Source organism: Cervus elaphus, chromosome 22 (genome assembly GCF_910594005.1).
Source record: "Cervus elaphus chromosome 22, mCerEla1.1, whole genome shotgun sequence".
Lineage (NCBI taxonomy): Eukaryota > Metazoa > Chordata > Mammalia > Artiodactyla > Cervidae > Cervus > Cervus elaphus.
The window spans coordinates 63378080-63450168 of NC_057836.1; positions in this window are offsets into that span (position 1 = coordinate 63378080).

The following is a 72089-nucleotide window of genomic DNA, read 5'->3' on the forward strand; positions in this document are numbered from 1 at the left end:
CTAGTTCCCCACCTCATCGCGACCGGAGGCCTCACATCCTTTGAAAACTCCAGAGGTATGCGGAGATCAGTGCCTCCAAAGGAGACGATGCCTGACTCCTCGTGAAACTTGATAGGAGTCCCAGGATTCCTGTGGCACGTGGAAAGGGACCCTTGGTCTCCCGCCTCAGCTGGAGAGGCGTCACAATTGCTCTGCCAAGCCTGGAAGAGAATCCCGAGTTGTCCCTCGCAACTAGGCAGGAGTCCTGACGTCGCTGAACAAACACGTGTGTGGAAGGGCCATCCCCGTCTTAACTCGAGAATATACCCCAGGTTCCGGCCGCAACTCGAGAAAAACCATGAGACTTCCCCCTCGCCGCAAAATGAGGCCCGATACCCTGCACTGCGTGCAGAGCAATTCCGTGTTGCACATCACACATGAAAGGAGCCTTGATTTCCTTGATGGCACTCCAGAGAAACCCCAAGAACACTGTTTCAAGGTTAGAGGGATCCTGAGGTCACTGTAGCAACACGAAAGAGTTCCGTGGACCACTAATCAACTCGAGATGAGAGGTTAGTCCCTGGCTTCGACTCCAGAGGAATACCACCTTACCACAAGCACCTCAAGAGGAGGCTTCTCTCAGCTCTAGGTATGTGAGAGGGACCCTGAGTTTGCGGCCTCAAGTGGAATGGACACTGCGATGCCCTGACGCGAAATAATTCCAAATATCCCTGCAGTGACTTGAATGCAGGCTCGTCTTGCATCTCCCAAGATGAAAGGATGTCTGAATCCCCTGTGTAGACCACAGAGAAAGACCTAGTTCCCCACCTCATCGCGACCGGAGGCCTCACATCCTTTGAAAACTCCAGAGGTACGCGGAGATCAGTGCCTCCAAAGGAGACGATGCCTGACTCCTCTGAAACTTGATAGGAGTCCCAGGATTGCTGTGGCACGTGAAAGGGACACTTGGTCTCCCGCCTCAGATGGAGAGGCGTCGCAATTTCCCTGCCAAGCCTCGAGGAGAATCCCGAGTTGTCCCTCGCAACTAGGCAGGAGTCCTGACATCGCTGAACAAACACGTGGGTGGAAGGGCCATCCCCGTCGTAACTCAAGAATATACCCCAGGTTCCCGCCGCAACTCGTGAAAAACCATGAGACTTCCCCCTCGCTGCGAGATGAGGCCCGATTCCCCTGCACTGCGTGCAGAGCAATTCCGTGTTGCACATCACACATGATAGGAGCCTTGATTTCCTTGATGGCACTCCAGAGAAACCCCAAGAACACTGTTTCATGGCTAGAGGGATCCTGAGGTCACTGTAGCAACACGAAAGAGTTCCGTGGACCACAAATCAACTCGAGATGAGAGGTTAGTCCCTGGCTTCGACTCCAGAGGAATACCACCTTACCACAAGCACCTCAAGAGGAGGCTTCTCTCAGCTCTAGGTATGTGAGAGGGACCCTGAGTTTGCGGCCTCAAGTGGAATGGACACCGCGATGCCCTGGCTCGAAATAAGGCCGGATATCCCTACAGTGACTTGAATGCAGGCTCGTCTTGCATCTCCCAAGACGAAAGGATGTCCGAATCCCCTGTGGAGACCACAGAGAAAGACCTAGTTCCCCACCTCATCGCGACCGGAGGCCTCACATCCTTTGAAAACTCCAGAGGTACGCGGAGATCAGTGCCTCCAAAGGAGACGATGCCTGACTCCTCGTGAAACTTGATAGGATCCCAGGATTCCTGTGGCACATGGAAAGGGACCCTTGGTCTCCCGCCTCAGCTGGAGAGGCATCCCAATTGCCCTGCCAAGCCTCGAGGAGAATCCCGAGTTGTCCCTCGCAACTAGGCAGGAGTCCTGACGTCGCTGAACGAACACGTGGGTGAAAGGGCCATCCCCGTCGTAACTCGAGAATATACCCCAGGTTCCCGCCGCAACTCGAGAAAAACCATGAGACTTCCCCCTCGCCGCAAAATAAGGCCCGAAACCCTGCACTGCGTGCAGAGCAATTCCGTGTTGCACATCACACATGAAAGGAGACTTGATTTCCTTGATGGCACTCCAGAGAAACCCCAAGAACACTGTTTCAAGGCGAGAGGGATCCAGAGGTCAATGTAGCAACACGAAAGAGCTCCGTGGACCAAAAATCAACTCGAGATGAGAGGTTAGTCCCTGGCTTCGACTCCAGAGGAATACCACCTTACCACAAGCACCTCAAGAGGAGGCTTCTCTTAGCTCTAGGTATGTAAGAGGGACCCTGAGTTTGCGGCCTCAAGTGGAGAGGAAACCGCAATGCCCTGACGCGAAATAAGGCCGGATATCCCTGCAGTGACTTGAATGCAGGCTCGTCTTGCATCTCCCAAGACGAAAGGATGTCCGAATGCCCTGTGGAGACCACAGAGAAAAACCTAGTTCCCCACCTCATCGCGACCGGAGGCCTCACATCCTTTGAAAACTCCAGAGGTACGTGGCGATCAGTGCCTCCAAAGGAGACGATGCCTGACTCCTCGTGAAACTTGATAGGAGTCCCAGGATTCCTGTGGCACGTGGAAAGGGACCCTTGGTCTCCCGCCTCAGCTGGAGAGGCGTCCCAATTGCACTGCCAAGCCTCGAGGAGAATCCCGAGTTGTCCCTCGCAACTAGGCAGGAGTCCTGACTTCGCTGAACAAACACGTGTGTGGAAGGGCCATCCTCGTCGTAACTCGAGAATATACCCCAGGTTCCCGCCGCAACTCGAGAAAAACCATGAGACTTCCCCCTCGCCGCGAGATGAGGCCCGATTCCCCTGCACGGCATGCAGAGCAATTCCGTGTTGCACATCAAACATGAAAGGAGCCTTGCTTTCCTTGATGGCACTCCAGAGAAACCCCAAGAACACTGTTTCCAGGCTAGAGGGATCCTGAGGTCACTGCAGCAACACGAAAGAGATCCGTGGACCACAAATCAACTCGAGATGAGAGGTTAGTCCCTGGCTTCGACTCCAGAGGAATACCACCTTACCACAAGCACCTCAAGAGGAGGCTTCTCTCAGCTCTAGGTCTGTGAGAGGGACCCTGAGTTTGCGGCCTCAAGTGGAATGGACACAGCGATGCCCTGACTCGAAATAAGGCCGGATATCCCTGCAGTGACTTGAATGCAGGCTCGTCTTGCATTTCCCAAGACGAAAGGATGTCTGAATCCCCTGTGGAGACCACAGAAGAAGACCTAGTTCCCCACCTCATCGCGACCGGAGGCCTCACATCCTTGGAAAACTCCAGAGGTACGCGGAGATAAGTGCCTCCAAAGGAGACGATGCCTGACTCCTCGTGAAACTTGATAGGAGTCCCAGGATTCCTGTGGCACGTGGAAAGGGACCATTGGTCTCCCGCCTCAGCTGGAGAGGCGTCCCAATTTCCCTGCCAAGCCTCAAGGAGAATCCCGAGTTGTCCCTCGCAAATAGGCAGGAGTCCTGACGTGGCTAAACAAACACGTGGGTGGAAGCGCCATCCCCGTCGTAACTCAAGAATATACCCCAGGTTCCCGCCGCAACTCGAGAAAAACCATGAGACTTCACCCTCACCGTGAAATGAGGCCCGATTCCAATGCACTGCATGCAGAGCAATTCCGTGTTGCACATCACACATGAAAGGAGCCTTGATTTCCTTGATGGCACTCCAGAGATACCCCCAGAACACTGTTTCAAGGTTAGAGGGATCCTGAGGTCACTGTAGTAACACGAAAGAGCTCCGTGGACCAAAAATCAACTCGAGATGAGAGGTTAGTCCCTGGCTTCGACTCCAGAGGAATACCACCTTACCACAAGCACCTCAAGAGGAGGCTTCTCTCAGCTCTAGCTATGTGAGAGGGACCCTGAGTTTGCGGCCTCAAGTGGAATGGACACTGCGATTCCCTGACGCGAAATAAGGCCGGATATCCCTGCAGTGACTTGAATGCAGGCTCGTCTTGCATCTCCCAAGATGAAAGGATGTCTGAATCCCCTGTGGAAACTACAGAGAAAGACCTAGTTCCCCACCTCATTGAGACCGGAGGCCTCATATCATTTGAAAACTCCAGAGGTACGCGGATATCAGTGCCTCCAAAGAAGACGATGCCTGACTCCTCGTGAAACTTGATAGGAGTCCCAGGATTCCTGTGGCACGTGGAAAGGGACACTTGGTCTTCCGCCTCAGCTGGAGAGGCGTCCCAATTGCCCTGCCAAGCCTCGAGGAGAATCCCGAGTTGTCCCTCGCAACTAGGCAGGAGTCCTGACGTCGCTGAACAAACACGTGGGTGGAAGGGCCATCCCCGTCGTAACTCGAGAATATACCCCAGGTTCCCGCCGCAACTCGAGAAAAACCATGAGACTTCCCCCTCGCCGCGAGATGAGGCCCGATTCCCCTGCACTGCGTGCAGAGCAATTCCGTGCTGCACATCACACATGAAAGGAGCCTTAATTTCCTTGATGGCACTCCAGAGAAACCCCAAGAACACTGTTTCAAGGCTGGAGGGATCCTGAGGTCCCTGTAGCAGCACGAAAGAGCTCCGTGGACCATGAATCAACTCGAGATGAGAGGTTAGTCCCTGGCTTCGACTCCAGAGGAATACCACCTTACCACAAGCACCTCTAGTGGAGACTTCTCTCAGCTCTACCTATGTGAGAGGGACCCTGAGTTTGCGGCCTCAAGTGGAATGGACACCGCGATGCCCTGACTCGAAATAAGGCCGGATATCCCTGCAGTGACTTGAATGCAGGCTCGTCTTGCATCTCCCAAGACGAAAGGATGTCTGAATCCCCTGTGGAGACCACAGAGAAAGACCTAGTTCCCCACCTCATCGCGACCGGAGGCCTCACATCTTTGAAAACTCCAGAGGTACGCGGAGATCAGTGCCTCCAAAGAGACGTTGCCTTACTCCTCGTGAAAGTTGATAGGAGTCCCAGGATTCCTGTGGCACGTGGAAACGGACCGTTGGTCTCCCGCCTCAACTGGTGAGGCGTCCCAATTGCCCTGCCAAGCCTCGAGGAGAATCCCGAGTTGTTCCTCGCAACTAGGCAGGAGTCCTGACGTCGCTGAAGAAACACGTGGGTGGAAGGGCCATCCCCTTCGTAACTCGAGAATATACCCCAGGTTACCGCCGCAACTCGAGTAAAACCATGAGACGTCCCCCTCGCCGCGAGATGAGGCCCGATTCCCCTGCACTGCGTGCAGAGCAATTCCGTGTTGCACATCACACATGAAAGGAGCCTTGATTTCCTTGATGGCACTCCAGAGAAACCCCAAGAACACTGTTTCAAGGTTGAGGGATCCTGAGGTCACTGTAGCAACACGAAAGAGCTCCGTGCACCAAAAATCAACTCGAGATGAGAGGTTAGTCCCTGGCTTCGACTCCAGAGGAATACCACCTTACCACAAGCACCTCAAGAGGAGGCTTCTCTCAGCTCTATGTATGTGAGAGGGACCCTGAGTTTGCGGCCTCAAGTGGAATGGACACCGCGATGCCCTGACTCGAAATAAGGCCGGATATCCCTGCAGTGACTTGAATGCAGGCTCGTTTTGCATCTCCCAAGACGAAAGGATGTCCGAATGCCCTGTGGAGACCACAGAGAAAGACCTAGTTCCCCACCTCATCGCGACCGGAGGCCTCACATCCTTTGAAAACTCCAGAGGTACGCAGCGATCAGTGCCTCCAAAGGAGACGATGCCTGACTCCTCGTGAAACTTGATAGGAGTCCCAGGATTCCTGTGGCACGTGGAAAGGGACCCTTGGTCTCCCGCCTCAGCTGGAGAGGCGTCCCAATTGCACTGCCAAGCCTCGAGGAGAATCCCGAGTTGTCCCTCGCAACTAGGCAGGAGTCCTGACTTCGCTGAACAAACACGTGTGTGGAAGGGCCATCCTCGTCGTAACTCGAGAATATACCCCAGGTTCCCGCCGCAACTCGAGAAAAACCATGAGACTTCCCCCTCGCCGCGAGATGAGGCCCGATTCCCCTGCACGGCATGCAGAGCAATTCCGTGTTGCACATCAAACATGAAAGGAGCCTTGCTTTCCTTGATGGCACTCCAGAGAAACCCCAAGAACACTGTTTCCAGGCTAGAGGGATCCTGAGGTCACTGCAGCAACACGAAAGAGATCCGTGGACCACAAATCAACTCGAGATGAGAGGTTAGTCCCTGGCTTCGACTCCAGAGGAATACCACCTTACCACAAGCACCTCAAGAGGAGGCTTCTCTCAGCTCTAGGTCTGTGAGAGGGACCCTGAGTTTGCGGCCTCAAGTGGAATGGACACAGCGATGCCCTGACTCGAAATAAGGCCGGATATCCCTGCAGTGACTTGAATGCAGGCTCGTCTTGCATTTCCCAAGACGAAAGGATGTCTGAATCCCCTGTGGAGACCACAGAAGAAGACCTAGTTCCCCACCTCATCGCGACCGGAGGCCTCACATCTTTGGAAAACTCCAGAGGTACGCGGAGATAAGTGCCTCCAAAGGAGACGATGCCTGACTCCTCGTGAAACTTGATAGGAGTCCCAGGATTCCTGTGGCACGTGGAAAGGGACCATTGGTCTCCCGCCTCAGCTGGAGAGGCGTCCCAATTTCCCTGCCAAGCCTCAAGGAGAATCCCGAGTTGTCCCTCGCAAATAGGCAGGAGTCCTGACGTGGCTAAACAAACACGTGTGTGGAAGCGCCATTCCCGTCGTAACTCAAGAATATACCCCAGGTTCCCGCCGCAACTCGAGAAAAACCATGAGACTTCACCCTCGCCGTGAAATGAGGCCCGATTCCAATGCACTGCATGCAGAGCAATTCCGTGTTGCACATCACACATGAAAGGAGCCTTGATTTCCTTGATGGCACTCCAGAGATACCCCCAGAACACTGTTTCAAGGTTAGAGGGATCCTGAGGTCACTGTAGTAACACGAAAGAGCTCCGTGGACCAAAAATCAACTCGAGATGAGAGGTTAGTCCCTGGCTTCGACTCCAGAGGAATACCACCTTACCACAAGCACCTCAAGAGGAGGCTTCTCTCAGCTCTAGCTATGTGAGAGGGACCCTGAGTTTGCGGCCTCAAGTGGAATGGACACTGCGATTCCCTGACGCGAAATAAGGCCGGATATCCCTGCAGTGACTTGAATGCAGGCTCGTCTTGCATCTCCCAAGATGAAAGGATGTCTGAATCCCCTGTGGAAACTACAGAGAAAGACCTAGTTCCCCACCTCATTGAGACCGGAGGCCTCATATCATTTGAAAACTCCAGAGGTACGCGGATATCAGTGCCTCCAAAGAAGACGATGCCTGACTCCTCGTGAAACTTGATAGGAGTCCCAGGATTCCTGTGGCACGTGGAAAGGGACACTTGGTCTTCCGCCTGAGCTGGAGAGGCGTCCCAATTGCCCTGCCAAGCCTCGAGGAGAATCCCGAGTTGTCCCTCGCAACTAGGCAGGAGTCCTGACGTCGCTGAGGAAACACGTGTGTGGAAGGGCCATCCCCGTCGTAACTCGAGAATATACCCCAGGTTCCCGCCGCAACTCGAGAAAAACCATGAGACTTCCCCCTCGCCGCGAGATGAGGCCCGATTCCCCTGCACTGCGTGCAGAGCAATTCCGTGCTGCACATCACACATGAAAGGAGCCTTAATTTCCTTGATGGCACTCCAGAGAAACCCCAAGAACACTGTTTCAAGGCTGGAGGGATCCTGAGGTCCCTGTAGCAGCACGAAAGAGCTCCGTGGACCATGAATCAACTCGAGATGAGAGGTTAGTCCCTGGCTTCGACTCCAGAGGAATACCACCTTACCACAAGCACCTCTAGTGGAGACTTCTCTCAGCTCTACCTATGTGAGAGGGACCCTGAGTTTGCGGCCTCAAGTGGAATGGACACCGCGATGCCCTGACGCGAAATAAGGCCGGATATCCCTGCAGTGACTTGAATGCAGGCTCGTCTTGCATCTCCCAAGACGAAAGGATGTCTGAATCCCCTGTGGAGACCACAGAGAAAGACCTAGTTCCCCACCTCATCGCGACCGGAGGCCTCACATCTTTGAAAACTCCAGAGGTACGCGGAGATCAGTGCCTCCAAAGAGACGTTGCCTTACTCCTCGTGAAAGTTGATAGGAGTCCCAGGATTCCTGTGGCACGTGGAAACGGACCGTTGGTCTCCCGCCTCAACTGGTGAGGCGTCCCAATTGCCCTGCCAAGCCTCGAGGAGAATCCCGAGTTGTCCCTCGCAACTAGGCAGGAGTCCTGACGTCGCTGAAGAAACACGTGGGTGGAAGGGCCATCCCCTTCGTAACTCGAGAATATACCCCAGGTTACCGCCGCAACTCGAGTAAAACCATGAGACGTCCCCCTCGCCGCGAGATGAGGCCCGATTCCCCTGCACTGCGTGCAGAGCAATTCCGTGTTGCACATCACACATGAAAGGAGCCTTGATTTCCTTGATGGCACTCCAGAGAAACCCCAAGAACACTGTTTCAAGGTTGAGGGATCCTGAGGTCACTGTAGCAACACGAAAGAGCTCCGTGCACCAAAAATCAACTCGAGATGAGAGGTTAGTCCCTGGCTTCGACTCCAGAGGAATACCACCTTACCACAAGCACCTCAAGAGGAGGCTTCTCTCAGCTCTATGTATGTGAGAGGGACCCTGAGTTTGTGGCCTCAAGTGGAATGGACACCGCGATGCCCTGACTCGAAATAAGGCCGGATATCCCTGCAGTGACTTGAATGCAGGCTCGTTTTGCATCTCCCAAGACGAAAGGATGTCTGAATCCCCTGTGGAGACCACAGAGAAAGACCTAGTTCACCACCTCATTGCGACCGGAGGCCTCACATCCTTTGAAAACTCCAGAGGTATGCGGAGATCAGTGCCTCCAAAGGAGACGATGCCTGACTCCTCGTGAAACTTGATAGGAGTCCCAGGATTCCTGTGGCACGTGGAAAGGGACCCTTGGTCTCCCACCTCAGCTGGAGAGGCGTCCCAATTGCCCTGCCAAGCCTCGAGGAGAATCCCGAGTTGTCCCTCGCAACTAGGCAGGAGTCCTGACGTCGCTGAAGAAACACGTGGGTGGAAGGGCCATCCCCTTCGTAACTCGAGAATATACCCCAGGTTACCGCCGCAACTCGAGTAAAACCATGAGACATCCCCCTCGCCGCGAGATGAGGCCCGATTCCCCTGCACTGCGTGCAGAGCAATTCCGTGTTGCACATCACACATGAAAGGAGCCTTGATTTCCTTGATGGCACTCCAGGGAAACCCCAAGAACACTGTTTCAAGGCTAGAGGGATCCTGAGGTCACTGTAGCAACACGAAAGAGTTCCGTGGACCACTAATCAACTCGAGATGAGAGGTTAGTCCCTGGCTTCGACTCCAGAGGAATACCACCTTACCACAAGCACCTCAAGAGGAGGCTTCTCTCAGCTCTAGGTATGTGAGAGGGACCCTGAGTTTGCGGCCTCAAGTGGAATGGACACTGCGATGCCCTGACGCGAAATAATTCCGGATATCCCTGCAGTGGCTTGAATGCAGGCTCGTCTTGCATCTCCCAAGATGAAAGGATGTCTGAATCCCCTGTGTAGACTACAGAGAAAGACCTAGTTCCCCAGCTCATCGCGACCGGAGGCCTCACATCCTTTGAAAACTCCAGAGGTACGCGGAGATCAGTGCCTCCAAAGGAGACGATGCCTGACTCCTCTGAATCTTGAGAGGAGTCCCAGTATTGCTGTGGCACGTGAAAGGGACAGTTGGTCTCCCGCCTCAGATGGAGAGGCGTCCCAATTGCCCTGCCAAGCCTCGAGGAGAATCCCGAGTTGTCCCTCGCAACTAGGCAGGAGTTCTGACATCGCTGAACAAACACGTGGGTGGAAGGGCCATCCCCGTCGTAACTCGAGAATATACCCCAGGTTCCCGCCGCAACTCGTGAAAAACCATGAGACTTCCCCCTCGCTGCGAGATGAGGCCCGATTCCCCAGCACTGCGTGCAGAGCAATTCCGTGTTGCACATCACACATGATAGGAGCCTTGATTTCCTTGATGGCACTCCACAGAAACCCCAAGAACACTGTTTCAAGGCTGGAGGGATCCTGAGGTCCCTGTAGCAGCACGAAAGAGTTCCGTGGACCATGAATCAACTCGAGATGAGAGGTTAGTCCCTGGCTTCGACTCCAGAGGAATACCACCTTACCACAAGCACCTCAAGAGAAGGCTTCTCTCAGCTCTAGGTATGTGAGACGGACCCTGAGTTTGCGGCCTCAAGTGGAATGGACACCGCGATGCCCTGACGCGAAATAAGGCCGGATATCCCTGCAGTGACTTGAATGCAGGCTCGTCTTGCATCTCCCAAGACGAAAGGATGTCTGAATCCCCTGTGGAGACCACAGAGAAAGACCTAGTTCCCCACCTCATCGCGACCGGGGGCCTCACATCCTTTGAAAACTCCAGAGGTAGGCGGAGATCAGTGCCTCCAAAGGAGACGATGCCTGACTCCTCGTGAAACTTGATAGGAGTCCCAGGATTCCTGTGGCACGTGGAAAGGGACCCTTGGTCTCCCGCCTCAGCTGGAGAGGCGTCCCAATTGCCCTGCCAAGCCTCGAGGAGAATCCCGAGTTGTCCCTCGCAACTAGGCAGGAGTCTGACGTCGCTGAACAAACACGTGGGTGGAAGGGCCATCCCCTTCGTAACTCGAGAATATACCCCAGGTTCCAATCGCAACACGACAAAAACCATTAGACTTCCCCCTCGCCGCAAAATGAGGCCCGATACCCTGCACTGCGTGCAGAGCAATTCCGTGTTGCACATCACACATGAAAGGAGCCTTGATTTCCTTGATGGCACTCCAGAGAAACCCCAAGAACACTGTTTCAAGGCTAGAGGGATCCTGAGGTCACTGTAGCAACACGAAAGAGTTCCGTGGACCACAAATCAACTCGAGATGAAAGGTTAGTCCCTGGCTTCGACTCCAGAGGAATACCACCTTACCACAAGCACCTCAAGAGGAGGCTTCTCTCAGCTCTAGGTATGTGAGAGGGACCCTGAGTTTGCGGCCTCAAGTGGAATGGACACTGCGATGCCCTGACGTGAAATAAGGCCGGATATCCCTGCAGTGACTTGAATGCAGGCTCGTCTTGCATCTCCCAAGATGAAAGGATGTCTGAATCCCCTGTGTAGACCACAGAGAAAGACCTAGTTCCCCACCTCATCGCGATCGGAGGCCTCACATCCTTTGAAAACTCCAGAGGTACGCGGAGATCAGTGCCTCCAAAGGAGACGATGTCTGACTCCTCGTGAAACTTGATAGGAGTCCCAGGATTCCTGTGGCACGAGGAAAGGGACCCTTGGTCTCCCGCCTCAGCTGGAGAGGCGTCGCAATTGCCCTGCCAAGCCTCGAGGAGAATCCCGAGTTGTCCCTCGCAACTAGGCAGGAGTCCTGAGGTCACTGAAGAAACACGTGTGTTTAAGGGCCATCCCCGTCGTAACTCGAGAATATACCCCAGGATCCCGCCGCAACTCGAGTAAAACCATGAGACTTCCCCCTCGCCACGAGATGAGGCCCGATTCCTCTGCACTGCGTGCAGAGCAATTTCGTGTTGCACATCACACATGAAAGGAGCCTTGATTTCCTTGATGGCACTCCAGAGAAACCCCAAGAACACTGTTTCAAGGTTAGAGGGATCCCGAGGTCACTGTAGCAACACGAAAGAGCTCCGTGGACCAAAAATCAACTCGAGATGAGAGATTAGTCCCTGGCTTCGACTCCAGCGGAATACCACATTACCACAAGCACCTCAAGAGGAGGCTTCTCTCAGCTCAAGGTATGTGAGAGGGACCCTGAGTTTGCGGCCTCAAGTGGAATGGACACCGCGATGCCCTGACTCGAAATAAGGCCGGATATCCCTGCAGTGACTTGAATGCAGGCTCGTCTTGCATCTCCCAAGACGAAAGGATGTTTGAATCCCCTGTGGAGACCACAGAGAAAGACCTAGTTCCCCACCTCATGGCGACCGGAGGCCTCACATTCTTTGAAAACTCCAGAGGTACGCGGAGATCAGTGCCTCCAAAGGAGACGATGCCTGACTCCTCGTGAAACTTGATAGGAGTCCCAGGATTCCTGTGGCACGTGGAAAGGCACCCTTGGTCTCCGGTATCAGCTGGAGAGGCGTCCCAATTGCCCTGCCAAGCCTGGAGGAGAATCCCGAGTTGTCCCTCGCAACTAGGCAGGAGTCCTGACGTCGCTGAACAAACACGTGGGTGGAAGGGCCATCCCCGTCGTAACTCGAGAATATACCCCAGGTTCCCGCCGCAAGTCGAGATAAACCATGAGACTTCCCCCTCGCCGCGAGATGAGGCCCGATTCCCCTGCACTGCGTGCAGAGCAATTCCGTGTTGCACATCACACATGAAAGGAGCCTTGATTTCCTTGATTGCACTCCAGTGAAACCCCAAGAACACTGTTTCAAGGTTGAGGGATCCTGAGGTCACTGTGCAACACGAAAGAGCTCCGTGGACCAAAAATCAACACGAGATGAGAGGTTAGTCCCTGGCTTCGACTCCAGAGGAATACCACCTTACCACAAGCACCTCAAGAGGAGGCTTCTCTCAGCTCTTTGTATGTCAGAGGCACCCTGATTTTGCGGCCTCAAGTGGAATGGACACCGCGATGCCCTGACTCGAAATAAGTCTGGATATCCCTGCAGTGATTTGAATGCAGGCTCGTCTTGCATCTCACAAGACGAAAGGATGTCTGAATCCCCTGTGGAGACCACAGAGAAAGACCTAGTTCCCCACCTCATCGCGACCGGAGGCCTCACATCCTTTGAAAACTCCAGAGGTACGCGGAGATCAGTGCCTCCAAAGGAGACGATGCCTGACTCCTCGTGAAAATTGATAGGAGTCCCAGGATTCCTGTGGCACGTGGAAAGGGACCCTTTGTCTTCCACCTCAGCTGGAGAGGCGTCCCAATTTCTCTGCCAAGCCTCGAGGAGAATCCCGAGTTGTCCCTCGCAACTAGGCAGGAGTCCTGACGTCGCTGAACAAACACGTGGGTGGAAGGGCCATCCCCGTCGTAACTCGAGAATATACCCCAGGTTCCCGCCGCAACTCGAGAAAAACCATGAGACTGCCCCCTCGCCGCGAGATGAGGCCCAATTCCCCTGCACTGCGTGCAGAGCAATTCCATGTTGCACATCACACATGAAAGGAGCCTTGATTTCCTTGATGGCACTCCAGAGAAACCCCAAGAACACTGTTTCAAGGCTAGAGGGATCCTGAGGTCACTGTAGCAACACGAAAGAGCTCCGTGGACCAAAAAACAACTCGAGATGAGAGGTTAGTCCCTGGCTTCGACTCCAGGTGAATACCACCTTACCACAAGCACCTCAAGAGGAGGCTTCTCTCAGCTCTAGGTATATGAGAGGGACCCTGATTTTGCGGCCTCAAGTGGAATGGACAATGCAATGCCCTGACGCAAAATAAGGCCGGATATCCCTGCAGTGACTTGATTGCAGGCTCGTCTTGCATCTCCCAAGATGAACGGATGTCTGAATCCCCTGTGGAGACCACAGAGAAAGACCTAGTTCCCCACCTCATCGCGACCGGAGGCCTCACATCCTTTGAGAACTCCAGAGGTACGCGGAGATCAGTGCCTCCAAAGGAGACGATGCCTGACTCCTCGTGAAACTTGACAGGAGTCCCAGGATTCCTGTGGCACGTGGAAACGGACCCTTGGTCTCCCACCTCAGCTGGAGAGGCGTCCCAATTGCCCTGTCAAGCCTCGATGAGAATCCCGAGTTGTCCGTCGCAACTAGGCAGGAGTCCTGCCGTCGCTGAACAAACACGTGGGTGGAAGGGCCAGCCCCGTCGTAACTCGAGAATATACCCCAGGTTCCCGCCGCAACTCGAGAAAAACCATGAGACTTCCCCCTCGCCGCGAGATGAGGCCCGATTCCCCTGCACTGTGTGCAGAGCAATTCCGTGTTGCACATCACACATGAAAGGAGCCTTGATTTCCTTGGTGGCACTCCAGAGAAACCCCAACAACACTGTTTCAAGGCTAGAGGGATCCTGAGGTCACTGTAGCAACACGAAAGAGCTCCGTGGACCAAAAATCAACTCGAGATGAGAGGTTAGTCCCTGGTTTCGACTCCAGAGGAATATCACCTCACCACAATCACCTCAAGAGGAGGCTTCTCTCAGCTCTAGGTATGTGAGAGGGACCCTGAGTTTGCGGCCTCAAGTGGAATGGGCACTGCAATGCCGTGACTCGAAATAAAGCTGGATATCCCTGCAGTGACTTGAATGCAGGCTCGTCTTGCATCTCCCAAGACGAAAGGATGTCTGAATCCCCTGTGGAGACCACAGAGAAAGACTCAGTTCCCCACCTCATCGCGACCGGAGGCCTCACATCCTTTGAAAACTCCAGAGGTAGGCGGAGATCAGTGCCTCCAAAGGAGACGATGCCTGACTCCTCGTGAAACTTGATAGGAGTCCCAGGATTCCTGTGGCACATGGAAAGGGACCCTTGGTCTCCCGCCTCAGCTGGAGAGGCGTCCCTATTGCCCTGCCAAGCCTCAAGGAGAATCCCGAGTTGTCCCTCGCAACTAGGCAGGAGTCCTGCCGTCGCTGAACAAACACGTGGGTGGAAGGGCCATCCCCGTCGTAACTCGAAAATATACCCCAGGTTCCAGCCGCAACTCGAGAAAAACCATGAGACTTCCCCCTCGCCGCGAGATGAGGCCCGATTCCCCTGCACTGCGTGCAGAGCAATTCCGTGTTGCACATCCCACATGAAAGGACCCTTGATTTCCTTGATGGCACTCTTGAGAAACCCCAAGAACACTGTTTCAAGGCTAGAGGGATCCTGAGGTCACTGTAGCAACACGAAAGAGCTCCGTGGACCAAAAATCAACTCGAGATGAGAGGTTAGTCCCTGGCTTCGACTCCAGAGGAATACCACCTTACCACAAGCACCTCAAGAGGAGGCTTCTCTCAGCTCTAGCTATGTGCTGAGTTTGCGGCCTCAAGTGGAATGGACACCGGGATGCCCTGGCTCGAAATAAGGCCGGATATCCCTGCAGTGACTTGAATGCAGGCTCGTCTTGCATCTCCCAAGACTAAAGGATGTCCGAATCCCCTGTGGAGACCACAGAAAAAGACCTAGTTCCCCACCTCATCACGACCGGAGGCCTCACATCCTTTGAAAACTCCAGAGGTACGCGGAGATCAGTGCCTCCAAAGGAGACGATGCCTGACTCCTCGTGAAACTTGATAGGAGTCCCAGGATTCCTGTGGCACGTGGAAAGGGACCATTGGTCTCCCGCCTCAGCTGGAGAGGCGTCCCAATTGCCCTGCCAAGCCTCGAGGAGAATCCCGAGTTGTCCCTCGCAACTAGGCAGGAGTCCTGACGTCGCTGAACAAACACGTGTGTGGAAGGGCCATCCCCGTCGTAACTCGAGAATATACCCCAGGTTCCCGCCGCAACTCGAGAAAAACCATGAGACTTCCCCCTCGCCACGAGATGAGGCCCGATTCCCCTGCACTGCGTGCAGAGCAATTCAGTGTTGCACATCAAACATGGAAGGAGCCTTGATTTCCTTGATGGCACTCCAGAGAAACCCCAAGAACACTGTTTCAAGGCTAGAGGGATCCTGAGGTCACTGTAGCAACACGAAAGAGCTCCGTGGACCAAAAATCAACTCGAGATGAGAGGTTAGTCCCTGACTTCGACTCCAGAGGAATACCACCTTAACACAAGCACCTCAAGAGGAGGCTTCTCTCAGCTCTAGCTATGTGAGAGGGACCCTGAGTTTGCGGCCTCAAGTGGAATGGACACCGCAATGCCCTGGCTCGAAATAAGGCCGGATATCCCTGCAGTGACTTGAATGCAGGCTCGTCTTGCATCTCTCAAGACGAATGGATGTCTGAATCCCCTGTGGAGACCACAGAGAAAGACCTAGTTCCCCACCTCATCGCGACCGGGGCATCACATCCTTTGAAAACTCCAGAGGTAATCGGAGATCAGTGCCTCCAAAGGAGACGATGCCTGACTCCTCGTGAAACTTGATAGGAGTCCCAGGATTCCTGTGGCACGTGGAAAGGGACGCTTGGTCTCCCGCCTCAGCTGGAGAGGCGTCCCAATTGCCCTGCCAAGCCTCGAGGAGAATCCCGAGTTGTCCCTCGCAACTAGGCAGGAGTCCTGCCGTCGCTGAACAAACACGTGGGTGGAAGGGCCATCCCCGTCGTAACTCGAGAATATACCCCAGGTTCCCGCCGCAACTCGAGAAAAATCATGAGACTTCCCCCTCGCTGCGAGATGAGGCCCGATTCCCCTGCACTGCGTGCAGACCAATTCCGTGTTGCACATCACACATGAAAGGAGCCTTGATTTCCTTGATGGCACTCCAGAGGAACCCCAGCAACACTGTTTCAAGGCTAGAGGGATCCTGAGGTCAATGTAGCAACACGAAAGAGCTCCGTGGACCAAAATTCAACTCGAGATGAGAGGTTAGTCCCTGGCTTCGACTCCAGAGGAATACCACCTTACCACAAGCACCTCAAGAGGAGGCTTCTCTCAGCTCTAGGTATGTGAGAGGGACCCTGAGTTTGCGGCCTCAAGTGGAATGGACACCGCGATGCCCTGACTCGAAATAAGGCTGGATATCCCTGCAGTGACTTGAATGCAGGCTCGTCTTGCATCTCCCAAGACGAAAGGATGTCTGAATCCCCTTTGGAGACCACAGAGAAAGACCTAGTTCCCCACCTCATCGCGACCGCAGGCCTCACATTCTTTGAAAACTTCAGAGGTACGCGGAGATCAGTGCCTCCAAAGGAGACGATGCCTGACTCCTCGTGACACTTGATAGGAGTCCCAGGATTCCTGTGCACGTGGAAAGGGACCCTTGGTCTCCCGCCTCAGCTGGAGAGGCGTCCCAATTGCCCTGCCAAGCCTCGAAGAGAATCCCGAGTTGTCCCTCGCAACTAGGCAGGAGTCCTGCCGTCGCTGAACAAACACGTGGGTGGAAGGGCCCTCCCCGTCGTAACTCGAGAATATACCCCAGTTTCCCGCCGCAACTCGAGAAAAACCATGAGACTTCCCCCTCGCCGCGAGATGAGGCCCGATTCCCCTGCACTGCGTGCAGAGCAATTCCGTGTTGCACATCCCACATGAAAGGACCCTTGATTTCCTTGATGGCACTCCAGAGAAACCCCAAGAACACTGTTTCAAGGCTAGAGGAATCCTGAGGTCACTATAGTAACGCAAAAGAGCTCCGTGGACCAAAAATCAACTCGAGATGAGAGGTTAGTCCCTGGTTTCGACTCCAGAGGAATACCACCTTACCACAAGCATCTCAAGAGGAGGCTTCTCTCAGCTCTAGCTATGTGCTGAGTTTGCGGCCTCAAGTGAAATGGACACCGGGATGCCCTGACTCGAAATAAGGACGGATCTCCCTGCAGTGACTTGAATGCAGGCTCGTCTTGCATCTCCCAAGACTAAAGGATGTCCGAATCCCCTGTGGAGACCACAGAAAAAGACCTAGTTCCCCACCTCATCGCGACCGGAGGCCTCACATCCTTTGAAAACTCCAGAGGTACGCGGATTTCAGTGCCTCCAAAGGAGACGATGCCTGACTCCTCGTGAAACTTGATAGGAGTCCCAGGATTCCTGTGGCACGTGGAAAAGGACCATTGGTCTCCCGCCTCAGCTGGAGAGGCGACCCAATTGCCATGCCAAGCCTCGAGGAGAATCTCGAGTTGTCCCTCGCAACTAGGCAGGAGTCCTGACGTCGCTGAACAAACACGTGGGTGGAAGGGCCATCCCCGTCGTAACTCGAGAATATACCCCAGGTTCCCACCGCAACTCGAGAAAAACCATGAGACTTCCCCCTCGCCGCGAGATGAGGCCCGATTCCCCTGCACTGCGTGCAGAGCAATTCCGTGTTGCACATCACACATGAAAGGAGCCTTGATTTCCTAGATGGCACTCCAGAGAAACCCCAAGAACACTGTTTCAAGGCTAGAGGGATCCTGAGGTCACTGTAGCAACAAGAAAGAGCTCCGTGGACCAAGAATCAACTCGAGATGAGAGGTTAGTCCCTGGCTTCGACTCCAGAGGAATACCACCTTACCACAAGCACCTCAAGAGGAGGCTTCTCTCAGCTCTAGGTATGTGAGAGGGACCCTGAGTTTGCGGCCTCAAGTGGAATGGACACTGCGATGCCCTGACGCGAAATAAGGCCGGATATCCCTGCAGTGACTTGAATGCAGGCTCGTCTTGCATCTCCCAAGATGAAAGGATGTCTGAATCCCCTGTGGAGACCACAGAGAAAGACCTAGTTCCCCACCTCATCGCGACCGGAGGCCTCACATCCTTTGAAAACTCCAGAGGTACGCGGAGATCAGTGCCTCCAAAGGAGACGATGCCTGACTCCTCGTGAAACTTGATAGGAGTCCCAGGATTACTGTGGCACGTGGAAAGGGACCCTTGGTCTCCCGCCTCTGCTGGAGAGGCGTCCCAATTGCCCTGCCAAGCCTCGAGGAGAATCCCGAGTTGTCCCTCGCAACTAGGCAGGAGTCCTGCCATCGCTGAACAAACACGTGTGTGGAAGGGCCATCCCCGTCGTAACTCGAGAATATACCCCAGGTTCCCGCCGCAACTCGAGAAAAACCATGAGACTTCCCCCTCGCAGCGAGATGAGGACTGATTCCCCTGCACTGCGTGCAGAGCAATTCCGTGTTGCACATCACACATGAAAGGAGCCTTTATTTCCTTGATGGCACTCCAGAGAAACCCCAAGAACACTGTTTCAAGGCTAGAGGGATCCTGAGGTCACTGGAGCAACACGAAAGAGCTCCGTGGACCAAAAATCAACTCGAGATGAGAGGTTAGTCCCTGGCTTCAACTCCAGAGGAATACCACCTTACCACAAGCACCTCAAGAGGAGGCTTCTCTCAGCTCTAGCTATGTGAGAGGGACCCTGAGTTTGCGGCCTGAAGTGGAATGGACACCGCGATGCCCTGACTCGAAATAAGGCCGAATATCCCTGCAGTGACTTGAATGCAGGCGCGTCTTGCATCTCCCAAGACGAAAGGATGTCTGAATCCCCTGTGGAGACCTCAGAGAAAGATCTAGTTCCCCACCTCATCGCGAGCGGAGGCCTCACATCCTTTGAAAACTCCAGAGGTACGCGGAGATCAGTTCCTCCAAAGGAGACGATGCCTGACTCCTCGTGAAACTTGATAGTAGTCCCAGGATTCCTGTGGCACATGGAAAGGGACCCTTGGTCTCCCGCCTCGGCTGGAGAGGCGTCCCAATTGCCCTGCCAAGCCTCGAGGAGAATCCCGAGTTGTCCCTCGCAACTAGGCAGGAGTCCTGCCATCGCTGAACAAACACGTGTGTGGAAGGGCCATCCCTGTCGTAACTCGAGAATATACGCCAGGTTCCCGCCGCAACTCGAGAAAAACCATGAGACTTCCCCCTCGCCGCGAGATGAGGCCCGATTCCCCTGCACTGCGTGCAGAGCAATTTCGTGTTGCACATCACACATGAAAGGAGCCTTGATTTCCTTGATGGCACTCCAGAGAAACCCCAAGAACACTGTTTCAAGGCTAGAGGGATCATGAGGTCACTGTAGCAACACGAAAGAGCTCCGTGGACTAAGAATCAACTCGAGATGAGAGGTTAGTCCCTGGCTTCGACTCCAGAGGAATACCACCTTACCACAAGCACCTCAAGAGGAGGCTTCTCTCAGCTCTAGGTATGTGAGAGGGACCCTGAGTTTGCGGCCTCAAGTGGAATGGACACTGCGATGCCCTGACGCGAAATAAGGCCGGATATCCCTGCAGTGACTTGAATGCAGGCTCGTCTTGCATCTCCCAAGATGAAAGGATGTCTGAATCCCCTGTGGAGACCACAGAGAAAGACCTAGTTCCCCTCCTCATGGCGACCGGAGGCCTCACATCCTTTGAAAACTCCAGAGGTACGCGGAAATCAGTGCCTCCAAAGGAGACGATGCCTGACTCCTCGTGAAACTTGATAGGCGTCCCAGGATTCCTGTGACACGTGAAAAGGGACCCTTGGTCACCCGCCTCGGCTGGACAGGCGTCCCAATTTCCCTGCCAAGCCTCGAGGAGAATCTCGAGTTGTCCCTCGCAACTAGGCAGGAGTCCTGCCATTGCTGAACAAACACGTGGATGGAAGGGCCATCCCCGTCGTAACTCGAGAATATACCCCAGGTTCCCGCCGCAACTCGAGAAAAACCATGAGACTTCGCCCTCGCCGAGAGATGAGGCCAGATTCCCCAGCACTGCGTGCAGAGCAATTCCGTGTTCCACATCACACATGAAAGGACCCTTGATTTCCTTGATGGCACTTGACAGAAACCGCAAGAACACTGTTTCAAGGCTAGAGGGATTCTGAGGACACTGGAGCAACACGAAAGTGCTCCGTGGACCAAAAATCAACTCGAGATGAGAGGGTAGTCCCTGGCTTCGACTCCAGAGGAATACCACCTTACCACAAGCACCTCAAGAGGAGGCTTCTCTCAGCTCTAGCTATGTGAGAGGGACCCTGAGTTTGCGGCCTCAAGTGGAATGGTCACCGCGATGCCTTGGCTCGAAATAAGGCCGGATATCCCTGCAATGACTTGAATGCAGGCTCATCTTGCATCTCCCAAGACGAAAGGATGTCTGAATCCCCTGTGGAGACCACAGAGAAAGAACTAGTTCCCCACCTCATCGCGACCGGAGGCCTCACATCCTTTGAAAACTCCAGAGGTACGCGGAGATCAGTGCCTCCAAAGGAGACGATGCCTGACTCCTCGTGAAACTTGATAGGAGTCCCAGGATTCCTGTGGCACGTGGAAAGGGACCCTTGGTCTCCCGCCTCAGCTGGAGAGGCGTCCCAATTGCCCTGCCAAGCCTCGAGGAGAATCCCGAGTTGTCCCTCCCAACTAGGCAGGAGTCCTGCCGTCGCTGAACAAACACGTGGGTGGAAGGGCCATCCCCTTCGTAACTCGAGAATATACCCCAGGTTCCCGCCGCAACTCGAGAAAAACCATGAGACTTCCCCCTCGCCGCGAGATGAGGCCCAATTCCCCTGCACTGCGTGCAGAGCAATTCCGTGTTGCACATCACACATGAAAGGAGCCTTGATTTCCTTGATGGCACTGCACAGAAACCCCAAGAACACTGTTTCAAGGCTAGAGGGATCCTGAGGTCACTGTAGCCACACGAAAGAGGTCCGTGGACCAAGAATCAACTCGAGATGAGAGGTTAGTCCCTAACTTCGACTCCAGAGGAATACCACCTTACCACAAGCACCTCAAGAGGAGGCTTCTCTCAGCTCTAGATATGTGAGAGGGACCCTGAGTTTGCGGGCTCAAGTGGAATGGACACCGCGACGCCCTGACTCGAAATAAGGCCGGATATCCCTGCAGTGACTTGAATGCAGGCTCGTCTTGCCTCTCCCAAGATGAAAGGATGACTGAATCCCCTGTGGAGACCACAGAGAAAGACCTAGTTCCCCACCTCATCGCGACCGGAAGCCTTACATCCTTTGAAAACTCCAGAGGTACGCGGAGATCAGTGCCTCCAAAGGAGACGATGCCTGCCTCCTCGTGAAACTTGATAGGAGTCCCAGGATTCCTGTGGCACGTGGAAAGGGACCCTTGGTCTCCCGCCTCAGCTGGAGAGGCGTCCCAATTGCCCTGCCAAGCCTCGAGGAGAATCCCGAGTTGTCCCTCGCAACTAGGCAGTAGTGCTCACGTCGCTGAACAAAAAAGTGGGTGGAAGGGCCATCCCCGTCGTAACTCGAGAATATACCCCATGTTCCCGCCGCAACTCGAGAAAAACCATGAGACTTCCCCCTCGCCGCGAGATGAGGCCCGATTCCCCTGCACTGCCTGCAGAGCAATTCCGTGTTGCACATCACACATGAAAGGAGCCTTGATTTCCTTGATGGCACTCCAGAGAAACCCCAAGAACACTGTTTCAAGGCTAGAGGGATCCTGAGGTCACTCTAGCAACACGAAAAAGCTCCGTGGACCACAAATCAACTCGAGATGAGAGGTTAGTCCCTGGCTTCGACTCCAGAGGAATACCACCTTACCACAAGCACCTCAAGAGGAGGCTTCTCTCAGCTCTAGCTATGTGAGAGGGACCCTGAGTTTGCGGCCTCAAGTGGAATGGAATCCACGATGCCCTGACTCGAAATAATGCCGGATATCCCTGCAGTGACTTGAATGCAGGCTCGTCTTGTATCTCCCAAGATGAAAGGATGTCTGAATCACCTGTGTAGACCACAGAGAAAGACCTAGTTCCCCACCTCATCGCGACCGGAGGCCTCATATCCTTTGACAACTCCAGAGGTACGCGGAGATCAGTGCCTCCAAAGGAGACGATGCCTGACTCCTCGTGAAACTTGATAGGAGTCCCAGGATTCCTGTCGCACGTGGATAGGGACACTTGGTCTCCCGCCTCAGCTGGAGAGGCGTCCCAATTGCCCTGCCAAGCCTCGAGGAGAATACCGAGTTGTCCCTCGCAACTAGGCAGGAGTCCTGCCGTCGCTGAACAAACACGTGGGTGGAAGGGCCATCCCCGTCGTAACTCGAGAATATACCCCAGGTTCCCGCCGCAACTCGAGAAAAACCATGAGACGTCCCCCTCGCAGCGAGATGAGGCCCGATTCCCCTGCACTGTGTGCAGAGCAATTCCGTGTTGCACATCACACATGAAAGGAGCCTTGATTTCCTTGATGGCACTCCAGAGAAACCCCAAGAACACTGTTTCAAGGCTAGAGGGATCCTGAGGTCACTGTAGCAACACGAAAGAGCTCCGTGGACCAAAAATCAACTCGAGATGAGAGGTTAGTCGCTGGCTTCAACTCCAGAGGAATACCACCTTACCACAAGCACCTCAAGAGGAGGCTTCTCTCAGCTCTAGGTATGTGAGAGGGACCCTGAGTTTGCGGCCTCAAGTGGAATGGACACCGCGATGCCCTGACTCGAAATAAGGCCGGATATCCCTGCAGTGACTTGAATGCAGGCTCGTCTTGCATCTCCCAAGATGAAAGGATGTCTGAATCCCCTGTGGAGGCCACAGAGAAGACTTAGTTCCCCACCTCATGGCGACCGGAGGCCTCACATCCTTTGAAAACTCCAGAGGTACGCGGAGATCAGTGCCTCCAAAGGTGACGATGCCTCACTCCTCGTGAATCTTGATAGGAGTCCCAGGATTCCTGTGGCACGTGGAAAGGGACCCTTGGTCTCCCGCCTCAGCTGGAGAGGCGTCCCAATTGCCCTGCCAAGCCTCGAGGAGAATCCCGAGTTGTCCCTCGCAACTAGGCAGGAGTCCTGATGTCGCTGAACTAACACGTGTGTGGAAGGGCCATCCCCGTCGTAACTCGAGAATATACCCCAGGTTCCCGCCGCAACTCGAGAAAAACCATGAGACTTCCCCCTCGCCGCGAGATGAGGCCCGATTCCCCTGCACTGCATGCAGAGCAATTCCGTGTTTCACATCAAACATGAAAGGAGCCTTGATTTCCTTGATGGCACTCCAGAGAAACCCCAAGAACACTGTTTCAAGGTTGAGGGATCCTGAGGTCACTGTAGCAACGCGAAAGAGATCCGTGGACCAAAAATCAACTCGAGATGAGAGGTTATTCCCTGGCTTCGACTCCTGGGGAATACCACCTTACCACAAGCACCTCAAGAGGAGGCTTCTCTCAGCTCTATGTATGTGAGAGGGACCCTGAGTTTGTGGCCTCAGGTGGAATGGAGACCGTGATGCCCTGACTCGAAATAAGGCCTGATATCCCTGCAGTGACTTAAATGCAGGCTCGTCTTGCATTTCCCAAGACGAAAGGATGTCTGAATCCCCTGTGGAGACCACAGAGAAAGACCTAGTTCCCCACCTCATCGCGACCAGAGGCCTCACATCCTTTGAAAACTCCAGAGGTACGCGGAGATCAGTGCCTCCAAAGGAGACGATGCCTGACTCCTCGTGAAACTTGATTGGAGTCCCAGGATTCCTGTGGCACGTGGAAAGGGACCCTTGGTCTCCCGCCTCAGCTGGAGAGGCGTCCCAATTGCCCTGCCAAGCCTCGAGGAGAATCCCGAGTTGTCCCTCGCAACTAGGCAAGAGTCCTGACGTGGCTGAACAAACACGTGTGTAGAAGGGCCATCCCCGTCGTAACTCGAGAATATACCCCAGGTTCCAGCCGCAACTCGAGAAAAACCATGAGACTTCCCCCTCGCCGCGAGATGAGGCCCGATTCCCCTGCACTGCGTGCAGAGCAATTCCGTGTTGCACATCACACATGAAAGGAGCCTTGATTTCCTTGATGGCACTCCAGAGAAACCCCAAGAACACTGTTTCAAGGTTGAGGGATCCTGAGGTCACTGTAGCAACATGAAAGAGCTCCGTGGACCAAAATTCAACTCGAGATGAGAGGTTAGTCCCTGGCTTCGACTCCAGAGGAATACCACCTTACCACAAGCACCTCAAGAGGAGGCTTCTCTCAGCTCTATGTATGTGAGAGGGACCCTGAGATTGCGGCCTCAAGTGGAATGGACACCGCGATGCCCTGACTCGAAATAAGGCCGGATATCCCTGCAGTGACTTGAATGCAGGCTCGTCTTGCATTTCCCAAGACGAAAGGATGTCTGAATCCCCTGTGGAGACCACAGATGAAGACCTAGTTCCCCACCTCATCGCGACCGGAGGCCTCACATCCTTTGAAAACTCCAGAGGTACGCGGAGATCAGTGCCTCCAAAGGAGACGATGCCTGACTCCTCGTGAAACTTGATAGGAGTCCCAGGATTCCTGTGGCACGTGGAAAGGGACCCTTGGTCTCCCACCTCAGCTGGAGAGGCGTCCCAATTGCCCTGCCAAGCCTCGAGGAGAATCCCGAGTTGTCCCTCCCAACTAGGCAGGAGTCCTGACGTCGCTGAAGAAACACGTGTGTGGAAGGGCCATCCCCGTCGTAACTCGAGAATATACCCCAGGTTCCCGCCGCAACTCGAGAAAAACCATGAGACTTCCCCCTCGCCGCGAGATGAGGCACGATTCCCCTGCACTGCGTGCAGAGCAATTCCGTGTTGCACATCACACTTGAATGGAGCCTTGATTTCCTTGATGGCACTCCAGAGAAAACCCAAGAACACTGTTTCAAGGCTAGAGGGATCCTGAGGTCACTGTAGCAACACGAAAGAGCTCCGTGGACCAAAAATGAGCTCGAGATGAGAGGTTAGTCCCTGGCTTCAATTCCAGAGGAATACCACCTTACCACAGGCACCTCAAGAGGAGGCTTCTCTCAGCTCTAGGTATGTGAGAGGGACCCTGAGTTTGCGGCCTCAAGTGGAATGGAGACCGCGATGCCCTGACTCGAAATAAGGCCGGATATCCCTGCAGTGACTTGAATGCAGGCTGGTCTTGCATCTCCCAAGACGAAAGGATGTCTGAGTCCCCTGTGGAGACCACAGAGAAAGACCTAGTTCACCACCTCATCGCGACCGGAGGCCTCACATCCTTTGAAAACTCCAGAGGTATGCGGAGATCAGTGCCTCCAAAGGAGACGATGCCTGACTCCTCGTGAAACTTGATAGGAGTCCCAGGAATCCTGTGGCACGTGGAAAGGGACCCTTGGTCTCCCACCTCAGCTGTAGAGGCGTCCCAGTTGCCCTGCCAAGCCTCGAGGAGAATCCCGAGTTGTCCCTCGCAACTAGGCAGGAGTCCTGACGTCGCTGAACAAACACGTGGGTGGAAGGGACATCCCCGTCTTAACTCGAGAATATACCCCAGGTTCCCGCCGCAACTCGAGAAAAACCATGAGAATTCCCCCTCGCCGCGAGATGAGGCCTGATTCCCCTGCACTGCGTGCAGAGCATTTCCGTGTTGCACATCACACATGAAAGGAGCCTTGATTTCCTTGATGGCACTCCAGAGAAACCCCAAGAACACTGTTTCAAGGCTAGAGGGATCCTGAGGTCAATGTAGCACCACGAAAGAGCTCCGTGGACCAAAAATCAACTCGAGATGAGAGGTTAGTCCCTGGCTTCGACTCCAGAGGAATACCACCTTACCACAAGCACCACAAGAGGAGGCTTCTCTCAGCTCTAGCTATGTGAGAGGGACCCTGAGATTGCGGCCTCAAGTGGAATGGACACCGCGATGACCTGACGCGAAATAAGGCCGGATATCCATGCAGTGACTTGAATGCAGGCTCGTCTTGCATCTCCCAAGACGAAAGGATGTCTGAATCCCCTGTGGAGACCACAGAGAAAGACCTAGTTCCCCACCTCATCGCGACCGGAGGCCTCACATCCTTGAAAAGTCCAGAGGTACGCGGAGATCAGGGCCTCCAAAGGAGACGATGCCTGACTCCTCGTGAAACTTGATAGGAGTCCCAGGATTCCTGTGGCACGTGGAAAGGGACCCTTGGTCTCCCGCCTCAGCTGGAGGGGCGTCCCAATTGCCCTGCCAAGCCTCGAGGATATTCCCGAGTTGTCCCTCGCACCTAGGCAGGAGTCCTGACGTGGCTGAACAAACACGTGGGTGGAAGGGCCATCCCCGTCGTAACTCGAGAATATACCCCAGGTTCCCGCCGCAACTCGAGAAAAACCATGAGACTTCCCACTCGCCGTGAGATGAGGCCCGATTCCCCTGCACTGCGTGCAGAGCAATTCTTGTTGCACATCACACATGAAAGGAGCCTTGATTTCCTTGATGGCACTCCAGAGAATCCCCAAGAACACTGTTTCAAGGCTGGAGGGATCCTGAGGTCACTGTAGCAACACGAAAGAGCTCCGTGGACCAAAAATCAACTCGAGATGAGAGGTTATTCCCTGGCTTCGACTCCAGGGGAATACCACCTTACCACAAGCACCTCAAGAGGAGGCTTCTCTCAGCTCTATGTATGTGAGAGGGACCTTGAGTTTGTGGCCTCAAGTGGAATGGAGACCGTGATGCCCTGACTCGAAATAAGGCCGGATATCCCTGCAGTGACTTGAATGCAGGCTCGTCTTGCATCTCCCAAGACGAAAGGATGTCTGAATTCCCTGTGGAGACCACAGAGAAAGACCTAGTTCCCCACCTCATCGCGACCGGAGGCCTCACATCCTTTGAAAACTCCAGAGGTACGGGGACATCAGTGCCTGCAAAGGAGACGATGCCTGACTCCTCGTGAAACTTGACAGGAGTCCCAGGATTCCTGTGGCACGTGGAAATGGACCCTTGGTCTCCCACCTCAGCTGGAGAGGCGTCCCAATTGCCCTGCCAAGCCTCGAGGAGAATCCCGAGTTGTCCCTCGCAAATAGGCAGGAGTCCTGACGTCGCTGAACAAACACGTGGATGGAAGGGCCATCCCCGTCGTAACTCGAGAATATACCCCAGGTTCCAGCCGCAACCCGAGAAAAACCATGAGACTTCCCCCTCGCAGCAAAATGAGGCCCGATTCCCCTGCACTGCGTGCAGAGCAATTCCGTGTTGCACATCACACATGAAAGGAGCCTTGATTTCCTTGATGGCACTCCAGAGAAACCCCAAGAACACTGTTTCAAGGTTGAGGGATCCTGAGGTCACTGTAGCAACACGAAAGAGCTCCGTGGACCAAAAATCAACTCGAGATGAGAGGTTAGTCCCTGGCTTCGACTCCAGAGGAATACCACCTTACCACAAGCACCTCAAGAGGAGGCTTCTCTCAGCTCTAGGTATGTGAGAGGGACCCTGAGTTTGCGGCCTCAAGTGGAATGGAGACCGTGATGCCCTGACTCGAAATAAGGCCGGATATCCCTGCAGTGACTTGAATGCACGCTCGTCTTGCATCTCCCAAGATGAACGGATGTCTGAATCCCCTGTGGAGACCGCAAAGAAAGACCTAGTTCCCCACCTCATCGCGACCGGAGGCCTCACATCCTTTGAAAACTCCAGAGGTACGCGGAGATCAGTGCCTCCAAAGGAGACGATAGCTGACTCCTCGTGAAACTTGATTGGAGTCCCAGGATTCCTGTGGCACGTGGAAAGGGACCCTTGGTCTCCCACCTCAGCTGGAGAGGCGTCCCAATTGCCCTGCCAAGCCTCGAGGAGAATCCCGAGTTGTCCCTCGCAACTAGGCAGGAGTCCTGACGTCGCTGAACAAACACGTGGGTGGAAGGGCCATCCCTGTCATAACTCGAGAATATACCCCAGGTTACCGCCGCAACTCGAGTAAAACCATGAGACGTCCCCCTCGCCGCGAGATGAGGCCCGATTCCCCTGCACTGCGTGCAGAGCAATTCCGTGTTGCACATCACACATGAAAGGAGCCTTGATTTCCTTGATGGCACTCCAGAGAAACCCCAAGAACACTGTTTCAAGGTTGAGGGATCCTGAGGTCACTGTAGCAACACGAAAGAGCTCCGTGCACCAAAAATCAACTCGAGATGAGAGGTTAGTCCCTGGCTTCGACTCCAGAGGAATACCACCTTACCACAAGCACCTCAAGAGGAGGCTTCTCTCAGCTCTATGTATGTGAGAGGGACCCTGAGTTTGTGGCCTCAAGTGGAATGGACACCGCGATGCCCTGACTCGAAATAAGGCCGGATATCCCTGCAGTGACTTGAATGCAGGCTCGTTTTGCATCTCCCAAGACGAAAGGATGTCTGAATCCCCTGTGGAGACCACAGAGAAAGACCTAGTTCACCACCTCATTGCGACCGGAGGCCTCACATCCTTTGAAAACTCCAGAGGTATGCGGAGATCAGTGCCTCCAAAGGAGACGATGCCTGACTCCTCGTGAAACTTGATAGGAGTCCCAGGATTCCTGTGGCACGTGGAAAGGGACCCTTGGTCTCCCACCTCAGCTGGAGAGGCGTCCCAATTGCCCTGCCAAGCCTCGAGGAGAATCCCGAGTTGTCCCTCGCAACTAGGCAGGAGTCCTGACGTCGCTGAAGAAACACGTGGGTGGAAGGGCCATCCCCTTCTTAACTCGAGAATATACCCCAGGTTACCGCCGCAACTCGAGTAAAACCATGAGACATCCCCCTCGCCGCGAGATGAGGCCCGATTCCCCTGCACTGCGTGCAGAGCAATTCCGTGTTGCACATCACACATGAAAGGAGCCTTGATTTCCTTGATGGCACTCCAGGGAAACCCCAAGAACACTGTTTCAAGGCTAGAGGGATACTGAGGTCACTGTAGCAACACGAAAGAGTTCCGTGGACCACTAATCAACTCGAGATGAGAGGTTAGTCCCTGGCTTCGACTCCAGAGGAATACCACCTTACCACAAGCACCTCAAGAGGAGGCTTCTCTCAGCTCTAGGTATGTGAGAGGGACCCTGAGTTTGCGGCCTCAAGTGGAATGGACACTGCGATGCCCTGACGCGAAATAATTCCGGATATCCCTGCAGTGGCTTGAATGCAGGCTCGTCTTGCATCTCCCAAGATGAAAGGATGTCTGAATCCCCTGTGTAGACTACAGAGAAAGACCTAGTTCCCCAGCTCATCGCGACCGGAGGCCTCACATCCTTTGAAAACTCCAGAGGTACGCGGAGATCAGTGCCTCCAAAGGAGACGATGCCTGACTCCTCTGAATCTTGATAGGAGTCCCAGTATTGCTGTGGCACGTGAAAGGGACAGTTGGTCTCCCGCCTCAGATGGAGAGGCGTCGCAATTGCCCTGCCAAGCCTCGAGGAGAATCCCGAGTTGTCCCTCGCAACTAGGCAGGAGTTCTGACATCGCTGAACAAACACGTGGGTGGAAGGGCCATCCCCGTCGTAACTCGAGAATATACCCCAGGTTCCCGCCGCAACTCGTGAAAAACCATGAGACTTCCCCCTCGCTACGAGATGAGGCCCGATTCCCCTGCACTGCGTGCAGAGCAATTCCGGGTTGCACATCACACATGATAGGAGCCTTGATTTCCTTGATGGCACTCCACAGAAACCCCAAGAACACTGTTTCAAGGCTGGAGGGATCCTGAGGTCCCTGTAGCAGCACGAAAGAGTTCCGTGGACCATGAATCAACTCGAGATGAGAGGTTAGTCCCTGGCTTCGACTCCAGAGGAATACCACCTTACCACAAGCACCTCAAGAGGAGGCTTCTCTCAGCTCTAGGTATGTGAGACGGACCCTGAGTTTGCGGCCTCAAGTGGAATGGACACCGCGATGCCCTGACGCGAAATAAGGCCGGATATCCCTGCAGTGACTTGAATGCAGGCTCGTCTTGCATCTCCCAAGACGAAAGGATGTCTGAATCCCCTGTGGAGACCACAGAGAAAGACCTAGTTCCCCACCTCATCGCGACCGGGGGCCTCACATCCTTTGAAAACTCCAGAGGTAGGCGGAGATCAGTGCCTCCAAAGGAGACGATGCCTGACTCCTCGTGAAACTTGATAGGAGTCCCAGGATTCCTGTGGCACGTGGAAAGGGACCCTTGGTCTCCCGCCTCAGCTGGAGAGGCGTCCCAATTGCCCTGCCAAGCCTCGAGGAGAATCCCGAGTTGTCCCTCGCAACTAGGCAGGAGTCTGACGTCGCTGAAAAAACACGTGGGTGGAAGGGCCATGCCCGTCGTAACTCGAGAATATACCCCAGGTTCCAATCGCAACACGACAAAAACCATTAGACTTCCCCCTCGCCGCAAAATGAGGCCCGATACCCTGCACTGCGTGCAGAGCAATTCCGTGTTGCACATCACACATGAAAGGAGCCTTGATTTCCTTGATGGCACTCCAGAGAAACCCCAAGAACACTGTTTCAAGGCTAGAGGGATCCTGAGGTCACTGTAGCAACACGAAAGAGTTCCGTGGACCACAAATCAACTCGAGATGAAAGGTTAGTCCCTGGCTTCGACTCCAGAGGAATACCACCTTACCACAAGCACCTCAAGAGGAGGCTTCTCTCAGCTCTAGGTATGTGAGAGGGACCCTGAGTTTGCGGCCTCAAGTGGAATGGACACTGCGATGCCCTGACGTGAAATAAGGCCGGATATCCCTGCAGTGACTTGAATGCAGGCTCGTCTTGCATCTCCCAAGATGAAAGGATGTCTGAATCCCCTGTGTAGACCACAGAGAAAGACCTAGTTCCCCACCTCATCGCGATCGGAGGCCTCACATCCTTTGAAAACTCCAGAGGTACGCGGAGATCAGTGCCTCCAAAGGAGACGATGCCTGACTCCTCGTGAAACTTGATAGGAGTCCCAGGATTCCTGTGGCACGTGGAAAGGGACCCTTGGTCTCCCGCCTCAGCTGGAGAGGCGTCGCAATTGCCCTGCCAAGCCTCGAGGAGAATCCCGAGTTGTCCCTCGCAACTAGGCAGGAGTCCTGAGGTCACTGAAGAAACACGTGTGTATAAGGGCCATCCCCGTCGTAACTCGAGAATATACCCCAGGATCCCGCCGCAACTCGAGTAAAACCATGAGACTTCCCCCTCGCCACGAGATGAGGCCCGATTCCTCTGCACTGCGTGCAGAGCAATTTCGTGTTGCACATCACACATGAAAGGAGCCTTGATTTCCTTGATGGCACTCCAGAGAAACCCCAAGAACACTGTTTCAAGGTTAGAGGGATCCCGAGGTCACTGTAGCAACACGAAAGAGCTCCGTGGACCAAAAATCAACTCGAGATGAGAGATTAGTCCCTGGCTTCGACTCCAGCGGAATACCACATTACCACAAGCACCTCAAGAGGAGGCTTCTCTCAGCTCAAGGTATGTGAGAGGGACCCTGAGTTTGCGGCCTCAAGTGGAATGGACACCGCGATGCCCTGACTCGAAATAAGGCCGGATATCCCTGCAGTGACTTGAATGCAGGCTCGTCTTGCATCTCCCAAGACGAAAGGATGTTTGAATCCCCTGTGGAGACCACAGAGAAAGACCTAGTTCCCCACCTCATGGCGACCGGAGGCCTCACATTCTTTGAAAACTCCAGAGGTACGCGGAGATCAGTGCCTCCAAAGGAGACGATGCCTGACTCCTCGTGAAACTTGATAGGAGTCCCAGGATTCCTGTGGCACGTGGAAAGGGACCCTTGGTCTCCGGTATCAGCTGGAGAGGCGTCCCAATTGCCCTGCCAAGCCTGGAGGAGAATCCCGAGTTGTCCCTCGCAACTAGGCAGGAGTCCTGACGTCGCTGAACAAACACGTGGGTGGAAGGGCCATCCCTGTCGTAACTCGAGAATATACCCCAGGTTCCCGCCGCAACTCGAGATAAACCATGAGACTTCCCCCTCGCCGCGAGATGAGGCCCGATTCCCCTGCACTGCGTGCAAAGCAATTCCGTGTTGCACATCACACATGAAAGGAGCCTTGATTTCCTTGATTGCACTCCAGTGAAACCCCAAGAACACTGTTTCAAGGTTGAGGGATCCTGAGGTCACTGTGCAACACGAAAGAGCTCCGTGGACCAAAAATCAACACGAGATGAGAGGTTAGTCCCTGGCTTCGACTCCAGAGGAATACCACCTTACCACAAGCACCTCAAGAGGAGGCTTCTCTCAGCTCTTTGTATGTCAGAGGCACCCTGATTTTGCGGCCTCAAGTGGAATGGACACCGCGATGCCCTGACTCGAAATAAGTCTGGATATCCCTGCAGTGATTTGAATGCAGGCTCGTCTTGCATCTCCCAAGACGAAAGGATGTCTGAATCCCCTGTGGAGACCACAGAGAAAGACCTAGTTCCCCACCTCATCGCGACCGGAGGCCTCACATCCTTTGAAAACTCCAGAGGTACGCGGAGATCAGTGCCTCCAAAGGAGACGATGCCTGACTCCTCGTGAAAATTGATAGGAGTCCCAGGATTCCTGTGGCACGTGGAAAGGGACCCTTTGTCTTCCACCTCAGCTGGAGAGGCGTCCCAATTTCCCTGCCAAGCCTCGAGGAGAATCCCGAGTTGTCCCTCGCAACTAGGCAGGAGTCCTGACGTCGCTGAACAAACACGTGGGTGGAAGGGCCATCCCCGTCGTAACTCGAGAATATACCCCAGGTTCCCGCCGCAACTCGAGAAAAACCATGAGACTGCCCCCTCGCCGCGAGATGAGGCCCAATTCCCCTGCACTGCGTGCAGAGCAATTCCATGTTGCACATCACACATGAAAGGAGCCTTGATTTCCTTGATGGCACTCCAGAGAAACCCCAAGAACACTGTTTCAAGGCTAGAGGGATCCTGAGGTCACTGTAGCAACACGAAAGAGCTCCGTGGACCAAAAAACAACTCGAGATGAGAGGTTAGTCCCTGGCTTCGACTCCAGGTGAATACCACCTTACCACAAGCACCTCAAGAGGAGGCTTCTCTCAGCTCTAGGTATGTGAGAGGGACCCTGATTTTGCGGCCTCAAGTGGAATGGACAATGCAATGCCCTGACGCAAAATAAGGCCGGATATCCCTGCAGTGACTTGATTGCAGGCTCGTCTTGCATCTCCCAAGATGAACGGATGTCTGAATCCCCTGTGGAGACCGCAGAGAAAGACCTAGTTCCCCACCTCATCGCGACCGGAGGCCTCACATCCTTTGAGAACTCCAGAGGTACGCGGAGATCAGTGCCTCCAAAGGAGACGATGCCTGACTCCTCGTGAAACTTGACAGGAGTCCCAGGATTCCTGTGGCACGTGGAAACGGACCCTTGGTCTCCCACCTCAGCTGGAGAGGCGTCCCAATTGCCCTGTCAAGCCTCGAAGAGAATCCCGAGTTGTCCGTCGCAACTAGGCAGGAGTCCTGCCGTCGCTGAACAAACACGTGGGTGGAAGGGCCAGCCCCGTCGTAACTCGAGAATATACCCCAGGTTCCCGCCGCAACTCGAGAAAAACCATGAGACTTCCCCCACGCCGCGAGATGAGGCCCGATTCCCCTGCACTGTGTGCAGAGCAATTCCGTGTTGCACATCACACATGAAAGGAGCCTTGATTTCCTTGGTGGCACTCCAGAGAAACCCCAACAACACTGTTTCAAGGCTAGAGGGATCCTGAGGTCACTGTAGCAACACGAAAGAGCTCCGTGGACCAAAAATCAACTCGAGATGAGAGGTTAGTCCCTGGTTTCGACTCCAGAGGAATATCACCTCACCACAATCACCTCAAGAGGAGGCTTCTCTCAGCTCTAGGTATGTGAGAGGGACCCTGAGTTTGCGGCCTCAAGTGGAATGGGCACTGCAATGCCGTGACTCGAAATAAAGCTGGATATCCCTGCAGTGACTTGAATGCAGGCTCGTCTTGCATCTCCCAAGACGAAAGGATGTCTGAATCCCCTGTGGAGACCACAGAGAAAGACCCAGTTCCCCACCTCATCGCGACCGGAGGCCTCACATCCTTTGAAAACTCCAGAGGTAGGCGGAGATCAGTGCCTCCAAAGGAGACGATGCCTGACTCCTCGTGAAACTTGATAGGAGTCCCAGGATTCCTGTGGCACGTGGAAAGGGACCCTTGGTCTCCCGCCTCAGCTGGAGAGGCGTCCCTATTGCCCTGCCAAGCCTCAAGGAGAATCCCGAGTTGTCCCTCGCAACTAGGCAGGAGTCCTGCCGTCGCTGAACAAACACGTGGGTGGAAGGGCCATCCCCGTCGTAACTCGAAAATATACCCCAGGTTCCAACCGCAACTCGAGAAAAACCATGAGACTTCCCCCTCGCCGCGAGATGAGGCCCGATTCCCCTGCACTGCGTGCAGAGCAATTCCGTGTTGCACATCCCACATGAAAGGACCCTTGATTTCCTTGATGGCACTCTAGAGAAACCCCAAGAACACTGTTTCAAGGCTAGAGGGATCCTGAGGTCACTGTAGCAACACGAAAGAGCTCCGTGGACCAAAAATCAACTCGAGATGAGAGGTTAGTCCCTGGCTTCGACTCCAGAGGAATACCACCTTACCACAAGCACCTCAAGAGGAGGCTTCTCTCAGCTCTAGCTATGTGCTGAGTTTGCGGCCTCAAGTGGAATGGACACCGGGATGCCCTGGCTCGAAATAAGGCCGGATATCCCTGCAGTGACTTGAATGCAGGCTCGTCTTGCATCTCCCAAGACTAAAGGATGTCCGAATCCCCTGTGGAGACCACAGAAAAAGACCTAGTTCCCCACCTCATCGCGACCGGAGGCCTCACATCCTTTGAAAACTCCAGAGGTACGCGGAGATCAGTGCCTCCAAAGGAGACGATGCCTGACTCCTCGTGAAACTTGATAGGAGTCCCAGGATTCCTGTGGCACGTGGAAAGGGACCATTGGTCTCCCGCCTCAGCTGGAGAGGCGTCCCAATTGCCCTGCCAAGCCTCGAGGAGAATCCCGAGTTGTCCCTCGCAACTAGGCAGGAGTCCTGACGTCGCTGAACAAACACGTGTGTGGAAGGGCCATCCCCGTCGTAACTCGAGAATATACCCCAGGTTCCCGCCGCAACTCGAGAAAAACCATGAGACTTCCCCCTCGCCACGAGATGAGGCCCGATTCCCCTGCACTGCGTGCAGAGCAATTCAGTGTTGCACATCACACATGAAAGTAGCCTTGATTTCCTTGATGGCACTCCAGAGAAACCCCAAGAACACTGTTTCAAGGCTAGAGGGATCCTGAGGTCACTGTAGCAACACGAAAGAGCTCCGTGGACCAAAAATCAACTCGAGATGAGAGGTTAGTCCCTGACTTCGACTCCAGAGGAATACCACCTTAACACAAGCACCTCAAGAGGAGGCTTCTCTCAGCTCTAGCTATGTGAGAGGGACCCTGAGTTTGCGGCCTCAAGTGGAATGGACACCGCAATGCCCTGGCTCGAAATAAGGCCGGATATCCCTGCAGTGACTTGAATGCAGGCTCGTCTTGCATCTCTCAAGACGAATGGATGTCTGAATCCCCTGTGGAGACCACAGAGAAAGACCTAGTTCCCCACCTCATCGCGACCGGGGCATCACATCCTTTGAAAACTCCAGAGGTACGCGGAGATCAGTGCCTCCAAAGGAGACGATGCCTGACTCCTCGTGAAACTTGATAGGAGTCCCAGGATTCCTGTGGCACGTGGAAAGGGACGCTTGGTCTCCCGCCTCAGCTGGAGAGGCGTCCCAATTGCCCTGCCAAGCCTCGAGGAGAATCCCGAGTTGTCCCTCGCAACTAGGCAGGAGTCCTGCCGTCGCTGAACAAACACGTGGGTGGAAGGGCCATCCCCGTCGTAACTCGAGAATATACCCCAGGTTCCCGCCGCAACTCGAGAAAAATCATGAGACTTCCCCCTCGCTGCGAGATGAGGCCCGATTCCCCTGCACTGCGTGCAGACCAATTCCGTGTTGCACATCACACATGAAAGGAGCCTTGATTTCCTTGATGGCACTCCAGAGGAACCCCAGCAACACTGTTTCAAGGCTAGAGGGATCCTGAGGTCAATGTAGCAACACGAAAGAGCTCCGTGGACCAAAATTCAACTCGAGATGAGAGGTTAGTCCCTGGCTTCGACTCCAGAGGAATACCACCTTACCACAAGCACCTCAAGAGGAGGCTTCTCTCAGCTCTAGGTATGTGAGAGGGACCCTGAGTTTGCGGCCTCAAGTGGAATGGACACCGCGATGCCCTGACTCGAAATAAGGCTGGATATCCCTGCAGTGACTTGAATGCAGGCTCGTCTTGCATCTCCCAAGACGAAAGGATGTCTGAATCCCCTGTGGAGACCACAGAGAAAGAGCTAGTTCCCCACCTCATCGCGACCGCAGGCCTCACATTCTTTGAAAACTTCAGAGGTACGCGGAGATCAGTGCCTCCAAAGGAGACGATGCCTGACTCCTCGTGACACTTGATAGGAGTCCCAGGATTCCTGTGCACGTGGAAAGGGACCCTTGGTCTCCCGCCTCAGCTGGAGAGGCGTCCCAATTGCCCTGCCAAGCCTCGAAGAGAATCCCGAGTTGTCCCTCGCAACTAGGCAGGAGTCCTGCCGTCGCTGAACAAACACGTGGGTGGAAGGGCCCTCCCCGTCGTAACTCGAGAATATACCCCAGTTTCCCGCCGCAACTCGAGAAAAACCATGAGACTTCCCCCTCGCCGCGAGATGAGGCCCGATTCCCCTGCACTGCGTGCAGAGCAATTCCGTGTTGCACATCCCACATGAAAGGACCCTTGATTTCCTTGATGGCACTCCAGAGAAACCCCAAGAACACTGTTTCAAGGCTAGAGGAATCCTGAGGTCACTATAGTAACGCAAAAGAGCTCCGTGGACCAAAAATCAACTCGAGATGAGAGGTTAGTCCCTGGTTTCGACTCCAGAGGAATACCACCTTACCACAAGCATCTCAAGAGGAGGCTTCTCTCAGCTCTAGCTATGTGCTGAGTTTGCGGCCTCAAGTGAAATGGACACCGGGATGCCCTGACTCGAAATAAGGACGGATCTCCCTGCAGTGACTTGAAGGCAGGCTCGTCTTGCATCTCCCAAGACTAAAGGATGTCCGAATCCCCTGTGGAGACCACAGAAAAAGACTTAGTTCCCCACCTCATCGCGACCGGAGGCCTCACATCCTTTGAAAACTCCAGAGGTACGCGGATTTCAGTGCCTCCAAAGGAGACGATGCCTGACTCCTCGTGAAACTTGATAGGAGTCCCAGGATTCCTGTGGCACGTGGAAAAGGACCATTGGTCTCCCGCCTCAGCTGGAGAGGCGTCCCAATTGCCATGCCAAGCCTCGAGGAGAATCTCGAGTTGTCCCTCGCAACTAGGCAGGAGTCCTGACGTCGCTGAACAAACACGTGGGTGGAAGGGCCATCCCCGTCGTAACTCGAGAATATACCCCAGGTTCCCGCCGCAACTCGAGAAAAACCATGAGACTTCCCCCTCGCCGCGAGATGAGGCCCGATTCCCCTGCACTGCGTGCAGAGCAATTCCGTGTTGCACATCACACATGAAAGGAGCCTTGATTTCCTAGATGGCACTCCAGAGAAACCCCAAGAACACTGTTTCAAGGCTAGAGGGATCCTGAGGTCACTGTAGCAACAAGAAAGAGCTCCGTGGACCAAGAATCAACTCGAGATGAGAGGTTAGTCCCTGGCTTCGACTCCAGAGGAATACCACCTTACCACAAGCACCTCAAGAGGAGGCTTCTCTCAGCTCTAGGTATGTGAGAGGGACCCTGAGTTTGCGGCCTCAAGTGGAATGGACACTGCGATGCCCTGACGCGAAATAAGGCCGGATATCCCTGCAGTGACTTGAATGCAGGCTCGTCTTGCATCTCCCAAGATGAAAGGATGTCTGAATCCCCTGTGGAGACCACAGAGAAAGACCTAGTTCCCCACCTCATCGCGACCGGAGGCCTCACATCCTTTGAAAACTCCAGAGGTACGCGGAGATCAGTGCCTCCAAAGGAGACGATGCCTGACTCCTCGTGAAACTTGATAGGAGTCCCAGGATTACTGTGGCACGTGGAAAGGGACCCTTGGTCTCCCGCCTCTGCTGGAGAGGCGTCCCAATTGCCCTGCCAAGCCTCGAGGAGAATCCCGAGTTGTCCCTCGCAACTAGGCAGGAGTCCTGCCATCGCTGAACAAACACGTGTGTGGAAGGGCCATCCCCGTCGTAACTCGAGAATATACCCCAGGTTCCCGCCGCAACTCGAGAAAAACCATGAGACTTCCCCCTCGCCGAGAGATGAGGCCAGATTCCCCAGCACTGCGTGCAGAGCAATTCCGTGTTCCACATCACACATGAAAGGACCCTTGATTTCCTTGATGGCACTTGACAGAAACCGCAAGAACACTGTTTCAAGGCTAGAGGGATTCTGAGGACACTGGAGCAACACGAAAGTGCTCCGTGGACCAAAAATCAACTCGAGATGAGAGGGTAGTCCCTGGCTTCGACTCCAGAGGAATACCACCTTACCACAAGCACCTCAAGAGGAGGCTTCTCTCAGCTCTAGCTATGTGAGAGGGACCCTGAGTTTGCGGCCTCAAGTGGAATGGTCACCGCGATGCCTTGGCTCGAAATAAGGCCGGATATCCCTGCAATGACTTGAATGCAGGCTCATCTTGCATCTCCCAAGACGAAAGGATGTCTGAATCCCCTGTGGAGACCACAGAGAAAGAACTAGTTCCCCACCTCATCGCGACCGGAGGCCTCACATCCTTTGAAAACTCCAGAGGTACGCGGAGATCAGTGCCTCCAAAGGAGACGATGCCTGACTCCTCGTGAAACTTGATAGGAGTCCCAGGATTCCTGTGGCACGTGGAAAGGGACCCTTGGTCTCCCGCCTCAGCTGGAGAGGCGTCCCAATTGCCCTGCCAAGCCTCGAGGAGAATCCCGAGTTGTCCCTCCCAACTAGGCAGGAGTCCTGCCGTCGCTGAACAAACACGTGGGTGGAAGGGCCATCCCCTTCGTAACTCGAGAATATACCCCAGGTTCCCGCCGCAACTCGAGAAAAACCATGAGACTTCCCCCTCGCCGCGAGATGAGGCCCAATTCCCCTGCACTGCGTGCAGAGCAATTCCGTGTTGCACATCACACATGAAAGGAGCCTTGATTTCCTTGATGGCACTCCAGATAAACCCCAAGAACACTGTTTCAAGGCTAGAGGAATCCTGAGGTCACTATAGCAACAGGAAGGAGCTACGTGGACCAACAATCAACTCGAGATGAGAGGTTAGTCCCTGGCTTCGACTCCAGAGGAATACCACCTTACCACAAGCACCTCTAGAGGAGGCTTCTCTCAGCTCTACCTATGTGAGAGGGACCCTGAGTTTGCGGCCTGAAGTGGAATGGACACCGCGATGCCCTGACTCGAAATAATGCCGGATATCCCTGCAGTGACTTGAATGCAGGCTCGTCTTGCATCTGCCAAGACGAAAGGATGTCTGAATCCCCTGTGGAGACATCAGAGAAAGATCTAGTTCCCCACCTCATCGCGACCGGAGGCCTCACATCCTTTGAAAACTCCAGAGGTACGCGGAGATCAGTGTCTCCAAAGGAGACGATGCCTGACTCCTCGTGAAACTTGATAGGAGTTCCAGGATTCCTGTGGCACATGGAAAGGGACCCTTGGTCTCCCGCCTCAGCTGGAGAGGCGTCCCAATTGCCCTGCCAAGCGTCGAGGAGAATCCCGAGTTGTCCCTCGCAACTAGGCAGGAGTCCTGACATCGCTGAACAAACACGTGGGTGGAAGGGCCATCCCCGTCGTAACTCGAGAATATTCCCCAGGTTCCCGCTGCAACTCGAGAAAAACCATGAGACTTCCCCCTCGCAGCTAGATGAGGCCCAATTCCCCTGCACTGCGTGCAGAGCAATTCCGTGTTGCACATCACACATGAAAGGAGCCTTGATTTCCTTGATGGCACTCCAGAGAAACCCCAAGAACACTGTTTCAAGGCTAGAGGGATCCTGAGGTCACTGTAGCAACACGAAAGAGCTCCGTGGACCAAAAATCAACTCGAGATGAGAGGTTAGTCCCTGGCTTCGACTCCAGAGGAATACCACCTTACCACAAGCACCTCAAGAGGAGGCTTCTCTCAGCTCTAGCTATGTGCTGAGTTTGCTGCCTCAAGTGGAATGGACACCGCGATGCCCTGACTCGAAATAAGGCCGGATATCCCTGCAGTGACTTGAATGCAGGCTCGTCTTGCATCTCACAAGACGAAAGGATGTCCGAATCCCCTGTGGAGACCACGGAAAAAGAGCTAGTTCCCCACCTCATCGCGACCAGAGGCCTCACATCCTTTGAAAACTCCAGAGGTACGCGGAGATCAGTGCCTCCAAAGGAGACGATGCCTGACTCCTCGTGAAACTTGATAGGAGTCCCAGGATTCCTGTGGCACGTGGAAAGGGACCCTTGTTCTCCCGCCTCAGCTGGAGAGGCGTCCCAATTGCCCTGCCAAGCCTCGAGGAGAATCCCGAGTTGTCCCTCGCAACTAGGCAGGAGTCCTGCCGTCGCTGAACAAACACGTGGGTGGAAGGGCCATCCCCGTCGTAACTCGAGAATATACCCCAGGTTCCCGCCGCAACTCGAGAAAAACCATGAGACTTCCCCCTCGCCGCGAGATGAGGCCTGATTCCCCTGCACTGCGTGCAGAGCAATTCCGTGTTGCACATCACACATGAAAGGAGCCTTGATTTCCTTGATGGCACTGCAGAGAAACCCCAAGAACACTGTTTCAAGGCTAGAGGGATCCTGAGGTCACTGTAGCCACACGAAAGAGCTCCGTGGACCAAGAATCAACTCGAGATGAGAGGTTAGTCCCTAACTTCGACTCCAGAGGAATACCACCTTACCACAAGCACCTCAAGAGGAGGCTTCTCTCAGCTCTAGATATGTGAGAGGGACCCTGAGTTTGCGGGCTCAAGTGGAATGGACACCGCGACGCCCTGACTCGAAATAAGGCCGGATATCCCTGCAGTGACTTGAATGCAGGCTCGTCTTGCCTCTCCCAAGATGAAAGGATGACTGAATCCCCTGTGGAGACCACAGAGAAAGACCTAGTTCCCCACCTCATCGCGACCGGAAGCCTTACATCCTTTGAAAACTCCAGAGGTACGCGGAGATCAGTGCCTCCAAAGGAGACGATGCCTGCCTCCTCGTGAAACTTGATAGGAGTCCCAGGATTCCTGTGGCACGTGGAAAGGGACCCTTGGTCTCCCGCCTCAGCTGGAGAGGCGTCCCAATTGCCCTGCCAAGCCTCGAGGAGAATCCCGAGTTGTCCCTCGCAACTAGGCAGTAGTGCTCACGTCGCTGAACAAAAAAGTGTGTGGAAGGGCCATCCCCGTCGTAACTCGAGAATATACCCCATGTTCCCGCCGCAACTCGAGAAAAACCATGAGACTTCCCCCTCGCCGCGAGATGAGGCCCGATTCCCTTGCACTGCCTGCAGAGCAATTCCGTGTTGCACATCACACATGAAAGGAGCCTTGATTTCCTTGATGGCACTCCAGAGAAACCCCAAGAACACTGTTTCAAGGCTAGAGGGATCCTGAGGTCACTCTAGCAACACGAAAAAGCTCCGTGGACCACAAATCAACTCGAGATGAGAGGTTAGTCCCTGGCTTCGACTCCAGAGGAATACCACCTTACCACAAGCACCTCAAGAGGAGGCTTCTCTCAGCTCTAGCTATGTGAGAGGGACCCTGAGTTTGCGGCCTCAAGTGGAATGGAAACCACGATGCCCTGACTCGAAATAATGCCGGATATCCCTGCAGTGACTTGAATGCAGGCTCGTCTTGTATCTCCCAAGATGAAAGGATGTCTGAATCACCTGTGTAGACCACAGAGAAAGACCTAGTTCCCCACCTCATCGCGACCGGAGGCCTCATATCCTTTGACAACTCCAGAGGTACGCGGAGATCAGTGCCTCCAAAGGAGACGATGCCTGACTCCTCGTGAAACTTGATAGGAGTCCCAGGATTCCTGTCGCACGTGGATAGGGACACTTGGTCTCCCGCCTCAGCTGAAGAGGCGTCCCAATTGCCCTGCCAAGCCTCGAGGAGAATCCCGAGTTGTCCCTCGCAACTAGGCAGGAGTCCTGCCGTCGCTGAACAAACACGTGGGTGGAAGGGCCATCCCCGTCGTAACTCGAGAATATACCCCAGGTTCCCGCCGCAACTCGAGAAAAACCATGAGACTTCCCCCTCGCAGCGAGATGAGGCCCGATTCCCCTGCACTGTGTGCAGAGCAATTCCGTGTTGCACATCACACATGAAAGGAGCCTTGATTTCCTTGATGGCACTCCAGAGAAACCCCAAGAACACTGTTTCAAGGCTAGAGGGATCCTGAGGTCACTGTAGCAACACGAAAGAGCTCCGTGGACCAAAAATCAACTCGAGATGAGAGGTTAGTCGCTGGCTTCAACTCCAGAGGAATACCACCTTACCACAAGCACCTCAAGAGGAGGCTTCTCTCAGCTCTAGGTATGTGAGAGGGACCCTGAGTTTGCGGCCTCAAGTGGAATGGACACCGCGATGCCCTGACTCGAAATAAGGCCGGATATCCCTGCAGTGACTTGAATGCAGGCTCATCTTGCATCTCCCAAGATGAAAGGATGTCTGAATCCCCTGTGGAGGCAACAGAGAAGACTTAGTTCCCCACCTCATGGCGACCGGAGGCCTCACATCCTTTGAAAACTCCAGAGGTACGCGGAGATCAGTGCCTCCAAAGGTGACGATGCCTCACTCCTCGTGAATCTTGATAGGAGTCCCAGGATTCCTGTGGCACGTGGAAAGGGACCCTTGGTCTCCCGCCTCAGCTGGAGAGGCGTCCCAATTGCCCTGCCAAGCCTCGAGGAGAATCCCGAGTTGTCCCTCGCAACTAGGCAGGAGTCCTGATGTCGCTGAACTAACACGTGTGTGGAAGGGCCATCCCCGTCGTAACTCGAGAATATACCCCAGGTTCCCGCCGCAACTCGAGAAAAACCATGAGACTTCCCCCTCGCCGCGAGATGAGGCCCGATTCCCCTGCACTGCATGCAGAGCAATTCCGTGTTTCACATCAAACATGAAAGGAGCCTTGATTTCCTTGATGGCACTCCAGAGAAACCCCAAGAACACTGTTTCAAGGTTGAGGGATCCTGAGGTCACTGTAGCAACGCGAAAGAGATCCGTGGACCAAAAATCAACTCGAGATGAGAGGTTAGTCCCTGGCTTCGACTCCAGAGGAATACCACCTTACCACAAGCACCTCAAGAGGAGGCTTCTCTCAGCTCTAGCTATGTGAGAGGGACCCTGAATTTGTGGCCTCAAGTGGAATGGACACCGCGACGCCCTGACTCAAAATAAGGCCAGATATCCCTGCAGTGACTTGAATGCAGGCTCGTCTTGCATCTCCCAAGACGAAAGGGTGTTTGATTCCCCTGTGGAGACCACAGAGAAAGACCTAGTTCCCCACCTCATCGCGACCGGAGGCCTCACATCCTTTGAAAACTCCAGAGGTACGCGGAGATCAATGCCTCCAAAGGAGACGATGCCTGCCTCCTCGTGAAACTTGATAGGAGTCCCAGGATTCCTGTGGCACGTGGAAAGGGACCCTTGGTCTCCCGCCTCAGCTGGAGAGGCGTCCCAATTGCCCTGCCAAGCCTCGAGGAGAATCCCGAGTTGTCCCTCGCAACTAGGCAGGAGTCCTGACGTCGCTGAACAAACACGTGGGTGGAAGGGCCATCCCCGTCGTAACTCGAGAATATACCCCAAGTTCCCGCCGCAACTCGAGAAAAACCATGAGACTTCCCCCTCGCCGTGAGATGAGGCCCGATTCCCCTGCACTGCGTGCAGAGCAATTCCTTGTTGCACATCACACATGAAAGGAGCCTTGATTTCCTTGATGGCACTCCAGAGAAAACCCAAGAACACTGTTTCAAGGCTAGAGGGATCCTGAGGTCACTGTAGCAAAACGAAAGAGCTCCGTGGACCAAAAATCAACTCGAGATGAGAGGTTATTCCCTGGCTTCGACTCCTGGGGAATACCACCTTACCACAAGCACCTCAAGAGGAGGCTTCTCTCAGCTCTATGTATGTGAGAGGGACCCTGAGTTTGTGGCCTCAGGTGGAATGGAGACCGTGATGCCCTGACTCGAAATAAGGCCTGATATCCCTGCAGTGACTTGAATGCAGGCTCGTCTTGCATTTCCCAAGACGAAAGGATGTCTGAATCCCCTGTGGAGACCACAGAGAAAGACCTAGTTCCCCACCTCATCGCGACCAGAGGCCTCACATCCTTTGAAAACTCCAGAGGTACGCGGAGATCAGTGCCTCCAAAGGAGACGATGCCTGACTCCTCGTGAAACTTGATTGGAGTCCCAGGATTCCTGTGGCACGTGGAAAGGGACCCTTGGTCTCCCGCCTCAGCTGGAGAGGCGTCCCAATTGCCCTGCCAAGCCTCGAGGAGAATCCCGAGTTGTCCCTCGCAACTAGGCAAGAGTCCTGACGTGGCTGAACAAACACGTGTGTAGAAGGGCCATCCCCGTCGTAACTCGAGAATATACCCCAGGTTCCAGCCGCAACTCGAGAAAAACCATGAGACTTCCCCCTCCCCGCGAGATGAGGCCCGATTCCCCTGCACTGCGTGCAGAGCAATTCCGTGTTGCACATCACACATGAAAGGAGCCTTGATTTCCTTGATGGCACTCCAGAGAAACCCCAAGAACACTGTTTCAAGGTTGAGGGATCCTGAGGTCACTGTAGCAACATGAAAGAGCTCCGTGGACCAAAATTCAACTCGAGATGAGAGGTTAGTCCCTGGCTTCGACTCCAGAGGAATACCACCTTACCACAAGCACCTCAAGAGGAGGCTTCTCTCAGCTCTATGTATGTGAGAGGGACCCTGAGTTTGCGGCCTCAAGTGGAATGGACACCGCGATGCCCTGACTCGAAATAAGGCCGGATATCCCTGCAGTGACTTGAATGCAGGCTCGTCTTGCATTTCCCAAGACGAAAGGATGTCTGAATCCCCTGTGGAGACCACAGATGAAGACCTAGTTCCCCACCTCATCGCGACCGGAGGCCTCACATCCTTTGAAAACTCCAGAGGTACGCGGAGATCAGTGCCTCCAAAGGAGACGATGCCTGACTCCTCGTGAAACTTGATAGGAGTCCCAGGATTCCTGTGGCACGTGGAAAGGGACCCTTGGTCTCCCACCTCAGCTGGAGAGGCGTCCCAATTGCCCTGCCAAGCCTCGAGGAGAATCCCGAGTTGTCCCTCCCAACTAGGCAGGAGTCCTGACGTCGCTGAAGAAACACGTGTGTGGAAGGGCCATCCCCGTCGTAACTCGAGAATATACCCCAGGTTCCCGCCGCAACTCGAGAAAAACCATGAGACTTCCCCCTCGCCGCGAGATGAGGCACGATTCCCCTGCACTGCGTGCAGAGCAATTCCGTGTTGCACATCACACTTGAATGGAGCCTTGATTTCCTTGATGGCACTCCAGAGAAAACCCAAGAACACTGTTTCAAGGCTAGAGGGATCCTGAGGTCACTGTAGCAACACGAAAGAGCTCCGTGGACCAAAAATGAGCTCGAGATGAGAGGTTAGTCCCTGGCTTCAATTCCAGAGGAATACCACCTTACCACAGGCACCTCAAGAGGAGGCTTCTCTCAGCTCTAGGTATGTGAGAGGGACCCTGAGTTTGCGGCCTCAAGTGGAATGGAGACCGCGATGCCCTGACTCGAAATAAGGCCGGATATCCCTGCAGTGACTTGAATGCAGGCTGGTCTTGCATCTCCCAAGACGAAAGGATGTCTGAGTCCCCTGTGGAGACCACAGAGAAAGACCTAGTTCACCACCTCATCGCGACCGGAGGCCTCACATCCTTTGAAAACTCCAGAGGTATGCGGAGATCAGTGCCTCCAAAGGAGACGATGCCTGACTCCTCGTGAAACTTGATAGGAGTCCCAGGATTCCTGTGGCACGTGGAAAGGGACCCTTGGTCTCCCACCTCAGCTGTAGAGGCGTCCCAGTTGCCCTGCCAAGCCTCGAGGAGAATCCCGAGTTGTCCCTTGCAACTAGGCAGGAGTCCTGACGTCGCTGAACAAACACGTGGGTGGAAGGGCCATCCCCGTCTTAACTCGAGAATATACCCCAGGTTCCCGCCGCAACTCGAGAAAAACCATGAGAATTCCCCCTCGCCGCGAGATGAGGCCTGATTCCCCTGCACTGCGTGCAGAGCATTTCCGTGTTGCACATCACACATGAAAGGAGCCTTGATTTCCTTGATGGCACTCCAGAGAAACCCCAAGAACACTGTTTCAAGGCTAGAGGGATCCTGAGGTCAATGTAGCACCACGAAAGAGCTCCGTGGACCAAAAATCAACTCGAGATGAGAGGTTAGTCCCTGGCTTCGACTCCAGAGGAATACCACCTTACCACAAGCACCACAAGAGGAGGCTTCTCTCAGCTCTAGCTATGTGAGAGGGACCCTGAGATTGCGGCCTCAAGTGGAATGGACACCGCGATGACCTGACGCGAAATAAGGCCGGATATCCATGCAGTGACTTGAATGCAGGCTCGTCTTGCATCTCCCAAGACCAAAGGATGTCTGAATCCCCTGTGGAGACCACAGAGAAAGACCTAGTTCCCCACCTCATCGCGACCGGAGGCCTCACATCCTTGAAAAGTCCAGAGGTACGCGGAGATCAGGGCCTCCAAAGGAGACGATGCCTGACTCCTCGTGAAACTTGATAGGAGTCCCAGGATTCCTGTGGCACGTGGAAAGGGACCCTTGGTCTCCCGCCTCAGCTGGAGGGGCGTCCCAATTGCCCTGCCAAGCCTCGAGGATATTCCCGAGTTGTCCCTCGCACCTAGGCAGGAGTCCTGACGTGGCTGAACAAACACGTGGGTGGAAGGGCCATCCCTGTCGTAACTCGAGAATATACCCCAGGTTCCCGCCGCAACTCGAGAAAAACCATGAGACTTCCCACTCGCCGTGAGATGAGGCCCGATTCCCCTGCACTGCGTGCAGAGCAATTCTTGTTGCACATCACACATGAAAGGAGCCTTGATTTCCTTGATGGCACTCCAGAGAATCCCCAAGAACACTGTTTCAAGGCTGGAGGGATCCTGAGGTCACTGTAGCAACACGAAAGAGCTCCGTGGACCAAAAATCAACTCGAGATGAGAGGTTATTCCCTGGCTTCGACTCCAGGGGAATACCACCTTACCACAAGCACCTCAAGAGGAGGCTTCTCTCAGCTCTATGTATGTGAGAGGGACCTTGAGTTTGTGGCCTCAAGTGGAATGGAGACCGTGATGCCCTGACTCGAAATAAGGCCGGATATCCCTGCAGTGACTTGAATGCAGGTTCGTCTTGCATCTCCCAAGACGAAAGGATGTCTGAATCCCCTGTGGAGACCACAGAGAAAGACCTAGTTCCCCACCTCATCGCGACCGGAGGCCTCACATCCTTTGAAAACTCCAGAGGTACGGGGACATCAGTGCCTGCAAAGGAGACGATGCCTGACTCCTCGTGAAACTTGACAGGAGTCCCAGGATTCCTGTGGCACGTGGAAATGGACCCTTGGTCTCCCACCTCAGCTGGAGAGGCGTCCCAATTGCCCTGCCAAGCCTCGAGGAGAATCCCGAGTTGTCCCTCGCAAATAGGCAGGAGTCCTGACGTCGCTGAACAAACACGTGGATGGAAGGGCAATCCCCGTCGTAACTCGAGAATATACCCCAGGTTCCAGCCGCAACCCGAGAAAAACCATGAGACTTCCCCCTCGCAGCAAAATGAGGCCCGATTCCCCTGCACTGCGTGCAGAGCAATTCCGTGTTGCACATCACACATGAAAGGAGCCTTGATTTCCTTGATGGCACTCCAGAGAAACCCCAAGAACACTGTTTCAAGGTTGAGGGATCCTGAGGTCACTGTAGCAACACGAAAGAGCTCCGTGGACCAAAAATCAACTCGAGATGAGAGGTTAGTCCCTGGCTTCGACTCCAGAGGAATACCACCTTACCACAAGCACCTCAAGAGGAGGCTTCTCTCAGCTCTAGGTATGTGAGAGGGACCCTGAGTTTGCGGCCTCAAGTGGAATGGAGACCGTGATGCCCTGACTCGAAATAAGGCCGGATATCCCTGCAGTGACTTGAATGCACGCTCGTCTTGCATCTCCCAAGATGAATGGATGTCTGAATCCCCTGTGGAGACCTCAAAGAAAGACCTAGTTCCCCACCTCATCGCGACCGGAGGCCTCACATCCTTTGAAAACTCCAGAGGTACGCGGAGATCAGTGCCTCCAAAGGAGACGATAGCTGACTCCTCGTGAAACTTGATTGGAGTCCCAGGATTCCTGTGGCACGTGGAAAGGGACCCTTGGTCTCCCACCTCAGCTGGAGAGGCGTCCCAATTGCCCTGCCAAGCCTCGAGGAGAATCCCGAGTTGTCCCTCGCAACTAGGCAGGAGTCCTGACGTCGCTGAACAAACACGTGGGTGGAAGGGCCATCCCTGTCATAACTCGAGAATATAGCCAGGTTCCCGCCGCAACTCGAGAAAAACCATGAGACTTCCCCCTCGCCGCGAGATGAGGCCCGATTCGCCTGCACTGCGTGCAGAGCAATTCCGTGTTGCACATCACACATGAAAGGAGCCTTGATTTCCTTGATGGCACTCCAGAGAAACCCCAAGAACACTGTTTCAAGGCTGGAGGGATCCTGCGGTCCCTGTAGCAGCACGAAAGAACTCCGTGGACCATGAATCAACTCGAGATGAGAGGTTAGTCCCTGGCTTCGACTCCAGAGGAATACCACCTTACCACAATCACCTCAAGAGGAGGCTTCTCTCAGCTCTATGTATGTGAGAGGGACCCTGAGGTTGCGGCCTCAAGTGGAATGAACACCGCGATGCCCTGACTCGAAATAAGGCCGGATATTCCTGCAGTGACTTGAATGCAGGCTCGTCTTGCATCTCCCAAGACGAAAGGATGTCTGAATCCCCTGTGGAGACCACAGAGAAAGACCTAGTTCCCACTTCATGGCGACCGGAGGCCTCACATCCTTTGAAAACTCCAGAGGTATGCGGAGATCAGTGCCTCCAAAGGAGACGATGCCTGACTCCTCGTGAAACTTGATAGGAGTCCCAGGATTCCTGTGGCACGAGGAAAGGGAACCTTGGTCTCCCGCCTCAGCTGGAGAGGCGTCCCAATTGCCCTGCCAAGCCTCGAGGAGAATCCCGAGTTGTCCCTCCCAACTAGGCAGGAGTCCTGACGTCGCTGAACAAACACGTGGGTGGAAGGGCCATCCCCGGCGTAACTCGAGATTATACCCCAGGTTCCCACCGCACTCGAGAAAAACCATGAGACTTCCCCCTCGCCGCAAGATGAGGCCCGATTCCCCTGCACTGCATTCAAAGCAATTCCGTATTGCACATCAAACATGAAAGGAGCCTTGATTTCCTTGATGGCACTCCAGAGAAAGCCCAAGAACAGTGTTTTAAGGCTAGAGGGATCCTGAGGTCACTGTAGCAACACGAAAGAGCTTCGTGGACCAAAAATCAACTCGAGATGAGAGGTTAGTCCCTGGCTTCGACACCAGAGGAATACCACGTTTCCACAAGCACCTCAAGAGGAGGCTTCTGTCAGCTCTAGGTATGTGAGAGGGACCCTGAGTTTGCGGCCTCAAGTGGAATGGACACTGTGATGCCCTGACGTGAAATAACGCCGGATATCCCTGCAGTGCCTTGAATGCAGGCTCGTCTTGCATCTCCCAAGACGAAATGATGTCTGAATCCCCTGTGGAGACCACAGAGAAAGACCTAGTTCCCCACCTTATCGCGACCGGAGGCCTCACATCCTTTGAAAATTGCAGAGGTACGCGGAGATCAGTGCCTCCAAAGGAGACGATGCCTGACTCCTCGTGAAACTTGATAGGAGTCCCAGGATTCCTGTGGCACGTGGAAAGGAACCCTTGGTCTCCCGCCTCAGCTGGAGAGGCGTCCCAATTGCCCTGCCAGCCTCGAGGAGAATCCCGAGTTGTCCCTCGCAACTAGGCAGGAGTCCTGACATCGCTGAAGAAACACGTGGGTGGAAGGGCCATCCCCGTTTTAACTCGAGAATATACCCCAGGTTCCCGCCGCAACTCGAGTAAAACCATGAGACTTCCCCCTCGCCGCAAGATGAGGCCCGATTCCCCTGTACTGCATTCAAAGCAATTCCTGGTTGCACATGAAACATGAAAGGAGCCTTGATTTCCTGGATGGCACTCCAGAGAAACCCCAAAAACACTGTTTCAAGGCTAGAGGGACCCTGAGGTCACTGTACCAACACGAAAGAGCTCCGTGGACCAAAAATCAACTCGAGATGAGAGGTTAGTCCCTGGCTTCGACTCCAGAGGAATACCACCTTACCACAAGCACCTCAAGAGGAGGCTTCTCTCAGCTCTAGGTATGTGAGAGGGACCCTGAGTTAGCAGCCTTAAGTGGAATGGACACTGCGATGCCCTGACGTGAAATAAGGCCGGATATCCCTGCAGTGACTGGAATGCAGGCTCGTCTTGCATCTCCGAAGACGAAAGGATGTCTGAATCCCCTGTGGAGACCACAGAGAAAGACCTAGTTCCCCACCTCATCGCGTCCGGAGGCCTCACTTCCTTTGAAAACTCCAGATGTACGCGGAGATCAGTGCCTCCAAGGGAGACCATGACTGACTCCTCGTGAAACTTGATAGGATTCCCAGGATTCCTGTGGCACGTGGAAAGGGACACTTGGTCTCCCGCCTCAGCTAGAGAGGTGTCCCAATTGACCTGCAAAGCCTCGAAGAGAATCCCGAGTTTTCCCTCGCAACTAGGCAGGAGTCCTGACGTCGCTGAACAAACACGTGGGTGGAAGGGCCATCCCCGTCGTAACTCGAGAATATACCCCAGGTTCCCGCCGCAACTCGAGAAAAACCATGAGACGTCCCCCTCGCCGCGAGATGAGGCCAGATTCCCCTGCAGTGCGTGCAGAGCAATTCCGTGCTGCACAACACACATGAAAGGAGCCTTGATTTCCTTGATGGCACTCCAGAGAAACCCCAAGAACACTGTTTCAAGGCTAGAGGGATCCTGAGGTCACTGTAGCAACAGGAAAGAGCTTCGTGGACCAAAAATCAACTCGAGATGAGAGGTTAGTCCCTGGCTTCGACTCCAGAGGAATACCACCTTACCACAAGCACCTCAAGAGGAGGCTTCTCTCAGCTCTAGGTATATGAGAGGGACCCTGAGTTTGCGGCCTCAAGTGGAATGGACACTGCGATGACCTGATTCGAAATAAGGCCGGATATCCCTGCAGTGACTTGAATGCAGGCTCGTCTTGCATCTCCCAAGACGAAAGCAAGTCTGAATCCCCTGTGGAGACCACAGAGAAAGACCTAGTTCCCCACCTCATCGCGACCGGAGGCCTCACATACTTTGAAAACTGCAGAGGTACACAGAGATCAGTGCCTCCAAAGGAGACGATGCCTGACTCCTCGTGAAACTTGATAGGAGTCCAGGGATTCCTGTGGCAAGTGGAAAGGGACCCTTGGTCTCCTGCCTCAGCTGGAGAGGCGTCCCAATTGCTCAGCCCAGCCTCGAGGAGAATCCCGAGTTGTCCCTCGAAACTAGGCAGGAGTCCTGACGTCGCTGAAAAAACACGTGGGTGGAAGGGCCATCCCCGTCGTAACTCGAGAATATACCCCAGGTTCCCTCCGCAACTCGAGAAAAACCATGAGACTTCCCCGTTGCCGCAAGATGAGGACCGATTCCCCTGCACTGCATTCAAAGCAATTCCGTATTGCACATCACACATGAAAGGAGCCTTGATTTCCTTGATGGCACTCCAGAGAAACCCCAAGAACACTGTATCAAGGCTAGAGGGATCCTGAGGTCACTGTAGCAACACGAAAGAGATCCGAGGACCAAAAATCAACTCGAGATGAGAGGTTAGTCCCTGGCTTCGACTCCAGAGGAATACCACCTTACCACAAGCACCTCAAGAGGAGGCTTCTCTCAGCTCTAGGTATATGAGAGGGACCCTGAGTTTGCGGCCTCAATTGGAATGGACAATGCGATGCCCTGACACGAAATAGCGCCGGATATCCCTGCAGTGCCTTGAATGCAGGCTCGGCTTGCATCTCCCAAGACGAAAGGATGTCTGAATCCCCTGTGGAGATCACAGAGAAAGACCTAGTTCCCCACCTCATCGCGACCGGAGGCCTCACATCCTTTGAAAACTCCAGACGTATGCGGAGATCAGTGCCTCCAAAGGAGACGATGCCTGACTCCTCGTGAAACTTGATAGGAGTCCCAGGATTCCTGTGGCACGTGGAAAGGGACCCTTGGTCTCCCGCCTCAGCTGGAGAGGTGTCCCAATTGCCCTGCAAAGCCTCGAGGAGAATCCCGAGTTTTCCCTCGCAACTAGGCAGGAGTCCTGCCGTCGTTGAACAAACACGTGTGTGGAAGGGCCATCCCCGTCGTAACTCGAGAATATACCCCAGGTTCCCGCCGCAACTTGAGAAAAACCATGAGACTTCCCCCTCGCCGCGAGATGAGGCCCGATTCCCCTGCACTGCATGCAGAGCAATTCCGTGTTGCACATCACACATGAAAGGAGCCTTGATTTCCTTGATGGCACTCCAGAGAAAACCCAAGAACACTGTTTCAAGGTTGAGGGATCCTGAGGTCACTGTAGCCACACGAAAGAGCTCCGTGGACCAAAAATCAACTCGAGATGAGATGTTAGTCCCTGGCTTCGACTCCAGAGGAATACCACCTTACCACAAGCACCTCAAGAGGAGGCTTCTCTCAGCTCTAGGTATGTGAGAGGGACGCTGAGATTGCGGCCTCAAGTGGAATGGACACTGCGATGCCCTGACTCGAAATAAGGCCGGATATCCCTGCAGTGACTTGAATGCAGGCTCGTCTTGCATCTCCCAAGATGAAAGGATGTCTGAATCCCCTGTGGAGACCACAGAGAAAGACCTAGTTCCCCACTTCATCGCGACCGGAGGCCTCACATACTTTGAAAATTCCAGAGGTACACTGAGATCAGTGCCTCCAAAGGAGACGAAGCCTGACTTCTCGTGAAATTTGATAGGAGTCCCAGGATTCCTGTGGCACGTGGAAAGGGACCCTTGGTCTCCCGCCTCAGCTGGAGACGCGTCCCAATTGCCCTGCCAGCCTCGAGGAGAATCCCGAGTTGTCCCTCGCAACTAGGCAGGAGTCCTGACGTCGCTGAAGAAACACGTGGGTGGAAGGGCCATCCCCGTCGTAACTCGAGATTATACCCCAGGTTCCCGCCGCAACTTCAGAAAAGCCATGAGACTTCCACCTCGCCGCAAGATGAGGCCCGATTCCCCTGCACTGCATTCAAAGCAATTCCGTATTGCACATCAAACATGAAAGGAGCCTTGATTTCCTTGATGGCACTCCAGAGAAAGCCCAAGAACAGTGTTTCAAGGCTAGAGGGATCCTGAGGTCACTCTAGCAACACGAAAGAGCTCCGTGGACCAAAAATCAACTCGAGATGAGAGGTTAGTCCCTGGCTTCGACTCCAGAGGAATACCACCTTACCACAAGCACCTCAAGAGGAGGCTTCTCTCAGGTCTAGGTATGTGAGAGGGACGCTGAGTTTGCGGCCTCAAGTGGAATGGACACCGCGATGCCCTGTTGCGAAATAAGGCCGGATATCCCTGCAGTGACTTGAATGCAGGCTCGTCTTGCATCTCCCAAGACAAAAGGATGTCTGAATCCCCTGTGGAGACCACAGAGAAATACCTAGTTCCCCACCTCATTACGACCGGAGGCCTCACATCCTTTGAAAACTCCAGAGGTATGCGGAGATCAGTGCCTCCAAAGAAGACGATGTCTGACTCCTCGTGAAACTTGATAGGAGTCCCAGGATTCCTGTGGCACGTGGAAAGGGACCCTTGGTCTCCCGCCTCAGCTGGAGAGGCGTCCCAATTGCCCTGCCAAGCCTCGAGGAGAATCCCGAGTTGTCCCTCGCAACTAGGCAGGAGTCCTGACGTCGCTGAACAAACACGTGGGTGAAAGGGCCATCCCCGTCGTAACTCGAGAATATACCCCAGGTTCCCGCCGCAACTCGAGAAAAACCATGAGACTTCCCCCTCGCCGCAAAATAAGGCCCGATACCCTGCACTGCGTGCAGAGCAATTCCGTGTTGCACATCACACATGAAAGGAGACTTGATTTCCTTGATGGCACTCCAGAGAAACCCCAAGAACACTGTTTCAAGGCGAGAGGGATCCAGAGGTCAATGTAGCAACACGAAAGAGCTCCGTGGACCAAAAATCAACTCGAGATGAAAGGTTAGTCCCTGGCTTCGACTTCAGAGGAATACCACCTTACCACAAGCACCTCAAGAGGAGGCTTCTCTTAGCTCTAGGTATGTAAGAGGGACCCTGAGTTTGCGGCCTCAAGTGGAGGGGAAACCGCAATGCCCTGACGCGAAATAAGGCCGGATATCCCTGCAGTGACTTGAATGCAGGCTCGTCTTGCATCTCCCAAGACGAAAGGATGTCCGAATGCCCTGTGGAGACCACAGAGAAAACCCTAGTTCCCCACCTCATCGCGACCGGAGGCCTCACATCCTTTGAAAACTCCAGAGGTACGCGGCGATCAGTGCCTCCAAAGGAGACGATGCCTGACTCCTCGTGAAACTTGATAGGAGTCCCAGGATTCCTGTGGCACGTGGAAAGGGACCCTTGGTCTCCCGCCTCAGCTGGAGAGGCGTCCCAATTGCACTGCCAAGCCTCGAGGAGAATCCCGAGTTGTCCCTCGCAACTAGGCAGGAGTCCTGACTTCGCTGAACAAACACGTGTGTGGAAGGGCCATCCTCGTCGTAACTCGAGAATATACCCCAGGTTCCCGCCGCAACTCGAGAAAAACCATGAGACTTCCCCCTCGCCGCGAGATGAGGCCCGATTCCCCTGCACGGCATGCAGAGCAATTCCGTGTTGCACATCAAACATGAAAGGAGCCTTGCTTTCCTTGATGGCACTCCAGAGAAACCCCAAGAACACTGTTTCCAGGCTAGAGGGATCCTGAGGTCACTGCAGCAACACGAAAGAGATCCGTGGACCACAAATCAACTCGAGATGAGAGGTTAGTCCCTGGCTTCGACTCCAGAGGAATACCACCTTACCACAAGCACCTCAAGAGGAGGCTTCTCTCAGCTCTAGGTCTGTGAGAGGGACCCTGAGTTTGCGGCCTCAAGTGGAATGGACACAGCGATGCCCTGACTCGAAATAAGGCCGGATATCCCTGCAGTGACTTGAATGCAGGCTCGTCTTGCATTTCCCAAGACGAAAGGATGTCTGAATCCCCTGTGGAGACCACAGAAGAAGACCTAGTTCCCCACCTCATCGCGACCGGAGGCCTCACATCCTTGGAAAACTCCAGAGGTACGCGGAGATAAGTGCCTCCAAAGGAGACGATGCCTGACTCCTCGTGAAACTTGATAGGAGTCCCAGGATTCCTGTGGCACGTGGAAAGGGACCATTGGTCTCCCGCCTCAGCTGGAGAGGCGTCCCAATTTCCCTGCCAAGCCTCAAGGAGAATCCCGAGTTGTCCCTCGCAACTAGGCAGGAGTCCTGACGTGGCTAAACAAACACGTGGGTGGAAGCGCCATCCCCGTCGTAACTCAAGAATATACCCCAGGTTCCCGCCGCAACTCGAGAAAAACCATGAGACTTCACCCTCGCCGTGAAATGAGGCCCGATTCCAATGCACTGCATGCAGAGCAATTCCGTGTTGCACATCACACATGAAAGGAGCCTTGATTTCCTTGATGGCACTCCAGAGATACCCCCAGAACACTGTTTCAAGGTTAGAGGGATCCTGAGGTCACTGTAGTAACACGAAAGAGCTCCGTGGACCAAAAATCAACTCGAGATGAGAGGTTAGTCCCTGGCTTCGACTCCAGAGGAATACCACCTTACCACAAGCACCTCAAGAGGAGGCTTCTCTCAGCTCTAGCTATGTGAGAGGGACCCTGAGTTTGCGGCCTCAAGTGGAATGGACACTGCGATTCCCTGACGCGAAATAAGGCCGGATATCCCTGCAGTGACTTGAATGCAGGCTCGTCTTGCATCTCCCAAGATGAAAGGATGTCTGAATCCCCTGTGGAAACTACAGAGAAAGACCTAGTTCCCCACCTCATTGAGACCGGAGGCCTCATATCATTTGAAAACTCCAGAGGTACGCGGATATCAGTGCCTCCAAAGAAGACGATGCCTGACTCCTCGTGAAACTTGATAGGAGTCCCAGGATTCCTGTGGCACGTGGAAAGGGACACTTGGTCTTCCGCCTCAGCTGGAGAGGCGTCCCAATTGCCCTGCCAAGCCTCGAGGAGAATCCCGAGTTGTCCCTCGCAACTAGGCAGGAGTCCTGACGTCGCTGAGGAAACACGTGTGTGGAAGGGCCATCCCCGTCGTAACTCGAGAATATACCCCAGGTTCCCGCCGCAACTCGAGAAAAACCATGAGACTTCCCCCTCGCCGCGAGATGAGGCCCGATTCCCCTGCACTGCGTGCAGAGCAATTCCGTGCTGCACATCACACATGAAAGGAGCCTTAATTTCCTTGATGGCACTCCAGAGAAACCCCAAGAACACTGTTTCAAGGCTGGAGGGATCCTGAGGTCCCTGTAGCAGCACGAAAGAGCTCCGTGGACCATGAATCAACTCGAGATGAGAGGTTAGTCCCTGGCTTCGACTCCAGAGGAATACCACCTTACCACAAGCACCTCTAGTGGAGACTTCTCTCAGCTCTACCTATGTGAGAGGGACCCTGAGTTTGCGGACTCAAGTGGAATGGACACCGCGATGCCCTGACTCGAAATAAGGCCGGATATCCCTGCAGTGACTTGAATGCAGGCTCGTCTTGCATCTCCCAAGACGAAAGGATGTCTGAATCCCCTGTGGAGACCACAGAGAAAGACCTAGTTCCCCACCTCATCGCGACCGGAGGCCTCACATCTTTGAAAACTCCAGAGGTACGCGGAGATCAGTGCCTCCAAAGAGACGTTGCCTTACTCCTCGTGAAAGTTGATAGGAGTCCCAGGATTCCTGTGGCACGTGGAAACGGACCCTTGGTCTCCCGCCTCAACTGGTGAGGCGTCCCAATTGCCCTGCCAAGCCTCGAGGAGAATCCCGAGTTGTCCCTCGCAACTAGGCAGGAGTCCTGACGTCGCTGAAGAAACACGTGGGTGGAAGGGCCATCCCCTTCGTAACTCGAGAATATACCCCAGGTTACCGCCGCAACTCGAGTAAAACCATGAGACGTCCCCCTCGCCGCGAGATGAGGCCCGATTCCCCTGCACTGCGTGCAGAGCAATTCCGTGTTGCACATCACACATGAAAGGAGCCTTGATTTCCTTGATGGCACTCCAGAGAAACCCCAAGAACACTGTTTCAAGGCTAGAGGGATCCTGAGGTCACTGTAGCAACACGAAAGAGTTCCGTGGACCACAAATCAACTCGAGATGAAAGGTTAGTCCCTGGCTTCGACTCCAGAGGAATACCACCTTACCACAAGCACCTCAAGAGGAGGCTTCTCTCAGCTCTAGGTATGTGAGAGGGACCCTGAGTTTGCGGCCTCAAGTGGAATGGACACTGCGATGCCCTGACGTGAAATAAGGCCGGATATCCCTGCAGTGACTTGCATGCAGGCTCGTCTTGCATCTCCCAAGATGAAAGGATGTCTGAATCCCCTGTGTAGACCACAGAGAAAGACCTAGTTCCCCACCTCATCGCGATCGGAGGCCTCACATCCTTTGAAAACTCCAGAGGTACGCGGAGATCAGTGCCTCCAAAGGAGACGATGCCTGACTCCTCGTGAAACTTGATAGGAGTCCCAGGATTCCTGTGGCACGAGGAAAGGGACCCTTGGTCTCCCGCCTCAGCTGGAGAGGCGTCGCAATTGCCCTGCCAAGCCTCGAGGAGAATCCCGAGTTGTCCCTCGCAACTAGGCAGGAGTCCTGAGGTCACTGAAGAAACACGTGTGTATAAGGGCCATCCCCGTCGTAACTCGAGAATATACCCCAGGATCCCGCCGCAACTCGAGTAAAACCATGAGACTTCCCCCTCGCCACGAGATGAGGCCCGATTCCTCTGCACTGCGTGCAGAGCAATTTCGTGTTGCACAGCACACATGAAAGGAGCCTTGATTTCCTTGATGGCACTCCAGAGAAACCCCAAGAACACTGTTTCAAGGTTAGAGGGATCCCGAGGTCACTGTAGCAACACGAAAGAGCTCCGTGGACCAAAAATCAACTCGAGATGAGAGATTAGTCCCTGGCTTCGACTCCAGCGGAATACCACATTACCACAAGCACCTCAAGAGGAGGCTTCTCTCAGCTCAAGGTATGTGAGAGGGACCCTGAGTTTGCGGCCTCAAGTGGAATGGACACCGCGATGCCCTGACTCGAAATAAGGCCAGATATCCCTGCAGTGACTTGAATGCAGGCTCGTCTTGCATCTCCCAAGACGAAAGGATGTTTGAATCCCCTGTGGAGACCACAGAGAAAGACCTAGTTCCCCACCTCATGGCGACCGGAGGCCTCACATTCTTTGAAAACTCCAGAGGTACGCGGAGATCAGTGCCTCCAAAGGAGACGATGCCTGACTCCTCGTGAAACTTGATAGGAGTCCCAGGATTCCTGTGGCACGTGGAAAGGGACCCTTGGTCTCCGGTATCAGCTGGAGAGGCGTCCCAATTGCCCTGCCAAGCCTCGAGGAGAATCCCGAGTTGTCCCTCGCAACTAGGCAGGAGTCCTGACGTCGCTGAACAAAGACGTGGGTGGAAGGGCCATCCCCGTCGTAACTCGAGAATATACCCCAGGTTCCCGCCGCAACTCGAGATAAACCATGAGACTTCCCCCTCGCCGCGAGATGAGGCCCGATTCCCCTGCACTGCGTGCAGAGCAATTCCGTGTTGCACATCACACATGAAAGGAGCCTTGATTTCCTTGATTGCACTCCAGTGAAACCCCAAGAACACTGTTTCAAGGTTGAGGGATCCTGAGGTCACTGTGCAACACGAAAGAGCTCCGTGGACCAAAAATCAACACGAGATGAGAGGTTAGTCCCTGGCTTCGACTCCAGAGGAATACCACCTTACCACAAGCACCTCAAGAGGAGGCTTCTCTCAGCTCTTTGTATGTCAGAGGCACCCTGATTTTGCGGCCTCAAGTGGAATGGACACCGCGATGCCCTGACTCGAAATAAGTCTGGATATCCCTGCAGTGATTTGAATGCAGGCTCGTCTTGCATCTCCCAAGACGAAAGGATGTCTGAATCCCTTGTGGAGACCACAGAGAAAGACCTAGTTCCCCACCTCATCGCGACCGGAGGCCTCACATCCTTTGAAAACTCCAGAGGTACGCGGAGATCAGTGCCTCCAAAGGAGACGATGCCTGACTCCTCGTGAAAATTGATAGGAGTCCCAGGATTCCTGTGGCACGTGGAAAGGGACCCTTTGTCTTCCACCTCAGCTGGAGAGGCGTCCCAATTTCCCTGTCAAGCCTCGAGGAGAATCCCGAGTTGTCCCTCGCAACTAGGCAGGAGTCCTGACGTCGCTGAACAAACACGTGGGTGGAAGGGCCATCCCCGTCGTAACTCGAGAATATAACCCAGGTTCCCGCCGCAACTCGAGAAAAACCATGAGACTGCCCTCTCGCCGCGAGATGAGGCCCAATTCCCCTGCACTGCGTGCAGAGCAATTCCATGTTGCACATCACACATGAAAGGAGCCTTGATTTCCTTGATGGCACTCCAGAGAAACCCCAAGAACACTGTTTCAAGGCTAGAGGGATCCTGAGGTCACTGTAGCAACACGAAAGAGCTCCGTGGACCAAAAAACAACTCGAGATGAGAGGTTAGTCCCTGGCTTCGACTCCAGGTGAATACCACCTTATCACAAGCACCTCAAGAGGAGGCTTCTCTCAGCTCTAGGTATGTGAGAGGGACCCTGATTTTGCGGCCTCAAGTGGAATGGACAATGCAATGCCCTGACGCAAAATAAGGCCGGATATCCCTGCAGTGACTTGATTGCAGGCTCGTCTTGCATCTCCCAAGATGAACGGATGTCTGAATCCCCTGTGGAGACAGCAGAGAAAGACCTAGTTCCCCACCTCATCGCGACCGGAGGCCTCACATCCTTTGAGAACTCCAGAGGTACGCGGAGATCAGTGCCTCCAAAGGAGACGATGCCTGACTCCTCGTGAAACTTGACAGGAGTCCCAGGATTCCTGTGGCACGTGGAAACGGACCCTTGGTCTCCCACCTCAGCTGGAGAGGCGTCCCAATTGCCCTGTCAAGCCTCGATGAGAATCCCGAGTTGTCCGTCGCAACTAGGCAGGAGTCCTGCCGTCGCTGAACAAACACGTGGGTGGAAGGGCCAGCCCCGTCGTAACTCGAGAATATACCCCAGGTTCCCGCCGCAACTCGAGAAAAACCATGAGACTTCCCCCTCGCCGCGAGATGAGGCCCGATTCCCCTGCACTGTGTGCAGAGCAATTCCGTGTTGCACATCACACATGAAAGGAGCCTTGATTTCCTTGGTGGCACTCCAGAGAAACCCCAACAACACTGTTTCAAGGCTAGAGGGATCCTGAGGTCACTGTAGCAACACGAAAGAGCTCCGTGGACCAAAAATCAACTCGAGATGAGAGGTTAGTCCCTGGTTTCGACTCCAGAGGAATACCACCTCACCACAATCACCTCAAGAGGAGGCTTCTCTCAGCTCTAGGTATGTGAGAGGGACCCTGAGTTTGCGGCCTCAAGTGGAATGGGCACTGCAATGCCGTGACTCGAAATAAAGCTGGATATCCCTGCAGTGACTTGAATGCAGGCTCGTCTTGCATCTCCCAAGACGAAAGGATGTCTGAATCCCCTGTGGAGACCACAGAGAAAGACCCAGTTCCCCACCTCATCGCGACCGGAGGCCTCACATCCTTTGAAAACTCCAGAGGTAGGCGGAGATCAGTGCCTCCAAAGGAGACGATGCCTGACTCCTCGTGAAACTTGATAGGAGTCCCAGGATTCCTGTGGCACGTGGAAAGGGACCCTTGGTCTCCCGCCTCAGCTGGAGAGGCGTCCCTATTGCCCTGCCAAGCCTCAAGGAGAATCCCGAGTTGTCCCTCGCAACTAGGCAGGAGTCCTGCCGTCGCTGAACAAACACGTGGGTGGAAGGGCCATCCCCGTCGTAACTCGAGAATATACCCCAGGTTCCCGCCGCAACTCGAGAAAAATCACGAGACTTCCCCCTCGCCGCGAGATGAGGCCCGATTCCCCTGCACTGCGTGCAGAGCAATTCCGTGTTGCACATCCCACATGAAAGGACCCTTGATTTCCTTGATGGCACTCTAGAGAAACCCCAAGAACACTGTTTCAAGGCTAGAGGGATCCTGAGGTCACTGTAGCAACACGAAAGAGCTCCGTGGACCAAAAATCAACTCGAGATGAGAGGTTAGTCCCTGGCTTCGACTCCAGAGGAATACCACCTTACCACAAGCACCTCAAGAGGAGGCTTCTCTCAGCTCTAGCTATGTGCTGAGTTTGCGGCCTCAAGTGGAATGGACACCGGGATGCCCTGGCTCGAAATAAGGCCGGATATCCCTGCAGTGACTTGAATGCAGGCTCGTCTTGCATCTCCCAAGACTAAAGGATGTCCGAATCCCCTGTGGAGACCACAGAAAAAGACCTAGTTCCCCACCTCATCGCGACCGGAGGCCTCACATCCTTTGAAAACTCCAGAGGTACGCGGAGATCAGTGCCTCCAAAGGAGACGATGCCTGACTCCTCGTGAAACTTGATAGGAGTCCCAGGATTCCTGTGGCACGTGGAAAGGGACCATTGGTCTCCCGCCTCAGCTGGAGAGGCGTCCCAATTGCCCTGCCAAGCCTCGAGGAGAATCCCGAGTTGTCCCTCGCAACTAGGCAGGAGTCCTGCCGTCGATGAACAAACACGTGTGTGGAAGGGCCATCCCCGTCGTAACTCGAGAATATACCCCAGGTTCCCGCCGCAACTCGAGAAAAACCATGAGACTTCCCCCTCGCCACGAGATGAGGCCCGATTCCCCTGCACTGCGTGCAGAGCAATTCAGTGTTGCACATCACACATGAAAGTAGCCTTGATTTCCTTGATGGCACTCCAGAGAAACCCCAAGAACACTGTTTCAAGGCTAGAGGGATCCTGAGGTCACTGTAGCAACACGAAAGAGCTCCGTGGACCAAAAATCAACTCGAGATGAGAGGTTAGTCCCTGACTTCGACTCCAGAGGAATACCACCTTAACACAAGCACCTCAAGAGGAGGCTTCTCTCAGCTCTAGCTATGTGAGAGGGACCCTGAGTTTGCGGCCTCAAGTGGAATGGACACCGCAATGCCCTGGCTCGAAATAAGGCCGGATATCCCTGCAGTGACTTGAATGCAGGCTCGTCTTGCATCTCTCAAGACGAATGGATGTCTGAATCCCCTGTGGAGACCACAGAGAAAGACCTAGTTCCCCACCTCATCGCGACCGGGGCATCACATCCTTTGAAAACTCCAGAGGTACGCGGAGATCAGTGCCTCCGAAGGAGACGATGCCTGACTCCTCATGAAACTTGATAGGAGTCCCAGGATTCCTGTGGCACGTGGAAAGGGACGCTTGGTCTCCCGCCTCAGCTGGAGAGGCGTCCCAATTGCCCTGCCAAGCCTCGAGGAGAATCCCGAGTTGTCCCTCGCAACTAGGCAGGAGTCCTGCCGTCGCTGAACAAACACGTGGGTGGAAGGGCCATCCCCGTCGTAACTCGAGAATATACCCCAGGTTCCCGCCGCAACTCGAGAAAAATCATGAGACTTCCCCCTCGCTGCGAGATGAGGCCCGATTCCCCTGCACTGCGTGCAGACCAATTCCGTGTTGCACATCACACATGAAAGGAGCCTTGATTTCCTTGATGGCACTCCAGAGGAACCCCAGCAACACTGTTTCAAGGCTAGAGGGATCCTGAGGTCAATGTAGCAACACGAAAGAGCTCCGTGGACCAAAATTCAACTCGAGATGAGAGGTTAGTCCCTGGCTTCGACTCCAGAGGAATACCACCTTACCACAAGCACCTCAAGAGGAGGCTTCTCTCAGCTCTAGGTATGTGAGAGGGACCCTGAGTTTGCGGCCTCAAGTGGAATGGACACCGCGATGCCCTGACTCGAAATAAGGCTGGATATCCCTGCAGTGACTTGAATGCAGGCTCGTCTTGCATCTCCCAAGACGAAAGGATGTCTGAATCCCCTTTGGAGACCACAGAGAAAGAGCTAGTTCCCCACCTCATCGCGACCGCAGGCCTCACATTCTTTGAAAACTTCAGAGGTACGCGGAGATCAGTGCCTCCAAAGGAGACGATGCCTGACTCCTCGTGACACTTGATAGGAGTCCCAGGATTCCTGTGCACGTGGAAAGGGACCCTTGGTCTCCCGCCTCAGCTGGAGAGGCGTCCCAATTGCCCTGCCAAGCCTCGAAGAGAATCCCGAGTTGTCCCTCGCAACTAGGCAGGAGTCCTGCCGTCGCTGAACAAACACGTGGGTGGAAGGGCCCTCCCCGTCGTAACTCGAGAATATACCCCAGTTTCCCGCCGCAACTCGAGAAAAACCATGAGACTTCCCCCTCGCCGCGAGATGAGGCCCGATTCCCCTGCACTGCGTGCAGAGCAATTCCGTGTTGCACATCCCACATGAAAGGACCCTTGATTTCCTTGATGGCACTCCAGAGAAACCCCAAGAACACTGTTTCAAGGCTAGAGGAATCCTGAGGTCACTATAGTAACGCAAAAGAGCTCCGTGGACCAAAAATCAACTCGAGATGAGAGGTTAGTCCCTGGTTTCGACTCCAGAGGAATACCACCTTACCACAAGCATCTCAAGAGGAGGCTTCTCTCAGCTCTAGCTATGTGCTGAGTTTGCGGCCTCAAGTGAAATGGACACCGGGATGCCCTGACTCGAAATAAGGACGGATCTCCCTGCAGTGACTTGAATGCAGGCTCGTCTTGCATCTCCCAAGACTAAAGGATGTCCGAATCCCCTGTGGAGACCACAGAAAAAGACCTAGTTCCCCACCTCATCGCGACCGGAGGCCTCACATCCTTTGAAAACTCCAGAGGTACGCGGAGTTCAGTGCCTCCAAAGGAGACGATGCCTGACTCCTCGTGAAACTTGATAGGAGTCCCAGGATTCCTGTGGCACGTGGAAAAGGACCATTGGTCTCCCGCCTCAGCTGGAGAGGCGTCCCAATTGCCATGCCAAGCCTCGAGGAGAATCTCGAGTTGTCCCTCGCAACTAGGCAGGAGTCCTGACGTCGCTGAACAAACACGTGGGTGAAAGGGCCATCCCCGTCGTAACTCGAGAATATACCCCAGGTTCCCGCCGCAACTCGAGAAAAACCATGAGACTTCCCCCTCGCCGCGAGATGAGGCCCGATTTCCCTGCACTGCGTGCAGAGCAATTCCGTGTTGCACATCACACATGAAAGGAGCCTTGATTTCCTAGATGGCACTCCAGAGAAACCCCAAGAACACTGTTTCAAGGCTAGAGGGATCCTGAGGTCACTGTAGCAACAAGAAAGAGCTCCGTGGACCAAGAATCAACTCGAGATGAGAGGTTAGTCCCTGGCTTCGACTCCAGAGGAATACCACCTTACCACAAGCACCTCAAGAGGAGGCTTCTCTCAGCTCTAGGTATGTGAGAGGGACCCTGAGTTTGCGGCCTCAAGTGGAATGGACACTGCGATGCCCTGACGCGAAATAAGGCCGGATATCCCTGCAGTGACTTGAATGCAGGCTCGTCTTGCATCTCCCAAGATGAAAGGATGTCTGAATCCCCTGTGGAGACCACAGAGAAAGACCTAGTTCCCCACCTCATCACGACCGGAGGCCTCACATCCTTTGAAAACTCCAGAGGTACGCGGAGATCAGTGCCTCCAAAGGAGACGATGCCTGACTCCTCGTGAAACTTGATAGGAGTCCCAGGATTACTGTGGCACGTGGAAAGGGACCCTTGGTCTCCCGCCTCTGCTGGAGAGGCGTCCCAATTTCCCTGCCAAGCCTCGAGGAGAATCCCGAGTTGTCCCTCGCAACTAGGCAGGAGTCCTGCCATCGCTGAACAAACACGTGTGTGGAAGGGCCATCCCCGTCGTAACTCGAGAATATACCCCAGGTTCCCGCCGCAACTCGAGAAAAACCATGAGACTTCCCCCTCGCAGCGAGATGAGGACTGATTCCCCTGCACTGCGTGCAGAGCAATTCCGTGTTGCACATCACACATGAAAGGAGCCTTTATTTCCTTGATGGCACTCCAGAGAAACCCCAAGAACACTGTTTCAAGGCTAGAGGGATCCTGAGGTCACTGGAGCAACACGAAAGAGCTCCGTGGACCAAAAATCAACTCGAGATGAGAGGTTAGTCCCTGGCTTCAACTCCAGAGGAATACCACCTTACCACAAGCACCTCAAGAGGAGGCTTCTCTCAGCTCTACCTATGTGAGAGGGACCCTGAGTTTGCGGCCTCAAGTGGAATGGACACCGCGATGCCCTGACTCGAAATAAGGCCGAATATCCCTGCAGTGACTTGAATGCAGGCGCGTCTTGCATCTCCCAAGACGAAAGGATGTCTGAATCCCATGTGGAGATCTCAGAGAAAGATCTAGTTCCCCACCTCATCGCGACCGGAGGCCTCACATCCTTTGAAAACTCCAGAGGTACGCGGAGATCAGTTCCTCCAAAGAAGACGATGCCTGACTCCTCGTGAAACTTGATAGTAGTCCCAGGATTCCTGTGGCACATGGAAAGGGACCCTTGGTCTCCCGCCTCGGCTGGAGAGGCGTCCCAATTGCCCTGCCAAGCCTCGAGGAGAATCCCGAGTTGTCCCTCGCAACTAGGCAGGAGTCCTGCCATCGCTGAACAAACACGTGTGTGGAAGGGCCATCCCTGTCGTAACTCGAGAATATACCCCAGGTTCCCGCCGCAACTCGAGAAAAACCATGAGACTTCCCCCTCGCTGCGAGATGAGGCCCGATTCCCCTGCACTGCGTGCAGAGCAATTTCGTGTTGCACATCACACATGAAAGGAGCCTTGATTTCCTTGATGGCACTCCAGAGAAACCCCAAGAACACTGTTTCAAGGCTAGAGGGATCATGAGGTCACTGTAGCAACACGAAAGAGCTCCGTGGACTAAGAATCAACTCGAGATGAGAGGTTAGTCCCTGGCTTCGACTCCAGAGGAATACCACCTTACCACAAGCACCTCAAGAGGAGGCTTCTCTCAGCTCTAGGTATGTGAGAGGGACCCTGAGTTTGCGGCCTCAAGTGGAATGGACACTGCGATGCCCTGACGCGAAATAAGGCCGGATATCCCTGCAGTGACTTGAATGCAGGCTCGTCTTGCATCTCCCAAGATGAAAGGATGTCTGAATCCCCTGTGGAGACCACAGAGAAAGACCTAGTTCCCCACCTCATGGCGACCGGAGGCCTCACATCCTTTGAAAACTCCAGAGGTACGCGGAAATCAGTGCCTCCAAAGGAGACGATGCCTGACTCCTCGTGAAACTTGATAGGAGTCCCAGGATTCCTGTGACACGTGAAAAGGGACCCTTGGTCACCCGCCTCGGCTGGACAGGCGTCCCAATTTCCCTGCCAAGCCTCGAGGAGAATCTCGAGTTGTCCCTCGCAACTAGGCAGGAGTCCTGCCATTGCTGAACAAACACGTGGGTGGAAGGGCCATCCCCGTCGTAACTCGAGAATATACCCTAGGTTCCCGCTGCAACTCGAGAAAAACCATGAGACTTCCCCCTCGCCGAGAGATGAGGCCAGATTCCCCAGCACTGCGTGCAGAGCAATTCCGTGTTCCACATCACACATGAAAGGACCCTTGATTTCCTTGATGGCACTTGACAGAAACCGCAAGAACACTGTTTCAAGGCTAGAGGGATCCTGAGGTCACTGTAGCAACAAGAAAGAGCTCCGTGGACCAAGAATCAACTCGAGATGAGAGGTTAGTCCCTGGCTTCGACTCCAGAGGAATACCACCTTACCACAAGCACCTCAAGAGGAGGCTTCTCTCAGCTCTAGGTATGTGAGAGGGACCCTGAGTTTGCGGCCTCAAGTGGAATGGACACTGCGATGCCCTGACGCGAAATAAGGCCGGATATCCCTGCAGTGACTTGAATGCAGGCTCGTCTTGCATCTCCCAAGATGAAAGGATGTCTGAATCCCCTGTGGAGACCACAGAGAAAGACCTAGTTCCCCACCTCATCGCGACCGGAGGCCTCACATCCTTTGAAAACTCCAGAGGTACGCGGAGATCAGTGCCTCCAAAGGAGACGATGCCTGACTCCTCGTGAAACTTGATAGGAGTCCCAGGATTACTGTGGCACGTGGAAAGGGACCCTTGGTCTCCCGCCTCTGCTGGAGAGGCGTCCCAATTGCCCTGCCAAGCCTCGAGGAGAATCCCGAGTTGTCCCTCGCAACTAGGCAGGAGTCCTGCCATCGCTGAACAAACACGTGTGTGGAAGGGCCATCCCCGTCGTAACTCGAGAATATACCCCAGGTTCCCGCCGCAACTCGAGAAAAACCATGAGACTTCCCCCTCGCAGCGAGATGAGGACTGATTCCCCTGCACTGCGTGCAGAGCAATTCCGTGTTGCACATCACACATGAAAGGAGCCTTTATTTCCTTGATGGCACTCCAGAGAAACCCCAAGAACACTGTTTCAAGGCTAGAGGGATCCTGAGGTCACTGGAGCAACACGAAAGAGCTCCGTGGACCAAAAATCAACTCGAGATGAGAGGTTAGTCCCTGGCTTCAACTCCAGAGGAATACCACCTTACCACAAGCACCTCAAGAGGAGGCTTCTCTCAGCTCTACCTATGTGAGAGGGACCCTGAGTTTGCGGCCTGAAGTGGAATGGACACCGCGATGCCCTGACTCGAAATAAGGCCGAATATCCCTGCAGTGACTTGAATGCAGGCGCGTCTTGCATCTCCCAAGACGAAAGGATGTCTGAATCCCCTGTGGAGACCTCAGAGAAAGATCTAGTTCCCCACCTCATCGCGACCGGAGGCCTCACATCCTTTGAAAACTCCAGAGGTACGCGGAGATCAGTTCCTCCAAAGAAGACGATGCCTGACTCCTCGTGAAACTTGATAGTAGTCCCAGGATTCCTGTGGCACATGGAAAGGGACCCTTGGTCTCCCGCCTCGGCTGGAGAGGCGTCCCAATTGCCCTGCCAAGCCTCGAGGAGAATCCCGAGTTGTCCCTCGCAACTAGGCAGGAGTCCTGCCATCGCTGAACAAACACGTGTGTGGAAGGGCCATCCCTGTCGTAACTCGAGAATATACCCCAGGTTCCCGCCGCAACTCGAGAAAAACCATGAGACTTCCCCCTCGCCGCGAGATGAGGCCCGATTCCCCTGCACTGCGTGCAGAGCAATTTCGTGTTGCACATCACACATGAAAGGAGCCTTGATTTCCTTGATGGCACTCCAGAGAAACCCCAAGAACACTGTTTCAAGGCTAGAGGGATCATGAGGTCACTGTAGCAACACGAAAGAGCTCCGTGGACTAAGAATCAACTCGAGATGAGAGGTTAGTCCCTGGCTTCGACTCCAGAGGAATACCACCTTACCACAAGCACCTCAAGAGGAGGCTTCTCTCAGCTCTAGGTATGTGAGAGGGACCCTGAGTTTGCGGCCTCAAGTGGAATGGACACTGCGATGCCCTGACGCGAAATAAGGCCGGATATCCCTGCAGTGACTTGAATGCAGGCTCGTCTTGCATCTCCCAAGATGAAAGGATGTCTGAATCCCCTGTGGAGACCACAGAGAAAGACCTAGTTCCCCACCTCATGGCGACCGGAGGCCTCACATCCTTTGAAAACTCCAGAGGTACGCGGAAATCAGTGCCTCCAAAGGAGACGATGCCTGACTCCTCGTGAAACTTGATAGGAGTCCCAGGATTCCTGTGACACGTGAAAAGGGACCCTTGGTCACCCGCCTCGGCTGGACAGGCGTCCCAATTTCCCTGCCAAGCCTCGAGGAGAATCTCGAGTTGTCCCTCGCAACTAGGCAGGAGTCCTGCCATTGCTGAACAAACACGTGGGTGGAAGGGCCATCCCCGTCGTAACTCGAGAATATACCCCAGGTTCCCGCTGCAACTCGAGAAAAACCATGAGACTTCCCCCTCGCCGAGAGATGAGGCCAGATTCCCCAGCACTGCGTGCAGAGCAATTCCGTGTTCCACATCACACATGAAAGGACCCTTGATTTCCTTGATGGCACTTGACAGAAACCGCAAGAACACTGTTTCAAGGCTAGAGGGATTCTGAGGTCACTGGAGCAACACGAAAGTGCTCCGTGGACCAAAAATCAACTCGAGATGAGAGGGTAGTCCCTGGCTTCGACTCCAGAGGAATACCACCTTACCACAAGCACCTCAAGAGGAGGCTTCTCTCAGCTCTAGCTATGTGAGAGGGACCCTGAGTTTGCGGCCTCAAGTGGAATGGTCACCGCGATGCCTTGCCTCGAAATAAGGCCGGATATCCCTGCAGTGACTTGAATGCAGGCTCATCTTGCATCTCCCAAGACGAAAGGATGTCTGAATCCCCTGTGGAGACCACAGAGAAAGAACTAGTTCCCCACCTCATCGCGACCGGAGGCCTCACATCCTTTGAAAACTCCAGAGGTACGCGGAGATCAGTGCCTCCAAAGGAGACGATGCCTGACTCCTCGTGAAACTTGATAGGAGTCCCAGGATTCCTGTGGCACGTGGAAAGGGACCCTTGGTCTCCCGCCTCAGCTGGAGAGGCGTCCCAATTGCCCTGCCAAGCCTCGAGGAGAATCCCGAGTTGTCCCTCCCAACTAGGCAGGAGTCCTGCCGTCGCTGAACAAACACGTGGGTGGAAGGGCCATCCCCTTCGTAACTCGAGAATATACCCCAGGTTCCCGCCGCAACTCGAGAAAAACCATGAGACTTCCCCCTCGCCGCGAGATGAGGCCCAATTCCCCTGCACTGCGTGCAGAGCAATTCCGTGTTGCACATCACACATGAAAGGAGCCTTGATTTCCTTGATGGCACTCCAGATAAACCCCAAGAACACTGTTTCAAGGCTAGAGGAATCCTGAGGTCACTATAGCAACAGGAAGGAGCTACGTGGACCAACAATCAACTCGAGATGAGAGGTTAGTCCCTGGCTTCGACTCCAGAGGAATACCACCTTACCACAAGCACCTCTAGAGGAGGCTTCTCTCAGCTCTACCTATGTGAGAGGGACCCTGAGTTTGCGGCCTGAAGTGGAATGGACACCGCGATGCCCTGACTCGAAATAAGGCCGGATATCCCTGCAGTGACTTGAATGCAGGCTCGTCTTGCATCTGCCAAGACGAAAGGATGTCTGAATCCCCTGTGGAGACCTCAGAGAAAGATCTAGTTCCCCACCTCATCGCGACCGGAGGCCTCACATCCTTTGAAAACTCCAGAGGTACGCGGAGATCAGTGTCTCCAAAGGAGACGATGCCTGACTCCTCGTGAAACTTGATAGGAGTTCCAGGATTCCTGTGGCACATGGAAAGGGACCCTTGGTCTCCCGCCTCAGCTGGAGAGGCGTCCCAATTGCCCTGCCAAGCCTCGAGGAGAATCCCGAGTTGTCCCTCGCAACTAGGCAGGAGTCCTGACATCGCTGAACAAACACGTGGGTGGAAGGGCCATCCCCGTCGTAACTCGAGAATATACCCCAGGTTCCCGCCGCAACTCGAGAAAAACCATGAGACTTCCCCCTCGCAGCTAGATGAGGCCCAATTCCCCTGCACTGCGTGCAGAGCAATTCCGTGTTGCACATCACACATGAAAGGAGCCTTGATTTCCTTGATGGCACTCCAGAGAAACCCCAAGAACACTGTTTCAAGGCTAGAGGGATCCTGAGGTCACTGTAGCAACACGAAAGAGCTCCGTGGACCAAAAATCAACTCGAGATGAGAGGTTAGTCCCTGGCTTCGACTCCAGAGGAATACCACCTTACCACAAGCACCTCAAGAGGAGGCTTCTCTCAGCTCTAGCTATGTGCTGAGTTTGCGGCCTCAAGTGGAATGGACACCGCGATGCCCTGACTCGAAATAAGGCCGGATATCCCTGCAGTGACTTGAATGCAGGCTCGTCTTGCATCTCACAAGACGAAAGAATGTCCGAATACCCTGTGGAGACCACAGAAAAAGAGCTAGTTCCCCACCTCATCGCGACCGGAGGCCTCACATCCTTTGAAAACTCCAGAGGTACGCGGAGATCAGTGCCTCCAAAGGAGACGATGCCTGACTCCTCGTGAAACTTGATAGGAGTCCCAGGATTCCTGTGGCACGTGGAAAGGGACCCTTGGTCTCCCGCCTCAGCTGGAGAGGCGTCCCAATTGCCCTGCTAAGCCTCGAGGAGAATCCTGAGTTGTCCCTCGCAACTAGGCAGGAGTCCTGCCGTCGCTGAACAAACACGTGGGTGGAAGGGCCATCCCCGTCGTAACTCGAGAATATACCCCAGGTTCCCGCCGCAACTCGAGAAAAACCATGAGACTTCCCCCTCGCCGCGAGATGAGGCCTGATTCCCCTGCACTGCGTGCAGAGCAATTCCGTGTTGCACATCACACATGAAAGGAGCCTTGATTTCCTTGATGGCACTGCACAGAAACCCCAAGAACACTGTTTCAAGGCTAGAGGGATCCTGAGGTCACTGTAGCCACACGAAAGAGCTCCGTGGACCAAGAATCAACTCGAGATGAGAGGTTAGTCCCTAACTTCGACTCC